The sequence below is a fragment of the Apis mellifera genome, linkage group LG7 (assembly GCF_003254395.2).
Source record: "Apis mellifera strain DH4 linkage group LG7, Amel_HAv3.1, whole genome shotgun sequence".
In the NCBI taxonomy this organism is placed as follows: Eukaryota; Metazoa; Arthropoda; class Insecta; order Hymenoptera; family Apidae; genus Apis; species Apis mellifera.
The window spans coordinates 12,094,609-12,165,580 of NC_037644.1; the positions used below are offsets into that span (position 1 = coordinate 12,094,609).

At 26.6% G+C, this 70,972-nt stretch overlaps 10 protein-coding genes across 23 annotated transcripts in view; 6 read left to right on the forward strand and 4 right to left on the reverse strand.

The window, feature by feature from the left end:
- Positions 1-1,304: 1,304 nt before the first annotated feature.
- LOC414012 (sodium/hydrogen exchanger 8) lies at positions 1,305-4,297 on the forward strand. The gene is made up of 5 exons (XM_006568353.3): positions 1,305-2,592; positions 2,679-2,848; positions 2,932-3,303; positions 3,392-3,723; positions 4,241-4,297. The coding sequence occupies exons 1-5, from the start codon at positions 1,305-1,307 to the stop codon at positions 4,263-4,265; spliced, it is 2,187 nt and encodes a 728-aa protein (XP_006568416.2). The 3' UTR covers positions 4,266-4,297.
- A 2,890-nt stretch (positions 4,298-7,187) lies between these two features.
- LOC724672 (SRSF protein kinase 3) lies at positions 7,188-13,827 on the reverse strand. 2 transcript variants are annotated; one of them, XM_006568352.3, is made up of 6 exons: positions 12,972-13,827; positions 12,425-12,620; positions 12,030-12,345; positions 11,295-11,873; positions 10,930-11,224; positions 7,188-10,844 (listed from the first exon to the last, which is right to left on the reverse strand). In XM_006568352.3, exons 1-6 carry the CDS (start codon positions 13,190-13,192, stop codon positions 10,553-10,555), a joined length of 1,899 nt encoding a protein of 632 aa, XP_006568415.1. In that variant the 5' UTR covers positions 13,193-13,827; the 3' UTR covers positions 7,188-10,552. The 2 variants fall into 2 exon arrangements, with proteins under 2 accessions (XP_006568415.1, XP_006568414.1); XM_006568351.3 differs by having other exon boundaries at positions 12,425-12,638; positions 12,972-13,826.
- A 384-nt stretch (positions 13,828-14,211) lies between these two features.
- Positions 14,212-16,104, forward strand: LOC410162 (ataxin-3). 4 transcript variants are annotated; one of them, XM_623338.6, is made up of 6 exons: positions 14,212-14,373; positions 14,447-14,611; positions 14,779-14,915; positions 15,109-15,263; positions 15,328-15,447; positions 15,559-16,104. In XM_623338.6, the coding sequence occupies exons 1-6, from the start codon at positions 14,350-14,352 to the stop codon at positions 15,978-15,980; spliced, it is 1,023 nt and encodes a 340-aa protein (XP_623341.1). In that variant the 5' UTR covers positions 14,212-14,349; the 3' UTR covers positions 15,981-16,104. The 4 variants fall into 4 exon arrangements, with proteins under 4 accessions (XP_623341.1, XP_006568412.1, XP_026297669.1 ...); XM_006568349.3 differs by having other exon boundaries at positions 14,217-14,373; positions 14,437-14,611; XM_026441884.1 differs by having other exon boundaries at positions 14,217-14,373; positions 14,758-14,915.
- Positions 16,105-16,322: 218 nt separating this feature from the next.
- LOC414014 (cold shock domain-containing protein E1) lies at positions 16,323-22,565 on the forward strand. Its single transcript, XM_016913129.2, has 11 exons — positions 16,323-16,601; positions 17,816-19,117; positions 19,219-19,398; positions 19,515-19,705; positions 19,835-20,045; positions 20,210-20,445; positions 20,520-20,781; positions 20,850-21,086; positions 21,184-21,389; positions 21,461-22,045; positions 22,127-22,565. The coding sequence occupies exons 2-11, from the start codon at positions 18,722-18,724 to the stop codon at positions 22,293-22,295; spliced, it is 2,673 nt and encodes an 890-aa protein (XP_016768618.1). The 5' UTR covers positions 16,323-16,601; positions 17,816-18,721; the 3' UTR covers positions 22,296-22,565.
- Positions 22,566-23,657: 1,092 nt separating this feature from the next.
- On the reverse strand, positions 23,658-26,148 carry LOC100578232 (notch homolog 2 N-terminal-like protein). Its single transcript, XM_003251166.4, has 4 exons — positions 25,828-26,148; positions 24,311-24,454; positions 24,035-24,166; positions 23,658-23,801 (listed from the first exon to the last, which is right to left on the reverse strand). Exons 1-4 carry the CDS (start codon positions 25,871-25,873, stop codon positions 23,737-23,739), a joined length of 387 nt encoding a protein of 128 aa, XP_003251214.1. The 5' UTR covers positions 25,874-26,148; the 3' UTR covers positions 23,658-23,736.
- Positions 26,149-26,700: 552 nt separating this feature from the next.
- LOC413345 (suppressor APC domain-containing protein 2) lies at positions 26,701-29,465 on the reverse strand. 5 transcript variants are annotated; one of them, XM_006568348.3, is made up of 6 exons: positions 29,136-29,465; positions 28,213-28,931; positions 27,846-27,992; positions 27,510-27,722; positions 27,299-27,438; positions 26,701-27,222 (listed from the first exon to the last, which is right to left on the reverse strand). In XM_006568348.3, the coding sequence occupies exons 2-6, from the start codon at positions 28,825-28,827 to the stop codon at positions 27,216-27,218; spliced, it is 1,122 nt and encodes a 373-aa protein (XP_006568411.1). In that variant the 5' UTR covers positions 28,828-28,931; positions 29,136-29,465; the 3' UTR covers positions 26,701-27,215. The 5 variants fall into 5 exon arrangements, with proteins under 5 accessions (XP_006568411.1, XP_006568409.1, XP_006568410.1 ...); XM_006568346.2 differs by lacking the exon at positions 29,136-29,465 and having other exon boundaries at positions 27,849-27,992; positions 28,213-29,129; XM_006568347.2 differs by lacking the exon at positions 29,136-29,465 and having other exon boundaries at positions 27,294-27,438; positions 27,849-27,992; positions 28,213-29,129.
- Positions 29,466-30,153: 688 nt separating this feature from the next.
- LOC552617 (cyclin-dependent kinase 14) lies at positions 30,154-37,167 on the forward strand. 4 transcript variants are annotated; one of them, XM_006568342.3, is made up of 7 exons: positions 30,154-30,724; positions 32,799-32,917; positions 33,395-33,523; positions 33,954-34,150; positions 34,260-34,645; positions 34,717-35,261; positions 35,344-37,167. In XM_006568342.3, the coding sequence occupies exons 2-7, from the start codon at positions 32,839-32,841 to the stop codon at positions 35,433-35,435; spliced, it is 1,428 nt and encodes a 475-aa protein (XP_006568405.1). In that variant the 5' UTR covers positions 30,154-30,724; positions 32,799-32,838; the 3' UTR covers positions 35,436-37,167. The 4 variants fall into 4 exon arrangements, with proteins under 4 accessions (XP_006568405.1, XP_624994.4, XP_006568406.1 ...); XM_624991.6 differs by having other exon boundaries at positions 32,828-32,917; XM_006568343.3 differs by lacking the exon at positions 30,154-30,724 and adding an exon at positions 30,994-31,323.
- A 356-nt stretch (positions 37,168-37,523) lies between these two features.
- Positions 37,524-42,673, forward strand: LOC552605 (lisH domain and HEAT repeat-containing protein KIAA1468 homolog). Of its 2 annotated transcripts, XM_006568340.3 has the most exons (16): positions 37,524-37,756; positions 38,004-38,204; positions 38,392-38,550; positions 38,670-39,019; positions 39,102-39,212; positions 39,299-39,543; positions 39,623-39,933; positions 40,017-40,303; positions 40,381-40,708; positions 40,782-40,935; positions 41,004-41,127; positions 41,228-41,498; positions 41,580-41,715; positions 41,850-42,049; positions 42,148-42,409; positions 42,495-42,673. In XM_006568340.3, exons 1-16 carry the CDS (start codon positions 37,705-37,707, stop codon positions 42,640-42,642), a joined length of 3,339 nt encoding a protein of 1,112 aa, XP_006568403.1. In that variant the 5' UTR covers positions 37,524-37,704; the 3' UTR covers positions 42,643-42,673. The 2 variants fall into 2 exon arrangements, with proteins under 2 accessions (XP_006568403.1, XP_016768641.1); XM_016913152.2 differs by lacking the exons at positions 42,148-42,409; positions 42,495-42,673 and having other exon boundaries at positions 41,580-41,728; positions 41,850-41,991.
- A 1,409-nt stretch (positions 42,674-44,082) lies between these two features.
- LOC550970 (lysophosphatidylcholine acyltransferase) overlaps positions 44,083-70,972 on the reverse strand; it is a 27,740-nt gene continuing 850 nt past the window's right edge. Inside the window, exons 2-12 of one of the 2 annotated variants that reach the window (XM_006568334.3) lie at positions 69,284-69,967; positions 56,512-56,657; positions 51,910-52,127; positions 47,172-47,284; positions 46,512-46,666; positions 46,272-46,409; positions 46,013-46,138; positions 45,743-45,890; positions 45,405-45,503; positions 45,189-45,333; positions 44,083-45,083 (exon numbers count right to left, since the gene is read on the reverse strand). In XM_006568334.3, coding sequence (XP_006568397.1) covers positions 44,998-45,083; positions 45,189-45,333; positions 45,405-45,503; positions 45,743-45,890; positions 46,013-46,138; positions 46,272-46,409; positions 46,512-46,666; positions 47,172-47,284; positions 51,910-52,127; positions 56,512-56,657; positions 69,284-69,409 — 1,500 coding nt within the window. In that variant the 5' untranslated portion in view covers positions 69,410-69,967 and the 3' untranslated portion in view covers positions 44,083-44,997. Of the gene's footprint in view, positions 45,084-45,188; positions 45,334-45,404; positions 45,504-45,742; positions 45,891-46,012; positions 46,139-46,271; positions 46,410-46,511; positions 46,667-47,171; positions 47,285-49,102; positions 49,318-51,909; positions 52,128-56,511; positions 56,658-69,283; positions 69,968-70,972 lie in introns of those variants that run through there. The other variant, XM_026441942.1, reaches the window with a different exon arrangement.
- LOC100579008 overlaps positions 69,853-70,972 on the forward strand; it is a 2,956-nt gene continuing 1,836 nt past the window's right edge. The window contains exon 1 of the mRNA XM_026441944.1: positions 69,853-69,932. The gene's annotated coding sequence lies outside the window, so the exon portion shown is untranslated. The remainder of the gene's footprint in view (positions 69,933-70,972) is intronic.

Here is a 70,972-nt window from a genome sequence, read left to right on the forward strand (position 1 = left end):
CAAAAGTTGTATTAGAAGAATATAATTTGATAAAAAATACATTGTTTTTTCAAAATTCAGAAACAAAAATTTTTATCCAATTTTGATTTTATATTAGATTTATTTAGGAGTAGCTATTTTAGCTAATAAAATTGCAGAATACAAAATATATTTTACTTATTGTATGGACAATTTATCTCGTTTATTTTTGATAATATTAAAAAATATTAAAAAATATTTTATTATTTTTCATTATTTTCATCATTTTATTTAATTCTATAATTATAAATAAACATATAAAAAATATATATTTATGATATAAAAATAAGATAGATTAGATTAAGATATATAATCAATATATTAGACAAAAAAGATAATAAAATCAAATATCGAAACTTAAAACATAAATTTTGTGAAATTTATAGGTATATATATATATATATATCTATAGATTTATATAAATATAGAAAAAAGAGAAAAAAAAAATAGAACAAGAGAGATTGTAAAAATTGTGCAATCAATGCTAACTGTAAAATACTGTAAATGAAAATATATATATATATGGAATTCTATATATATAATATATATAGAAATATAGACAAAAAAAGAATAAAAGAATAAATAAGAAAAGAATAACAAAAGAGAATAAAAATTAACCGTCAACAACATAAGTACTTTAAATAACAAATTTTATCGAATACCAAGATAGAATAAGAATTAAGCGCCATCTCTTAAGTTTCTTTAGAAAAATACTAATCATCTTTTTTTCTAACTCAACTATTTGTTCTTCTATATGTAAGTTTCATTTCATTTGTGGTACTTTAGAGATGATGCTAATTTCTGATCTTTTTTATTATATTTTCTAATTTTTTATTATTTACTCTTTCCTTGTCTTGTTTTGTAAAATTTACGCGCTTAATATTGACTCAACAATATAAAATAAATTGTAAAATACACATTTTTAAACATTTATAATTTTGATTTGCTACAATTAATTTTATTCATTCATTTATTTCATTAAATATTATCAAATGATATAAATAAAATAAATAATTTCAAAACAAAGTTAAGTTTCTTATTACATTATTTTATTAAATTATTTTTAACACTTCTTTTATGTTTCTCTAATAGTTTTCCTTAATTTACTTTTTAAATATGATTTTTAAAGCTTAAATATGATTTTTTTTTTATTAAAATAATTATGAAAAATATTATTATATTCAACATATGATGTAAGCACATACCGAGATATCGAATTGATTGTCATTGTAATGTTTTATATAATCAGTGGAATGTATATTTAAGTAAAAGAAAATAATTTAAATATGAATTTTTATTCGATTAAAAATAAATTCTTATGTAAAAATTATATAATTTATATTACATTTTTCATATTGAGTATGTGGATTATAAAATCATGTGCACAAGAAAATTCTAACCTTAAAAATGAAAATGTCACATTAGATGATAAAAATATCGTATTAAAAGATTCTATGCCAACGAATTTGAGTACCGATATATTAATAGGACATATATTAAATAATTTTAATAACAATAATTTAAAATTACATATTACTACTCCAAATATAATAAATATATCTCAAAATGTATTTACAACTACGGTCCGATCAGATCATGATTTTAATAATCAAACAACAGAAAAGATTAATATATTGCCTACGAATATTACTAATAATAAAAATGGAAGTAATATATTAGATTTCACAATTCCATCACAAAGTTCAGATATTAATAACACAACTAATACAAGTACAACAACAGTTGTACCAGCAGAACCAGTATTACCTGATAAGGGATCTGCAGAAGAAGAACATAATAGTTCTATGTCCATATTTTTTGTCCTTTGTGTTTTAGCTTTAGGCATTTTACTTATACATCTTATGTTACAAACAAATTTTCAATATCTACCAGAGTCTGTAGTAATTGTTTTCTTAGGAGGAGCTATTGGTATGATTATAAATCTTATGTCAAATCAAAATATAGCTAATTGGAGAAAAGAAGAAGCCTTTTCTCCTACTGCATTTTTCCTTGTACTTCTTCCACCTATTATATTTGAATCAGGATATAATTTGCACAAAGGAAATTTTTTTCAAAATATTGGTAGTATTTTGGTTTTTGCTATATTTGGTACAGCAATATCTGCATTTGTTATTGGAGCTGGAATTTATTTGTTGGGATTAGCTCAGGTAGCATATAAACTTAGTTTTGTTGAAAGTTTTGCATTTGGATCATTAATATCAGCAGTAGATCCAGTTGCTACTGTAGCTATATTTCATGCCTTAGAAGTAGATCCAGTATTAAATATGTTAGTTTTTGGTGAATCCATTTTAAATGATGCTATTTCTATTGTATTAACTACATCTGTATTGGAATCCAATAATGCAACAACTACCAGTGAGGCTATTATACTTGGCTTAAACAGATTTTGTCTTATGTTTTTTGCCTCTGCTGGTATTGGAGTTGTTTTTGCTCTTATAAGTGCATTACTACTTAAACATGTGGATCTCAGAAAAAATCCTTCCCTTGAGTTTGGACTTATGTTAGTATTTACTTATGCTCCTTATGTTCTGGCAGAAGGCATACAATTATCTGGTATGAATATAAATTTTCAAATTCAATATATTTTAATATAATAAAATAAGTATATAATTTAATGTTTAAATATAAAATTATTTCAGGTATTATGGCAATTTTATTTAATGGAATTGTAATGTCACATTATACACATTTCAATTTATCAACTGTTACTCAAATTACAATGCAACAAACTATGAGAACTTTAGCATTTATTGCTGAAACTTGTGTATTTGCTTATCTAGGATTAGCTTTATTTAGTTTTAGACACAGGGTAAAATAATATAAAACTTTTAATTTCTATAATATATTTTTATAATACAATAAATTTTACAAATATTTAATTATTAATTATAGGTTGAACCAGCATTAATTATATGGTCTATAATTCTATGTTTAATTGGTAGAGCTGCAAACATTTTTCCTTTAGCCTTTCTTGTAAATCGTTTTCGGGAACATCAGATTACTAGAAAAATGATGTTCATAATGTGGTTTAGTGGATTACGTGGTGCTATTTCTTATGCTTTATCATTACACTTGGATTTTAGTGATGAAACACGACATGTGATTATAACTACTACATTAATTATTGTATTATTTACAACATTAATATTTGGTGGTTCCACTATGCCATTATTAAAATTTTTAAGAGCAGAAAAAAAGCAAAAGAACAATAGTAGAAGAAAAAGGAAAGATAAAGAAGTTTCATTAAGTAAAACTAGAGAATGGGTATATCTCATATATATATAAATACATATGAGAAAATATTTATCTAAAATTATATATATATATATATATATATATTTTCCTTTTTTAGGGACAAACAATAGACTCTGAACATTTATCAGAACTAACAGAAGAAGAGATTGAAGTATCTTTTCTTCAATCTCGAATTCGTGGTTTTGCAAGATGGGATTTAAAATTTTTTATTCCATTTTTCACAAGAAGATTTACTCAACAAGAATTAAAAGATTGTAAATCTCAAATGACAGATTTAACAAATCAATGGTATCAAGCTATTCGAATTAGTCCAATGGAATCTGATGATGAAGTAACAAGTGCATCAACAGCACAATTAAACATAAATTTATCAGTAGAAAATCAAAATCAAATACATGGAAAACAAAGTAAAAGACGTCCAAGTCACGGGTCTATATTAAGTATATAATTTATTTTGTGTGATGCTAAATGTGCTATTATTGCTCTGCTTATATTATAAATATATAAACTTTTATTGATAATAACATCTACTATAATTTAACAAAAATATTTTCTGTGATTATAGTTTTTATTTTTATTTGTATAATATTTCTAATGTATATTTTTAAATATGAATTATAATCCATCTTACTGATTCATATTGAAATGAAATATTAATCTTTATGACAATAATATTATTTTTATATTATTATATTAATTATTATTAATAATTAGTATCATTTCAAAAGAAAATTATTAGTAAAAATATTATTATTTATTAACAGTAAACAGTTTACAATTGTTATATTAATATAATATATTAATATAATAACAAAAATTTAGTAAAGAAGATCGTATAGCATTTAAACATTTGCTTTGCTATATCAAAGCTTATTGTTGGTGAGGGGTTGTATTTAATATAAGATTTAGATTTTTAAGCATTAATGAATTTAAAATTAATTTACAGAGAGGACGAAGATTGGTCTGATTAATTTTCAAATAAATTTAATATCAATTTTGTGTCATTAATGAATTATATAATAATAAATTTATTATTATTTGATATGAATATTTGATTTTTTGAGTGAAAATATTATTATATACCAAAAATATATTTTATTTATCAATTTGTAAAAAAATATTGTAAAAATTTATATTATTAGTATTAAATTTGTACATATCACGTATATACATAAAATTCCATTTTTTTAATTTTATTAATCTACAATTGATCTACAATCACTTTTAAAAATATTATCAATTATATTTTTAAAATTAAAATTACTATTTAGTTTTACATATAATGAATAAGAATAATTATTTTTTTATTTACATTAATTCAATTAGAAATTGAATACTATAATTAAATAATATAATGTGAAGAAATACATGATTAAAAAATTATTAGTATTTAAATCACTGCACAAAAAAAAATTATGTATGTCTTAAAATAATTATATTGCATATCGTATAAAATAAAGATTTATATAAATTACGAAATTTAACAAAAATATTTATTAGAAAATATAAATTTAAAATAAAATTAAATATGGATCATATGGATTATTGAAAGAATCTATAAATCTAAATTATTTAATCTAAAAAATAAATAAAACAGAAATAAGTGATAAATTTTTTTAAACTAATTAATTTTGTTATGAATCATTTATAATATCTTTTTATTTACATATATATATATATATATACAGAATGGAAATGGAAATTTTACAAGCAATTTTTTCCAAAATCATTGAAATTTATATGAAATATAAATTTATATAAAATATCTCAAGTGATATAAATTTCTTTATGTATATACTTTTATGGAAAGTATTTTTCACTGTAATTCTAATTTTGTAAAATAAAAAAAGATAAAATAAATGTTATTAGATTCAATATAGATATCATACAAAAAAAAAATCAATACCATTTCATTTAAAAAAAATGAAGATAAAATTTTTTTAATTTTTAATATTATGAAATTTATTTTAATAATATTTTATAATTCAAAATATTAGTCTAATTTACAACTAATCTGATTTACATATAAAAATTTCAAATCAATCAAAATTCAAATCAAATAATTTTGATAAAAACAATTGTAATGTTTTATTTGTCCTAGTCTGTATTATATTATAATAGGATATTTATATATTCTTTTTTTAAAAATTAAAATTTATAATAATCAAATATAAAATAACATAAAAATTTAATTTAAACTTATTAATTTTTATGCATTTATTGACTAATTATTCATAAATATTCTATATATTATTAAAGTATTATGTATAAAATAATTAAATACTTTGTATGTTTATGTACAAATAATGTTTAAAATATTTTATTTTAATTTGCATGATATAAAAGATGTATTTTTAAATGAATATATTTTTATTACAATATTAGTTTTCTAAAAAAAAAAAAAATAAATAAATAAAAAGAAAAATTTTAATTTTTCATATAATAAAAATTTATTTAAAATACTTTATTTTGAATATTTCTTTTATATCACGCCAATTTAAATCATAATATATGAATGTATTGTATTTTTTTGTAATATTTTTATTTATCTAATAAACTCAAATATTGTAATTTATAATTTTAATAATTAAAATTTTATATAAAATTAAATTATATATGAATATAAACATATATTTATACAATAAAACATTAAAAAAAAATAAATCTTTTTTTTTATTGATTTCAAAGACTATGGAGCTAAAAAAAATAATACAATTAATTTTATTTTAATGTGTATTTATTTTTAATATCATATACCGATTTCAGGGTACACGGGTTTGTTATCTTATTTTTCTGCGGCAGGGCACATAACGGAGGCAGCGTCTAAACATCAAATCCGTTTATTTGTTTGACTCGATATCTCTACTTTATTATGTCTACGTTTTTATGCCTCATCTGATCATTGATTGACTGGAGCATGAGGCATTTATTTTTAGAAATGATTTGCTACAATTTTTTAACATCCTCATCATAATTGATCTTTCATGGTATTTCCTTGAGTGCAATAATATGGATATAGATAAATGTATATAAAAAAAAGTAGTTTTGATTTTATGATATATTTTTTTTTTTTTGTATTAATGCAAAAACACAGCGAATATAGGAAATACCGTTGTATGATCATTGTATGAAATTTAAATTCAATGTAAAATATTTTAAATATGATTTAAGTTTATAAGATGAACAAAACTTCTATTTTTTACAAAAAGCACGCTTTTGTTTTTTATTTAATTTACTTTTTTTTATAAATTATTTCTATTTTTTATGATAATTTAAATTCTATTTAAATTATCTATTTTAATCAATCATTAATATAAGAATAGATATTGTTATCTTTTTCATTAATAATGAAGTATTGTCTAAAAGCATGGTGGAGCATATTTGCCTCCTTTTTTTTTTTTTGCTAATGCTCCAGTCAGTTTAATTATACATATTCTCTGTTCAAATATTATTCACGCATTAGATTATTATCCAATAAAATTCTAAAAAGAATCTTCACATATCATGAGCTTCTATATTTTTACCAATAGTTATATCCTTATTAATGCTCAGTACAGTACATTTGTGTATGTACAACATCGAGCAATCGACTAAGCATGCAGAGTTAAATAATTCTACAACGCTACGACCAATATGACTATATATCGATCCATAAAACAATATCTCGATTCTATTCATTTATTACAGGAAATATTCCAAGGGATTATAATTTGACTAAGTTGTCGTATATAATCCATTAGATCTCTCTCTTAGATTCTCAAGCACTTTACTATACTTATCGCAATTTTTTTAATGTAGACGCTTCAGTCTAAAAATGTGTAAAATTCCCAATTACATTTCAATATTTACAATACGTGTTAGACACGTCACAATTTACATGATATAACTTGGTGTTCATTTGAAATCTTTTTTTTTTATTTTATTTTATCAAACCTCAAATTTTTCCATTCCTAATCGACATCTCTATTTGTCGATCCATACTTTTGAACATTATAATATTACAAAAAATCACATATTATATTTTTCGTTTATGCATTTTCTTGGTGTTGATATTGTTCATTCTTCCTTGGCGCATTAAATATTTTTATATTGTAGAATATAATTTCATTTCTTTTTTTACATTTGAAAAATTTTATTCGAATTATAGTAAATTAATATTAAGATTTTTTGAAAATTCCAGTTCAGATAAATTTTAATAATAAAATGAGATTTTCTATCGACTTTTGTTCACTCCATTTAATTGTTGCATGAAAATTTCAATCACTTATATAATTAAATCTATCAAATGAAATATAAATCTCTGTAAAAATTTCATTTGGGTCCCTGTATAAACAAGCTTCTTTGGCTTTGTTTAACTCTTCATTGATTTTTCTTCTTCTGTACTTAAAATGATTGTTCTATAATATTGAAAAAGAATATGCGCAACGAGCTTTCATGTTTTAATATATGTATGAATACATTATTTGCACAAACTTTGGAAAGCGGAGATGTATATATATATATGGAGGAAAAGGAAAGAAAAGGAAAGAAAAGGAAAGAAGGGAAGTTCTCGTATATCATTCATCGTACATTAAGCTATACACATTTTTTTAATGTTGATGTTTGTTAATTTCATCCTAACTAGCGCCAAAGCAGCGAATCACACCTACGTAAATTGTCATTCCATTTATTCTATGTATATATATAAATTTATATATATATATAAATTTTTCGGTATGTATATTTGTAATGTGCGGCTATAGGGTGAAATCGCATGTTTTTGAAATCTAAATTTTTATCAAAAAAAAAAAAAAGATCATTTATTTGTCATACGATTGCTGCATGATTTAAATTATCATTCATTTTTAAAAATGTTCTTCATTTGTTAATATTATCATATTTTATATTTCCTTCCTAAAGCGAAAATTATCATTAATGATACATAAACACATGATGATCGAATTATCGAACACCAATCATCAATTATAAAAATAATCAAGCGAAAATTCGAGATATATTTCGGAAAAAACATTTATTTTGCTAATTCCTTGTATCCTTTTTGCATTTTTTCCGGATTTCACTGGCCACGTTCCGTAACACAATATGAATGTATATTTAATTATGACAACTTCGGTTATGTACTGTACAAATTCAATAGGATTGCCATCATCAGTCCCAAGATTATAATTATGGTGGGATCACATGATTACATGAGGATAGTTATGTATCTATGATAATTTTAAATAAAAGTTTTGAATTTCATCGATCAGATAGAAGAAGCATTCTTATTAAGAAATGCACAGAAAATAAAAAATAAAATCAAACAAATCAAATCTTATCATGATCCTAATTATCAACTATCTCTTTTAAATATTGTAAAAGTCAATATTAACAATTCAGTATTTTTTTCTTTATCGTAGTACGTATAAATTTTAATTTTTATTAAATATGGAAATGAATTATAAATGTATTAAAATGACTAAAGTAGTCTCTTTGTAAGACTCATTGATTTACAAACTCTTAACGAAAATAAACATAACTAATTTTAAATGACCTACTTTAAGTAACTATTTTCCTCTTTTACCCAGAATAAACATATTCTCATTTAATGTAACACAATTAATAATAAAAGTTTTTTTTATATGCATTTCCATCAGTTTCGTTCAAAATATTTTTCAATCGATATTATTTTTGATAAAATGATATTAAATTGGCAGATACAGCGAAACTGAACATTTGTTTGGAAGCATAAATAGAATTCAACGATACAAAATATATTTGTAATGTTGAATAGTCAGTAATCGTACTGTTTCGCTTTTTTCGTTATAAAATAGAAGACAATTTATCGGCAGAGAGCTTAATAATCAGTCAATAGCTCGAAGTAAAGAAGGTCGCGCAGAACTTAACACCGTATTTCTTTTATCATGATTATTTTATGAAATATTTCCGAATTGTCAGTCATAATGCAGAAACTACTCTCTTTTTCATAATTGTACAATATATATATGATATATGCTTCTAGCGATATAAAGAAATATGTAATAAATTAAATGAAAGAAAACATATACCACAATTATTGAATGTCTCAGTTATTGTTCGAAATCCGACAGTGTATATGATTTTACCAAAATTCCATGACTTATTCTTTTTTATATTATTTTTGTATTACTCATATATTATATATATGATTATTATGAGTTTATTACAAATTTAAATTCTAGAATTTCTTCATTGTAATTGAATAAAGTATGCACTGTCTTATTCCGAATCATGCCAATTGTTTACCAAGAATCTGGCGACCAACTCTTAATTATACTAATATTATATTTATGTATTTCTGCATTCATTGAATTTGTACAAAGATTCAGTTGCTTAAACACACGTTCCGGCGTATGTGTTATGAGTATTATTTAATCAAGACAATAATAGTAATGATTATTAAACTTTCTTGAACACTAATTAAGCACAAGAAGAAATCACAGAGAAAAAAATCTGCTATCAATAAATTTCGAATAATCAATTTAATGCAAAAAAATATTTTAATGAAAATTTTAATATTCATTATAGCATAACAATGGGCCTGCCCTTTCCTAAAGTACATTATGAGTAGGTCCCATGACTCTTGGGATATTTGATAAATTAAATGACAAATAATATAAAGGATAATATAACGATGACCATGTAAAATAATAAAGTACTACGAAATTTTAATTTAAGATAGCATCACTAAATGAAAAACATGTTTTAACAAATTTATAAATACACAAGTAGGCAGCCATCGTCGAGAGTGTTACAATTAGAAGTATATTCAACTACTGCAAATATTGGAATTTGGTGGAATGTAGCAAGTTCTTTCTTTTCCAATTGTTTTGGTATTAGATAACTCCTATTTACTGTATAAAATTAATCACAATAATAGACGTAAATGATAATCATAAAATTATTAACAGATAAAAAAGATAAAAAACAATTCTAAATTATAATTTATAAGATACATTTTTAATAATTTTTCATCCTATAATATTAAATATTATAATATATTATAATATTATTATAAAATAATATTATACATATATATAATATTTTATATTGAATAATTTTTACTGTGCGTTTTTAGTGATAATACATTCATTACGCAAAAATAAAACAATATATATAAGATGAAAGAACTTGGCCATTGCTGATCATTATCTCTTGTTACACTCTCGACTTATAATTACGTCAGGATGGTAGAAATATAGAGTTGAAGAATTTAAAGATAAAACGATAAAAAACATGATCACTTTTTAATTTGCAGCCATGGATGCTTCAGGCACTCTGCTGCTGTAGCTCGCGTACTCGGGTCAAACTCGAGCATCGGAGTTAGGAACTCTTCAAACTCGCGCGCTTCTCTTGGTGACCAGTTATATTTTTCTATAAGCACCTCGTACAGTCCCCAAGGTTTTAATCCAGTAATTCGTTTCAATTCACCTTTCTTGTTGAAATACATTTTTGAGTTTTTGCCAGAAAGAGCAATGTGTCTTGGTATTTCTCCAAGCAATTCAATAATGTGTGCTAAATGATCTTCATCTCTACAATAAAAAACAAAATATATTTTACATTATATTATAAATGTGAACAAATTCTTTTGAATGATTATAAAAAATGGTACTTTACCTGCAATAATAATTACCACTATGTGGCTCAAAAAGATAATCACCAGTTGCTAATTCAAATGCCATGCAGGCAGTGGACCATATATCTGCAGATGTATCATATCCAGATCCTAATAACACTTCTAATGATCTATATTGACGAGTTTGAATATCATCTGTAAATTTTTTATGGACCCAACATGCATTACCAAGATCTGCTATTTTCACTTCAACATCACATTCTACTAGGGCAGGATCTAAAGGAGCTATACATGCTCTTTTTAATTGTTTACTTTCAGGTGGATGTAAATTGCGACCTATAGAAAAAAATAAATATGAAATTAATATAATTATTTATATATACAAAAATTACTTTCTAAAGATTACCTTCACTACATTCATCTGTATCTTCATGATCAGGTGAATGTATTACTTCACCACAATTCTTTTCTACATCGCATGAATTTGCATTTTCCATCTTTTCTGATTGTTGAGGTATTTGATTTTCTATTTTTTCTTCAACCGTTAAACTATCTACACCATTTATATGCAATGAAGGTGCAGATGGTTCTGAAATATCAGGTGAACCTTTACTTTCAGTATTATCATCTATACTTTCTGTGTTTATATCTTGATCTGGACTATTTGTTTCTAATTCTCCATTTGCTCTTGTGCTATTTGCAAGTTTATCTTGCTCTTCAAGTTCTTCTATTTGTTCCATTTGTTTTTTTAGTAATTCATTTTGACGTTTTGCTTTCTTCTTAAGTTTTTTTTTCTTATTTTTTGACATTTTAGAATTAGGAGTGGGTTCTTGGAATTCCTTTGGTGCAGTTGAAATCAAAGATACTGGCAATTTCATTCCAAGTGAATGTAATTCTGTTGCTTCACAAGCTAATTTTCTTATATAAGCTTCATCAACACAAACAAGAACATTTTCAGGTTTAATATCTGTATGAATAATTTTACCTACAAAGAAAAACACAAAAATATTTTGTTAATAATTAATTTTTGTGATAATAATATTAAATGTTTCAAATTCATGTAAAATTAAAACTTATTAACCCAAATTAATATTGTAATAGAATAATATTAATCGAATGTTTTTCAGTATAAAAATCTTACATTTATTATGTAAATAATCAAGACCTTCAAGAACCTGTCTAATGATACGTTTAACATTATTTCTTGGAATTCCTCTATAGTTAGATTTGATGATCAATTTAAGAAGATTATGTCCAAGAACTTCAAATACCATACAAACATGCAAACCATTAATGCCACTAATCTTGAAGTCATTGAGTAACTGGACGGTTTTATTACGTTTAGGATCACTAGGATCTGTATCACGTACATCTTTTAATAATTTAATTTCATCCAATGCAGTTTCAGTAAAATGAGATGCAGATTTGACCACTTTAAGTGCTACAAATCGTTTATCCTACAGAACATATTTTAAAACATAATATTTATAAATTTACTTTAAAAAATACATATTTTCTTCTTAATCAAATATATACCTGTAAATCCCAACAAAGCCAGACTGTTGAAAAATGACCCCAACCAAGCTTACGAGTTACATGATAGCGATTTAAGAATAAATCTCCTATTTTAACAGGATGATATCCTCCTTTGCAATAATCACTGCTATCTTCTTGTTCTTCATCTTCACTACTGTATACTTCATCACCATCTTCCATTGTTTCATTACTTGAGCTATGACATGGTTCCAATCTGTAAGTTTTAGTTAGGAAAAGGTAGGGAGCAAACACGAATTAGAAAATAAAAGACTATAAACTGTTTTCAAAAATTTTCATGGGATTAACAAAAACAATTTATTGTTTCATTAATCATTCAATAAAATACATTTTTAAAAAATATAGATATTATTTTTTACTGAAATATTCCATAACAAAATTGATCATTTTGCAATATAAAAGAAACTCGATGAGAAATTCAATATGAATACATATTACATCAAAAAAATTTATATAATTCGTAAACAAAAAATTGTCAACGAGAAGAATATCAATATAATAAAATAAAATGACAATGATATTTGAATACCTGTTTCCATTATCACTGGAATATGGTCTTTGTGCAGAAGCATCCTGATAGAAACTCGATCCTTGTCCTTGTTGAGTAGTCGATGCCTTTGAACATTGAGCTCCTGATGTTTCTGATTCATCTTGAATATTTGCTTTTCCTTTTCGTTTGCTTGGCTTGTGCCTTTTTTTTTTGGCCTGAATCGCTAGGACCCGCCTGTTCACGTCTGTCTTTGCACTCATACCGTTCCGTGCGCCTCGATTCGTCGGGCCGCTTTCCTCTTTCTTCACACTTCCCACACTTCCGTTTTCACTTCCTTTTGTAATTTTTTCCTATATGTTTTAATGGAGGCACTTACACCCGTTACCGTCTCCCCGGGTTTACGAACGATATAATATAGTTTATTATCGTTTCATTTCTGCGCTATGCCGCGCACTTCGCTCGGCGGTTGTTTGAGTATGGCCGCCCCCGCCGTCACCGTGTCCTCGTCTCTCGTTTCGAGTAAAGCAGGTGTCGTTCTACAGGTCGTCAATATTGTATTTATCAATGCACTTCCACTTTCTACTCAAATTGCCTGTTATATCGGCAATACACTTGCACTAAAATTTTTCTTCTCTGATCTAGTCGCGACCTCCTACTTCTGCCTTCGTTAATAATTAGTACTCAATAGTTCCTTTTCAATGCCGTGGTAGCAGACGAAGCTAAAATTCGCTAAATCTTTAAATAATTATTTTATAGTTTTAGATGCTTTTGATAAAATTTTCTTCTTAAAGTTTCTATGTTCTTTAATGAAATTCATAGAATATTTTATACTTAGCTAAAGTTTCTTATGAAAGAACATCAAATACATTTTAATAATCAATTGCAGCACAACCAATCGGAAAAGTGTATGTTATCTAATTAATTATATAATGTAACAAATACAAATAATGTAAAAAAATAATTTATTAGAAATATTATCTATATTATCTATACTTAAATTAATTGTTTAATGTTTATTTAAAAATGACTTTATCAATATTTTTAATTTATTCATTATAATCAACTATTTTTTTATATTTTATATAAAAAATTATTGTTTTATAAAAAAATATTATTTCTATATATAAAAGAAAATAAATAACTTTTAATAACCATGAACAATAAAATTTAAACAAGAAATATTTCGTAATAATCTTATGATAACTAAGCAATTTGTTAGAAGATGGCAATACTATATACATGACTCATTATATCTAAAAGTTTCATCAACTATATATGACATATTTTTGGTTATAACCAAAAAATATTTTTGTGGGTGACGTTTGATGTTAGAATCTTTTTAGATTATTCAACGCATGATTTGATTGTTACTTGATATTTATATGTTTTACATATTATATTAAAAAATATTAATAAAATGGATACGATATTTCATGAAAAGGTAAATAATAATATGCGTGAGTATTTAATGATTTTTTAAATATAAATTATTTCAATGGAAAAGTTTGTTACAGCAAGAAGGATTTTTATGCGCACAACATTGTTTAAATGCACTTTTACAAGGTCCGTATTATAATGCTGTAGATCTTGCTAGTTTAGGTCATCAAATGGATGAAGAAGAAAGGATAAGAATGGCAGAATCTGGTGTTGACAGTGAAGATTATAAACTTTTTCTAGAGGTGAATCTGTGCATTGTAACTATTTTTATATCATTTATAATGTATTGCAGAATATAAAAATAAGATTTTAAATATTTTATTATATACATTCATTTATTTTATTTGAAATATTAATTATTGTACTAATATCGTTATATGTGGTAAAGGGCATTAATTATTTTGCTTAGCAACCATCAGGAAACATGGATGACAGTGGCTACTTCTCAGTTCAAGTAATTAGTAGTGCATTAAAAGTTTGGGGATTAGAGTTAATTCCATATAATAGTACAGAATCTGCAGCTATAATGGCACAGAATGACCCTTTGTATGTTATTCAATTTTTTTTATTTAAACAATTTTTATTTGATTTTGAAATATTCATAAAATATATTTATTTTGCATTAATATTAAATAATAAAATTGAAAAATGAATATTATTTAATAAAATTATATTGTGTATAAATCATCATATTAAAATATGATTATATTTCATAATATAAGATAATAATAATTTTTAGACAGATGAAAGCATATATTTGTAATTATAAAGGTCATTGGTTTACTATAAGAAAGATTGGAAAGCAATGGTTTAATTTAAATTCAGTATTAAGTGGACCAGAACTTATATCGGATACTTATCTTTCTATGTATTTAGCTCAGTTATTACAAGAAGGTAATATCTTAATGAAATATAATAAAAAATAAAATTATAGATATAACATTATATATTTTTATAGGTTATTCTATTTTTATTGTTATTGGTGCACTTCCACAATGTCCTGCAGATGATATTCTTATGAAAAATCCAATAGAACCTATGTCAAAAGGACAAACATCATTAAAAACAAAAACAAAAGGTTATTATCTCAATATTAAATAAAACTTTAAATATAATGTTTTTTTCTCTTCATTGAAGATTTTATTGTAATCATATATTTTTTTTTAACAAAATAAGTTTGATTTTACAGGTATAAGTAATAATATAATATCAAATACATTTACCAGAGCATTATCTAATAAAGAAAAAATATCAACAAGTAAACTACAAGAGAAAATAATTCCCATAAAAATTGAAAAAAATGATGAAGAAGATGATGAAAATGCAGAATTACAAAGGGCACTTCAATTAAGTTTTGAAGAGAATAAAAGAAATGATGTAGATAAATATCTTAAATTAAGTTTAGATTTTCATGATTACAATAAAAAAACATGTGGGACTGATGATGTAGATGAGGATGATGATTTAAGAAGAGCTCTTCAATTAAGTTTAGAATGTGCTACGGCTCCATCAACACCAGAATCTGAAGACTTACATTGGCATCAATTAAATCACTTTGGTACATATTCAAGGACGTCAAATGGAGAAACTTCACAAAAATTGAATATTTAATAATATGTGCAAAAATATTTTTAATATTATTATTAAAATAAATTTTATTTGTAAATTATAAATAATTAGTTACTTTGTGTGTAGTATGAATAAGTATTTCAAAAATAAATGTATAAATAAAAGATCTGTACATGTTATAAATTTTAAAGTGCATTATTAGTTTATTTTATCAATCTTAAAACTTATTATTAAAAGACTATTTATATTTATATCTTAATTAAATATTAAAAATTTTGTTTTTTGATATTTTTGATACTTTTAGCAAAATATTAAAATTGACAGTTTTTTGAACGCACTTTAATATCATTGGTTTAAATTTTTCCGGAACATTACTCAAAAACGTTATGTTAAGAACACACTTTTATTTTTATGTGTATTCTATTTCTATAATCAAATAAATATTTACTCTTTGTCAAATTTATTAACTTTTAAATATAAATTTATGATTTTTTACATTTATAATAGGACATGCAAATAATTGTTTTTGCGGCAATATTACCAGATGGCTATGAACCCAAATTTTTAACTGTAGTCACTCTGTAGTTGCTCCTGTTTTGTATGTGAATACTGAATGTTGACATTCAACATGGCGGCATGTCGTCAGTGCTGTGCTGTGTCGTGGTGAGTTTTATAAATCTTTTTAAAGCTATTCGATTACGAGCTTTACAATGAAACATTCATAATGATTACAATTATTTCTTTCTTGACAGTTATATTCATATTTTATAAGTATAGAAAATTTCAGTAAATCTTTATGATATGTAAAGAAACGAGTGACCTCATAAAAAATTAGAATCTCGTAACTGGCGAGCATGTACAATATTTCGGATTTTTGTTTGATTATATCTTGTAAAAGTTATCATTATTTTAAATTCAAAATTACTTTTATGATGTTTCGTTAAGCAAAATATATGTTTATTTACTTTTAGAGAAATTTATAATACTTATATTGTTAGATATATTTCAAACATTTTCATGTAGGTATCCAATTATTACATTCCATTTACAGCAAAATTCGAAAATAATGATTTAAACAACAAATTGATGATAAAAATGTTTTTACTATTTGTATAATATTAATAAGTGAAACTTTGAATATAAATAAAATTTCAAGAAATAAATAAAAAACATTGAAAGAACTGTACCAGTTGGAGCATAAAAAGTCAATGTCAAACTAGTCAATTATTGTCAATATTTTATTTATCTTATGTATAACCATAAATAGGATACAATAAATATATTATAGATTTCTATATATAATTGTATATTATTATAATGTGAAAAGAAAAATATATAATAACCTATATATACAAGAGATACTTTTTTCATCTCTGTTAAAAACTTATTTTTTTAGTTTATTCAAAATAGAATTTTTAGTTTCAATACATCCATAATAATATCTATAATATAATAGAATTATATTAATAAAAGTTTATCAAAATTAGTAAATTAGTATGATAAAATATTTTTTTTCAATATAAAATAAATCATAACTAAAATTTATAAATTTTGATATGGGTGTGTATAAGAATATAAAATGCATAATATCTTATTTAAAATATATAAACTTTGATTTACATTTAAATTTTAACATTTTAATATTTACATTTAAATAATATTATTTATTTTTTTATTTTATTAAAATATTTTATTTAAATATAATCATATAATTAATTATTATTATTATAGATACATCTTAAATAATAAAAAATAAAATATATGTCATTATTATTAAAATCTTTTTTTATAGTAAAGCTCATAATCTTATTAAAATATATTATTATTTCTTTAATATTTAATTATATATTAATATGATAAAATATTTTTTATTTCAGCTTGTGTAATTGTTAGTTTAGGACACTTTTGAAACCAAGGCTCACTGTAAATTCCATAATTAAATGCTGAAGAAAGAAACGCTAACATAGAAATATTGGAACAACACAATCACACTCAGCACGCATTGAAGACATCTGAGGATTTCAAGTCAACATTTATCTTTTAAATCTCCTATGTTTTTTGATTTACTCCTTTTATAAAGGATGACTGCTGTTTAAAAGGAACACAGTTATTCTAGTGTACGCTATATTGAGTAAATATCAAACAGTTGTTATAACACGTGCATACGTATGTGGAAAGTATCAATGGTCTATGATGTGCTAAGAATTTTGTACTTGTATTAATTCATAAATCAACATTAACTATATTGTTCATTTGTATATTGTGTACACAAGCTTTGTGAGAAAGAGTTAGGTGAGCTATAAAGTGACCGTGATTGTGATTGCGGCTGAGATTGTGCTGCTCTTGACTAATAAAACATTTGTATTTGTATTTGAAGAGTGCCAATTTTGCACAGAGTTGCCTGGGTACTCTTTTATAAATAATTTATGACAAACGTCAAAATATTTTCAAATCCTTCCTTCCACTTCTTGGTCACAAAAAAGTCTGCATTTCTGCAGCATTTTTAAGAGCCTCTCTTCCTCTGTATTAAGTTCTTGTAACATTATAATAGTGAACGAAGATATAAGGTACCAAGAACCATTCTGTGATATCTATGTTAACACTTAAATAATTGAAAAGACTAAAAATTTCTAAATATAAGTATATATATATATATATATATAAATATATATATATTGTGGTGAAACAGAAGTGAACATAAAAAAGAAATTAAGTAATTATTTCAAGAAAAGAGGAAAACTTATACGTAAAGATTACATTTAAAATTGTGCAAATTTGAGACAATGTCCAACAATCCTCAGTGGAAAACGTTCCAGCCGCCAATCATGAACTCTGACCCTGCAATACTTGATTACAAGTCTATGACTATACCAAGTCCTAAAGTTATAACAGGATCACATCAACCAACAACTAATATCTACAGAAATGGTACCAATTATAGTGGAGATCATTATATGATGGATTCACCTCCTGGAAATGGAAAAAACACAATACAATATGCTGGTTATCCCAACACTAAGATGTCACGTAATGAAGTTACCAGATTTCCTTTTGGAACATTTACAGGAATGGAAGGAAGCACTGGTTATACAGAAGAACCAACAACAAATAACTCCACTTATCAGGATCAATCTGAAAACCAAGGAACTCGAGAAACTGGAATAATTGAAAAATTATTGGTGAGAATTTTATTTTATTTTTAATATTCATTTTATTATGTATAAAATTGTATAAAATTTTGTATAAAAAATTTATGTATAAAATTTTTATTTTTTTCTAGCATTCATATGGATTTATACAATGCTGTGAAAGACAAGCAAGATTGTTCTTTCATTTTAGCCAATTTAGTGGTAATATAGAACATTTAAAAATTGGAGATCCTGTTGAATTTGAAATGACTTATGATCGTCGGACAGGCAAACCTATTGCTAGTACTGTTAGTAAGATTGCTCCAGAGGTGGTTAGTATATCATTAATATATTTATATAAAATGCCAAAATAATCTAAAGTTATATAACCAAAATATTCAAAATATAGTAAATATAATACTAAAATATATAAAATTTTATAATATAGGTGCTAAGTGAAGAAAGAGTTACTGGAAATGTAACAACAGAATTGCATACAAGTGGTGATACACAAGGTCGTATTAGTTATGAAAATCGTGGAGAATGTTTTTTTCTGCCATATACAAAAGATGATGTTGAAGGAAATGTTACTTTGCGTGCTGGTGATAAAGTGTCATTTCAAATTGCTACTAATCAACGGTAAATAATTCATTAAATAATTTATTTAAATATTATATTATTTATTTAAAATATTATTACAATATATATATTGTATATATATAATATCACATGAGGTAAAATTATTATAATATTACATTTTAATTACAGTGGAAATTTAGGTGCATGTCATGTAAGATTGGAAAATCCAGTACATCCAGTTCGCTATCGTGGAGTTGTATGCTCAATGAAAGAAAATTTCGGCTTCATTGAACGTGCTGATGTAGTTAAAGAGATTTTCTTTCACTTTAGCGAAGCTAAGTCTATGAAAGAAGAACTTAGACTGGGAGATGATGTTGAATTTATAATACAAACTCGAAATGTAAATATTTTTTTGTTTATTATATATATGAACAATTGCTAAACAATAATATTCTTTACATAAATTTAATTATTAATATAAATAATATATTTATAAATAATATATAAATAATATATTAATTAATTACAAATATTTATTAATATAATTATTATTAATATTTTAAGGGAAAAGAAGTAGCTTGTAATATTACTAAGCTACCACCTGGGTCAATAGTCTTTGAAGAAGTTAGTAATAAAATAGTAACAGGACAAGTATTGAAACCTCTGGAAAGAGGTACTGCAGCTCGTCATCAAAATGATCCTTTACCTGGAAGAATTCGGTACAGAGATACGGAACATTCTTCAGATACAGTTGAAATTCCTTTTGGTGACAAGGATCAAAAAGGAGATTTTACTCTTAGGTTTTACACTTATAAATTATTTTTATTTATTTTTATTTTTCATTTATTTAATTATGACTTAATATGATTTTTAGACATGGAGATTGGGTCAAATTTCGTATTGCTACAGATACTAGAGATCAACTCAAAAGAGCTACTGAAATATTATTATTACCTGAATCTTTTAATGTATCCGGTGAGAAACGAGAACAAGGCATTATAGCTGCACTAAAAGATGGATTTGGTTTTATTCGTTGTGTAGATCGAGATACACGACTTTTCTTTCATTTTAATGAAGTTTTGGATGTTGATAGAGAAATTAGTGTAGGGGATGAAGTTGAATTCACAGTAATTCAAGTAAGAACAATGAATCTAGAATTTATTTTATTTTTTTTTAATATATTTTAATTAAATTTTTATATTAGGATCCTTCTTCCTCATTTTCAAACAATCGACAAAGTGCAATTAGATTAAAGCACTTACCGGCTGGTACAGTTCAATTTGAAACAATTATCGAAAAAGATTTATTGGGTACTATAATTCAGGGTATAAATGGCGTTGTGCCTGGTCTAATTGGATACACAAAAGAAAATCAACAAAAAAGTGTAATTTTCTTTAGTAAAGATTGTGATCCTAAGAATATCCCAAGACTTGGTGATAAGGTACATTAATATATATATATATATGTATATATATATATACATATGTGCATTATTATGATTTTATTAATACATTTTTTTAAAAGTATTGGTATTTTAGGTTCAATTTAGTATCTGTCAAGTAAAACGGAATAAAGAACTTGTTGCTGTCGACATATCTCTAATGAATTCTTCCGGTGAAAAAACTCAAAATGGCAACAAAAAACTAAATGGACAAGTTTGTCAAGGTTTTATTGCTGCACTTAAAGATGGATTTGGTTTTATTGAAACTGTAAATCATGATAAAGAAATATTTTTTCACTTCAGGTGAGTAACTTAAATATGTTTGAGAATATTATATTTTGTATATCTTTTATAATAATATTTGTATTTTTTAGCAATTTTGAAGGGGATGTTAATGCTTTAGAAGTAGGAGCTGATATTGAATGTACGATCAGTTCTGGAAATGGTAGAGGTAATGGTGGTTGTGTAGCTGCGGATTACGTTAAATTGGTACCTCGTGGAAGCATTCCTAGGCCAACACCAGTTAGTGAAGTGCTTGATGGAACAGTTATTAGACCTTTACGAAGTGCAAATCCTGACCAGGCAGAGTATGCTGGCTTAATAAAAATAAATGCTACTAATGAAGATGAAGATACTCCGGAATATGAATTCAGAATTATGGGACTTGTCAATAAACGTGAGCTGTTACAAGCTGGTGATCCTGTACAATTACAGGTGGATTCAGCAGGTCATGCTTGTAATATCGTAGCAGTTAGAAAAAAAAGAAGAGCAACAGTTGATGCAGTAAAAGGCCCTTTTGGTTTTCTTGCATATGAAGTTGATGAGGGTAAGAAATTATTTTTCCACATGAGTGAAGTTCGAGATCATGCAATACTTCAACCAGGAGATCAGGTTGAATTCGTTTTAATTACGAATCAGCGTACTGGTAAATCATCTGCATGCAATGTAACACGATTAAGGTGAATTTTCTATAATATTATATTTATATGTTTTGTTATACTATTAATATCATTAATTTTCATATTTTTTTTATTGTATAGTGATGCCGTTCAACAACGACCCGAACGTTTAATCAGTCGATTGCGCACTACTTCTTTGGAAGATACAGGTCCTAAATTAACTATAGTTAGGCAACCAAGAGGGCCAGATGGCACACGTGGATTTAGTCAAGAAAGATCACAGCATACTCCTGGTGCTATCCAAGAGTAATGTTGTATTGAAAGGATTATTGCTTATCCAAATTGTAATCTACATTACTTGTTTTTAGTCCATACACTTCGGTACCGAGATTATTATTATTATAAGCATCGTAAACATTTGCCAAATTGAGACTAATGTGACAACAATAATAACATTGATAATCGATTGGATCATGATCTTGTTGAGAAAAAAAATATAAACTAAAAAAACAACGAGTCATTTTATCATCTTATAAAATATGAAGATAATCAGGAAGGCAGTTTGTCTGAACTACTTCAATTTCTTTAAAAAATTTACTGTTTTTTTTTTTTTTTTTTTTTTTTTTTTTTTTTTTTTTTTTTTGAACATGTAATAGATTTTTATATAATTATAAACAATGATTATGAAATATTATTAGAACTAATTATTACACATTTTCTTTCCAATATAAATTGTAAAAATATTTCATCATTCAAATAATTTAACATTGAACTGTTTGACAATCTGCCTGTTTGTAATGTTCAAAGATAATGTCCCGTCTATCTTTATAAAAATATACGTACATGTTGATAAAATCTTTATTTATATTATTTTATTTAGAATATTTGTTTTACCCGCAACATATATCGCAATCAGTTAAAATAATGTATAATAGTAAAAAAATCAGTGTCATATGCACTACAGTATATATAACATTGATTGGCCATATAATCAAAAAAGAAGAAAACTGCATTCATATTATTTACTGAAATTTATGAATTTTATAGTCCAAGAAGCAGACATGTGTTCTACTATATAAATTATTGTAACATGTTACTCTGTTGAAAAAATGTCTATGAATTTGTAAAAAGTTACAACTGGCCAATTGTTTGTCCTAGATAATATATAACATATAAATATATATACATGTCGTTAAGTTCCTGATGCAGTCTCGTGTTAAAATATAAAATCAAATTAGTATTATGGATTCAGTCGATATATACAAGAGAATTATAAGAAGTACTTATGTGAAAAGTAAAAAAAAATTGCATTTTATAAGTTTTGCCATCAAAAACAACAAGCGAGGTACACGTGGCATTATAGAAAATAGATGAAAGAAGTAAAGTAATGATGTGCATTAATGCAAGCACGATACAAACTAAATGTTTGTTCGAAAATTTGTGGATCCAACACATCATGTGCATACATATTGTAAAATTATTAATGAATAAACAGTGAAAATATCAAAGATATTTCTTTTCTATGAATCTCAGAGATTTTAAAAACATAAAAAATTGAAATTTTTATAGATTATAATTTTATTTAAGAATTATTATTTATATTTTTTTAATTTTTAATAACACAAGAAAAATTATATATACAATATATTTATTATGTATGTACAAAGATGTGTAAATTTTTGCAAAATATGTTTATTTTTTGTACTTAACATGCTAAATGTATTTAATAGATTAAAAAAAGACAAGTTGAATTAGATCACAACACATTCATAAGGAAAGAGTCCTCGGAAACGTTGATTATTTGGACCTGGACAAGCTGCAAAATATATAATTTTATTTAAAAGATATTTCAATATTTTTTATTTATTATACTTATTTTGTCATGATATATTTTATTATAATAATATATCTTTAAATAATTAAAAATTCGTATGTTTAAATAATTAAAAGTTGAGTAAAATGTTTTCATTTCAAATTACCAATTTAATGAAATATAAACGAATGCAAAATTTATAATTTAATTTTTTAATGATAAAAATTACTACTAACGTTTATCACAGTGTGATCCATAATAACCAGTTCCTTCACAGCGACATTTAAATCCAGGTTCTGATGATATTTGTAAGCATGATCCTCCATTTAAACAAGGTTTTGTTCGATAACATATATCGCTACGCTTACCTAAAAAAAAAAAATATTTGAATTTTTTAATATTGAATTTTCAAATCAATATTGAATATTTTTAGTTTTTTAAATATTTATGAAAAAATATCTATGAATAATAATATTTAATATTATAATTGAAATTAACAGGTAAGTTGTTACCTCTTAATGCTTCTTTACAATCTTCGTTACTATTATATCTGTATTCAGAAGAACAACCATAACCGCATCTGCATTGTGCATTATAGATACGACATCCATATTGCATTTGATCCAAATCACAAGCATTAGTTTTTGATAGTATGTCTATTATTATAATTAAGATAAAATATTTTAATGATATAATTCATAATAGTTAAATTTTAATTATGTATTTTTAATTCATATATTAATATATCATCTAATTTATCAATTAAAGTGATTAATTTTTTAATCACTTATTTTTATTTTTTTATTAAAAAATATTATCTAACAGAATACTTTTATATTTAATTTTACTTCTAGATAAATTTTATTTAGAATTTTATCATAAGATTAAATGATAATATTGTAATAGAATACTCTTCTATCAATAGATGATAAATGAAATTTCGTGAAATCATTATATATATATATATATATAATAATAATAATACATAACAAAATTCAATATAATAAATTTAAAATTAAGAATTTAGAAATGAAAAAAAATGTATTTATTGAAATTAAATAATAAAATTAATATTTAAATACAATTCTGTATTTTATCTACAATATTTTTTTCATAAACATTGTCTATTTACAGTGAATGTATCTGCAGTTTATTTACCCTGAAAAGATAATATAATGAAAGAGAATACTGGAGGTAATTATTTTTACTATTGAATGTTCATTTTCTATTCGACTGAATTAATAAATATTTAACAAGATAAAATATGTATTTGTCCAAATTAATTAATTTTGGAATATGCAAATTATTATTTTTATAGTTTTTTAAATGAATTATCATTTGAAAAGAATTTTTTTTATTTTATTTATATTATAAAATATTATTTATATTATATTATATTATAAAAAAAATTTTAAATAAAAAAAAATTATTAATTATAAATTTTATAAAGTACAATAAGTAAGAGGAAATGTAGAATCATCAAAAGTATATTTCATTATCGTGATACATTATCTGTTTACTCGGTGAATGAACCGAGATGTTTCCTTTAACGGAACAGTTGCATTTATTTTATTAAGCGAATTACTATCATTTAACTTAATGTCTTTTAAAAAAAATACAAGAAATAGAACACTGTGTAAAAATAACTTTTCCACAATCTTGAAATAAAATTTTTAACATTTAGAAATGTTAAAATCTTTTAATATATTTTTTATTATTATATTATATGTAATATATGTTATTTTATATAATATTATGTGTTTCTTAATTATTTTATATAATTAAAAAAAGATATAAAAAAATTTTTTATTGTAATATAGTAATTAAATTTGAAGATAAATAAACTTATAAAAAGATCGAAAAATCAATATTTATGTAATGTAATTCTTATAATATATGATCAATCTAATCTAAGTTATAAAGAAGTAATAAATGTTTATAATTTAATATTTATAATTAAATATAATATTTTTTTACATATTTTTGTAAATTATCTTATATTATATTGAGGAACGCAATATATTCATACCTATAATAAATAGCAGAATTATTGGTATTGTCAATCTTGATAGCATGATCAGCTTAAAGCTTACAAAAATCCGGGGGAGAATATACCGATAATAATCCAAATAATTGTAGATTTCTAAAGACAGAAATTGTCGATCAACTCCTATGAATAAACTATTGCTTGAATTCTGGGGTTAAAGATCGTTTGTTAAAAGGGGGGTTCTTTACACATTCACTATCACGAGGATAAAATTCGTGCTCTAATGCAGCTTCTTCTATCAGCTAGCAACTAAACTCGCTGAACGCGTCAACCGAACTGATTAGCCAACTCCAGACAGCTAGAGACTTTTTAACTGTTGCTTTGCGATTATTAACTAAATACAGGCTAATGCGTTTAACTAGTATAATTCTTAGACATCATTGAACTAAGAAAATGGGGTGTAAAATTAATAACTTTATATTGATGTATTTTTAACAATTTATATAGATTTGTAATTTCATTCATTTTGTTAATATCAATTATTTTTATTGATAATTTTTATCTCGTTTTGAATTTTTTTAATTTTATATTGTAATTACTTTATTATTAATGTATCATATATATTTATGTATATATTATTTTAAATAAAAAATAATAAATTGTTATATACCAGATTATGAAATTATATTGTTTAGATTAGATATATTATATATATCTTTTTTGTTAATATTTTTCCAAATAGATGATTAACAGAAAATTAAATATTTAATTAATTATTAGTTTATAATTTCTATAATTAATTTAAGTTTCTTTTTTCATTGTTTTTTTTATCAAAACTATATATATATATATATATTTCTGTAACAATACTAAGATAAGTATTAATTTTTTTAATTTAGGATATAAATAATAATGTTGGATAGTTAAGGAAATATATTATCACATTTACAATTCGATAACATTTGACACGAATATGCTATAATTCCGGAAGTAGATGTAGTTTACACCGCGAAACGCGCATAATTTATTTGTACAATATTCTTATAGAAACATTTATTTACAAGATAAGAATATTCAGTTTTAAAAATATAAATATAAATTTGTTTCATTTTATGTAGATAAACATAGATTACAGTAATTAAAATCAAGTATTAAAATCAAGAATTTAGATTAAGACGATTAATTAGAATAATAATTTATTATAAAAAAACATGATCTCTTGATTCTTGGACGGATTATAAACATTTTGAAACTTCATTTACAATGTATAACTAAGTACATTTGAGTTTTAATATGGAGAATATTTCACAGATACTTTACATATATGTAAGTTTCAATATGATTTCATTAATATATGTATATTTGATAAGTTGCATATAATTCATTATATTATCAAATAAAAAATTATATTATCAAATCTTCTCGATTATTTATATTCTAAAAAAAAAATTTATGTAAAATATCATTTTATATTAATGTAAAAATATTAAAATAATAATTATTAGTACCTTACATGAATGTTTGATCATGTTGTTCATGAATCATTGCTCTTCTAGACTGAACCATATTAGTTTGTCTATTATACAATTCTCGTACCAAGTTGTCTTTTTCTTGTTCAAGTATTGTTATCCGTTGATTTTTTTTAGTGACTTCCTATTTTTATAAATAAAAAAATTATATAATTACATGAATTACAATTACATATGTTTATTTATTTAATTTACCTCTGTTAATCTATGATTTTGTTGTTTTAATCTAGATAATATATCTTGTTGAAGTTGACTTGATGTAGGAGTACTAAGAAAAGCAAGATTCATGTGAAGAGGAAGTCCACCACGTTCCCAACTACTTATTAATGCAGCTAAATGTCTATTAACTTCTAATACTCGAGCACGTTGTAATTCCAAACGTTCTTGTTGTGCTTCTGTCCATTGTTCCTAAATAAATAAATAAATAAATATATATATATATACGCACGCACACGCATGCACACACACATGTATATATATTAACATAAAATATTTTAAATAATTTTACAAAGTTAAAAAGAAATTTAATACCACATGAGATCCCATTCGCCCAAGATGTTTGATTTTTTCTTGAGTAGAAGAAATTTGTTTCAAATACCATTCTCTAGCTTTATCAACTGCAGCTAGTCCTTGAAGTAATACATCTTTTTCTTGTTCAATCTGTTTCATTCTTTTCATCTAAAAAAAAAAATTATCAAATAGCTATTATTATAAAAAATTAAGATACAGGCTTCCCAACTATGTATTCTATTAAAATGTAATATAAGTATTATGTTTTAAATAAAATATTTAGTATAAATTATGTCTTTATCTACATGTTAATAATCACTAAATTTCATGCATACCCAAAACCAATCACCAATCGTTAGTTGGGAATCCTAGAGAAGAATTTCTTTACCATATTGTAATCAATACCATTCTGCAACGTGTGACGTCTAGGTTCTCTGCGTCTATTTAATGATTTTTTAGGCTGTAAAATAACTTGATTATTTTGCAAATCAACAGCTTTACCATCTCCTAATACTCTAGTTGGTCTTAATAATGTTCTAGTATCAGATCTATAATTCGTTGGTAATTGTCTTTTTTCTATAGTTTTCTCATCATTCATTAATAAACTCATTTGCCAATTTTGTAATACAGTTCGAATTTCAGATTTATCAAAATTTCTATCTGAATTAATAGTTCTGGTTTCTAATGCAATACCCATTCTTGGAGGTTTTGGAGGTCCATATGTCTTATTTAATTTTAATTCAGGTGCAGTTCTATTATCCATTAATTCTATTTGTGTATTTGTATCTTTTCGACTTGCTAATAATTGAGGCATGCTTAAGGTACGTTGTTGAGATATAACATTATTCGGTCTAATAGTTGCTGTATTTGAAGATGTCCATGTTGTTTTATTTTGATTATCAGGTATTAATATTGGAGCAGAAGGTGGTCTATTTGGTTGACCATCATGTTTCTTAGAATCAGTCTCAGTTTGAATTTGTAATAAACATATCTTAAGTCCCATACAAAACCTTTCAAAAGATAATAATCCATTAGATGGAGTAACTTTCTTAAGACTATCTAAAACTCCTTTTGGAAGACCTTGTGTTCCATCATCTTGCCATCTGCCTTCAATATCAGAAAATTTGACAAAACCAGTATTTTGATCATCCATTATATCAAAAAGTGTACGCATAGCAGTCACAAAATGTTTTGGTAATCCATCCGCACCCGAAGTTTGTATTTGCGCCATATTCATATATAAATGTATTTAAAATATAATTATATTAAGAAAACATGTATTCATTTAAATATTTCAAAATTGAACATTACCTTTCTGGTAATGGAAGATATATCATTGTTTCTCTTAAAAAATGTTTCTTTGATTAATCATTTCTTTAATTAAATATTATTTCAGTTAAGTAAATATTCATCTGACAGATATTTTTTTCTTTATTCGTCATGTATAATGTTAAAACATATTGCCAAATTATTAGCAGAATTATTCGCATCAAATATAAATAAATTTAATATTTTCTGAATACATTTTTCTTTTATTTTATTAATAAAATTTTTGTTAACCTCTTTAAAACTTATACATTAAATATGAATGTAATACAAGAAACAGGTGTGTCGAAATACAAATCAATCTATAGTCCGCCCAAAGAAACAAGTCACCAAGTAAACAAATAAAATCACATAAAAACTTTTTTAAAAATTACTATTGGTTAATTATTATTTGATTGATATAAGATCATATATTCATATGTTATATAGATTTTTTAAATTTAGATTTTTATTTTTATTTTTTAAATGCATCTTGACATAGAAATCTTATATAGAAATAAATAAAAAATATTTTTAAAATAATTTGTATAATAATTCAATGTTCATTTTAAATAATATAAATTAATTATTATTTTATGATAAAAAATGTGAATTTACACATTGATTTATATTTAAATAAAATCGTTTAATATAATTAATTATTGATCAAATTTAAAACATTTCAATTTAATAATATTTATGAAATCAAAACATTATATTTGAATATTTATTTGATAATAACAAATTTAAATTTAAATCCGGATTAATTGCATTAAATAACTATTTTAAATTAAAATTTTTCATTTTAAAATCAAATTTTGCGCTTTAATTATAAAAAAATATTATATCTTTCTAATTAAAGCATATTCACAATTACATTTAATATAAAGGCATATTCACAATCCATTCAAAAAATCGCAAATATAAAACAGTGAAGTGTATCTTTAATATTATAATAATAAAGTTTAGATGGCAGTAAATGAGCATATATGAAAATAGTATTAAATTTCCATACTAGTAGTAAACTATATACACTTAGACTAATGTAGATCAGCCAGTTTCAGACTTTTGTCTGTGGCGCGAGACAGTAAGGCTATGGGAACGGAGAACTTCGTGGGAGAAGTTTGTTCTCGCGGATGAATTGTTCGAGATAGTGGTGGCGTGCGCGAGCACCCGCCATATATCCAGGAAGTCACGACAAAGTCCCCGGTTGTAAAAAATACTTACGATCTTGCATAGAAGTTTGCAAAGCTTTAGCAAGGTTTAACCGGGGAAATATCGGTGGGGTTTATCACAGTTAAAGCGCACGACGTGAGATCTTAAATAGTGAACAGAGAATTGGTAATGTGTTTTTCATGGCGATCAGTTCATTAAGGAAATATACGCTATCACCAATGTACGAAATACGGGAAAGGTGAAGGAAGTACTCGCCAGACCTGACCTACGCAAGAGAAATACCACGAAACGTAGCTTTTTATATATACACACACACACAGTGCGTCACCGCCCATATGTGATGTGTTTCGTGCGTTCGAACGAATGAGTAATCATGTACTGTCAAGACAAGAGCTCGACCACCTCCAAGAGCAAAGAGGGTAAGTTGATGTCTGCAAGATTTAACTATCACACAAATAATTCTTTCATTCTCCTCCTTTTTCATTTTTCTGAAACATTAGATTGTATCCTCAATGCTTACGTACTGCTTTCCATTTTTATCTTCATTCGGATTTTTATCTTTCTATTTTGCACATGTGGATTCGATTAAGTAGATTGGATAGTGTCAAAAGTTTCTCGATTGTGGGGGTGGATTGTTAGTCTGATGGAGAGAGATGAAATGACAGGCCAAGAGAGTGCGGTAAAGAGGGAGACTAGGAGAGTGTCGTTTACAAACCAAAGGGGTGGGGGACGAACAGTATGTATTTCGAAGAGAGAAACGGATCATGTACATTCTTGGCAAATCTTTTTATCGAACTTCAGACGCGTAGACAAGTTTATCAGATGTGAGATTGCATCAAAGTTGTGCATCATCACTTTTAGTGCCGCGAATATTGCAGTGCCTTTTGTTGCCGCGAAAACGTCATTCGTAAACTACGACAGATGCGTGAATGGAGAAAAGTACTTTTGTGTACGGGGAAGCATGCGGAATATCATGAAACGAAATGTGGAGTCAATAGCCATTCTGGAAATTATGAACGTAATTTATTGTTATTTTATATATATAAAAATTAGATTTTTTTTTATTTAGTTCATTGACCTTTAATAATAACACATGTATTATGTATTTATGCATATGTATGTATATATGTATATATATATATATATATATATATACATATATATATATACATACATCATACATATATACATTATATATTATATTCATTATACATTAAACATAACCATATATATATATATATATATACAGGGTGATTCTTTCTTAGTGACCTTAAAGCTAATGTTATTGTCTAAACTACATGATGATATATTTGTGTTTATATATTTATATATCATTAATAAGATTTTATTTTTAATTCTGGAATTTTTAGGTTTATTTTATCATATATATGCATATCCCATATCAGTTTTTTATGTTACGGTAGAAGAGAATTATTGATAAATGATACAAACATGAGGATATTGCAGCAGTATTTTTAAGTCATATTGCTTTAAGTTCTTCAGAACCAACTTGTATGTATGTGTTTATCAAATTTTTAATTATTCTTTATTTCTTAATTGTTAATAATTAAATCATGATATTAAGATATTCATTTTTTAGCTATAATATATAATATATAATATATAAGTCATAAATTTAAAAAAAACTCAAATATATTCAAAAAACTATATAATCAATTTCAAATATTTATATTATCTTTTTATATTATTTTTTTTTTAATTGTTTGTTATTATTGTAACATCATATCTTATTAATAATTTTTATATTATTTTTAAATTTCTATAAATAGAATTAAGATCTGTTAACTTTAATAAAATAAAGATTTGTTTTATTTTCTAAATATCAAGTATATTTTTTTTTTAATTTTTATCTCTTTGTATATCAAGTGCATTATATATTTTTCTTATATATTTAAATTTTCTATTTATAAATTTTTACTTTTAGTAAATTAATTATATATAAATTTTTTTTAATAGAATAACTTTGTCATATAATGAACAACTGCTACCATTATCTTTTCTAATTGAGCATACATACTTATATGGTACATAAATTAAGAAAGAATGTCATTTGCATTTGTACAAGCAATTATAAACTCTTCTGCTCTATTATTTCATTGTTTAAACGAACATACTATTATATGGTATAATCTTCACTTTATTCAACAGAGGAAAAAAAATATCATTATCTATATAAGCAAAATAAACTTTTAAATTCTTTTTTTCAAAAAAAAATGACTATTGATAATATTGTTATAATTATATATATATGTTGTATTTTATCCAAGACAAATATATATTGTATTTTATCCAAGATAAACTTATATATTCCATGCTACCATTAATCATAAGATTGAGGAACACTGGCATTGCATATTGCATGATGTCATCACACATGTAATAGTCCATAATGTTTGAATTATTCTCAGTTTCTTGGTCATATATTACAGTACGCCGATGTCTGAATTTATATATCTTTGTTTTGATTTACAGTTGCTAAAGATTGCGATTATTATGCACAGGGTCTGTGACAATGCGGGAGAAGAAAGGAGGTGCTCTTAGCAGAGTACAAAAGCTGAAAAAAAGGCTTAGCCACAGCTTTGGAAGACTTTGTAAGTACATTTAAAAAAAATATATAAAAAACATTTAATTAATATTTAATTAACATTTAATTTATATTTTTTGAAGTGATTTTTATAACAAAATGATAAAAATAATTTAATATAATGTATATAATTATATAATATAATAACAATGATAATAATTTAATATTTTTTATCTAGTATATTTAATAGTATATTTTTTATTATATAAAATAAAATTTATATTTTATCAAAGAATTGATATTTTTTTTATAAATTTTTAATAAAATAAAATTTTACAAATTTAATTTTATTATTATTGGTTTAATTATTATTTTATATTGTGAAATTTTTTATACTTCTATTATGCTATATGATATTATATTAATTAAATAATATATTTTAATGTATATTTATAATTATATTGACTTACTACAATAAAATGATTAATATATGGTTTTAAAATTATTATATCTAATATTAATTTATTAATATTATTTATTTTAGCAATATCAAAAGAAGAGGCTGATGATGCTGCAAACAGAGGTCAACTGCCATATAATGGTTATTCCGAGGAGTTCCTAGACCGTTTAGAACCAAACGGCAATATACCTGCAGATAAAGATCGTCGTTACGGTAAGTGTAAAATTCATTTATGCTATAAGAATAATCACGTTATAATCATATAATATAATCATTAACAATATAAATTGTAACTCTATTTATCAAACTGAGTAAGTTTTATTATTATCAGTACTTATTAAGATAAATAGTATTTTTTTAAAGATATAATATATGACATGAATAACTGCTATATTTATATATTTATATTGATGTTTGATATCTATTTATGCGTAAACATTTATTACTAATTACTAATTAATAGCAATCAGTAGCAGTTAATATGATTAAACTGATTCAATATAATTATATCTATTCGATAATTTATATTATATAAATTAAAATTTTTTATGCATTAATAAAATATTGAGGGATTATGATTCTACGTGGATTCCTATTGCTGTTATTTTAAAGAAAGTTTTAAGGACGAAATTGGATGTCATAGAATGGACAGGTGTGGGCGACCATGAGAGAGTGCATCGGCAGCTTTCCGTTTCTAGTGATTCCAAGCTTCTTGATGAGGATATACGAGAAGAAGCGAGAGTAATCTTACGACCTCGACGTCCACCGCGACCTAAATCAGAGGTCTTCCTTGGGCCAGATCCACCTCCTAGAAGAACCAAGAGATTTTCAGCATTTGGGGTAATGTTAAGTTCATATCTTCTATGTTTATTTTTTAATATTTTAGTATTAAACAGTATCTGTATATATATATCTGTATATTTACATATATATATATATATATTTATAGGGAGATTCCCCTTTTGGTAAATCTGAAGCTTATATAAAATTGGAACAATTAGGAGAAGGATCATATGCCACAGTGTTCAAAGGCTATAGTCATCTTACAAATCAAATGGTGGCACTTAAAGAAATTAGACTACAAGAGGAAGAAGGTGCTCCATTTACTGCCATTCGTGAGGCAAGCCTTCTTAAAGAATTGAAGCATAGCAATATCGTTACTTTACACGATATAATTCATACGCGTGAGACTCTTACTTTCGTTTTTGAATATGTTCATACTGATCTATCACAATATATGGAAAGGTATGGGAGCGGTAATGGTGGTTTAGATCCACGAAATGTTAAACTATTTTTATTTCAATTATTAAGAGGATTGGCATACTGTCACCGCAGGTAAAAGCATTTATATATATTAAAATTTTAAAATTTAATATTGATAATTAATTTATTGTATCTTAATTTAGGAGAGTATTACATAGAGATGTAAAACCACAAAATTTGTTAATCAGTGAAATAGGCGAACTTAAATTAGCAGATTTTGGTTTAGCAAGAGCTAAATCTGTACCTTCACATACATATTCACATGAAGTTGTGACATTATGGTACAGGCCACCTGATGTTCTTTTGGGTTCCACAGAGTATTCTACTTCACTTGATATGTGGGGAGTAGGTTGCATATTTATGGAGATGTTGACTGGTGAACCAACATTCCCAGGTGTACGTTGTACGTACGACCAACTTGATAAAATATTCAAAGTATTGGGCACTCCTACTGAAGAAACTTGGCCTGGTGTTACACATCTACCAGGATATAAACCTCATAGACTGGGATTCTATCCTCCACGAAAATTGGGTCTTTCGTTTCCTAGACTTTATGATATTGCTGAAGGTGATAGTATGGCATCATCACTTTTACAATTAAATCCTGACCAACGGATAGGAGCTGAAGAAGCATTAAGGCATCCTTATTTTGCCTCTCTTCCTAGAAAACTATACGAATTGCCTGATGGTAAGTTAATAATATATGATTATTAAAAAAAATATATTTCAATGGAATTATTTGTCATTGATTAATTTTTATTTCTTTACAGAAGTATCGATATTTAGTGTTGAAGGTTGTCATTTATATACAAATTCGAGGCACGGGTGTGCAGATTCGCGTCACACAACTCTTAAGACTTGAAGTTAAAATATAAAGAAAAAAGTAAATAATAAGTAATTCCCAAATTCACATGTTCAGTGAAACGTTCATTCTCATACAGATTAAATTTACATTGGCATTATTGCCTTAACTCACATATACATTATTTCCACGCGCGTCAATCGCTCTTTCTCAGGGCTGCTCTATAAATTCCATTCATTCTTCACAATACATACATATACAAACACAAATACAAGCATATACATAATTGCGATATTTTTGGTTTTCTTTTTTTTTTTTTTTTTTTCCAAAACTAGTATATACATATATCGAATGAATTAACGAAGATAAATTATTAACTGGCAAAGAAAATACGAAAGTAAGCTATCTGTGGCTAAATGAAGTAAAACAATTTTGAGATTCGCACGCTCGATTTAGAAAGCAAAAGCACGCACGACCCATCCTCGCACTTCGTCCAAATATTAGATTTAGATTGATACCAATCAAAAAAGAATATTACACCGCCTTGTGGTTCTCGATCCCAGTCTGAATGAAGTCTGGAAATGGCGGTTGCTGTTTAGAAAAGATATAATAAAATAATTATAACTTAGAAAAATTCTGGAAGACCTGTAATACTTCATATAAATTTTATGCTGTTTTTGACTTTATTGTTGGTTACTGAGACAATTGAATATATTGGTATGTAACAAAAAAATGATTGTTCGAATTAAATCTAGTTGTTAATTATATGACGTGATGATAGGAATAAATAATAGAATTCTAAGAGAAAAAAATACCAATACGAATCAAATGTCGTAGCTACCAACATTATAAAATATGGAAAGACTAACGAAAAAAAGTTATCGTTGATAATACCAACGATAGTGATCTAGTTGTAAGAATTAATATTAGCATGCTAGTGTCGATCGAAGTTCATTATCGACATTTACAAAGTAGTATCTATCAATGATAGTAAATCAAGAATGAAGTAATAATTATAGACGTAATCAAATCCAATTTGTTCAATCGCTCATACATTAAATAACTAATGGTGCTTGAACGAATTGTAGGAATAAAATGTTATTAAATTGGTATTAGTTATTTAGAATGAATCGTTCGGCCAATATCGTTTTTAAGTGGTTTTTAAAGATCATATATCTCTAAACGAACCAACTTTAATAACGTTGCAATAGTAATATAGGGTAATGTAAAATGGTGTTACAGTCCTTCCAAGTTTTCTCTAAGCTACGATGATTATTACGGTAAAATATTAATCCTTTAGTATTTACATTTATACCAATTTTTCAGCACACTTATAAAAATATCAACGAGGCGAAAAAAAAATTTTAAAAATATTTCGAAAAAATTTGGGATGTTATTATTATTATTACTTATTAAAGATTATTATTTGAAGAAAGACGCGCAGAAGGTAGATTGTATATAGAACACCAGGTTCGTATTATTGATGACGCTGAGATAGCTGAGCTGAGACTAATAAATGTGACTTTGTAATAAATTAAAGCGTAGTTCGGTACACTTGAGACCTACCTGTTCTTCGTTAGGTTTTCCATATGCAACAAATTACAGGAACATTTATATTGTTAAATATAATATAATGCAAAGCCTTATATCTGTAATACTTGTTCTGCTTAAGTATTGATTTTATACACATTTATTTCTTTATAATTATATTTTATTTGTAATTTTTCTAAGAAATCATTGAGATATTCGCTTCAAACTTGTATTAAGAAAGATAAAGAACTATGTTTTTGAAGTACACGTGTATGTTGAAAAATTTATACCTTATATATTATTCAGTGCAGTTTAGATTTGGAATCTTTATGAATTATTAAAATTTTTTTTTTAAATATTGTTTTAAATTTTATAATAATATGATATATATATTACAAATCTTTTATAAAAAGCTGAATTTAATTTTATATATTATAATTAATTATGTTATTTAGATATTTAAATAATTATTTAAATGAATTTAATATAACATTAATTATAAATTGATTTTAGTTTTATTTACAAACAACAATATATATTATTACAATAAATTTTAAAAAATTAATGTATTCATAATTATCATTTTAAAGATATTAGTTTGACATAGATTGACATAGAGGTTAACATGGCTTTGTTGTCATTATAAGGAAGTGTTATGTTTCATAAAGTCAAGTGATTTCTATTAATATACTTAATTAAATTAATAAAAGCATGGCACGTCCTTGAATGGATTATTATTTTATTCATCAAGCTAAATGAACATATCATTTTCATTAAACGATCATACAAAGTGAAAGCTATGGCTGGTGTTATACAAGAGGTTAGAGATCCTCTGTCCACGGACAGTAAAGGTAATAAATAATTTTTATTAATTGATTTTATTTAAAAAAGATTATATCCTTTTCATTTTTTTAAATAATATTTATTTATTATATAAAATTAAAAATTAAAATAGTATTTTTAACGAATATAAATTATGTCACTGATACACACAAGATATATATACACGTCATCGGTAGTTAGAACAAAGAAATTCTTGCATATTAATTTTTATTTTTATTATAAAAATATCGTAATATTAAATGTTTACTATTTCAGGATCTACAAATATTAAAACAACGATATCTTATGAGGAAATTGCTATTAAGCTTTTAAACGAAAAGCTTTTATTAACGGCTTTAGAATTACATGCAGAGTTATGTGAAGCTGGAAAAGAATTACCTATTTTAAGAGAATTTTTTTCAAATCCAAATCATTTTGAAAATCAAAATATTAAGCCAGAACCATATACCACTATGCGTATGTAAAATGATTTGGGAATTATTTATGTTATACAAATTTATTAACAATAAAAATTAATAAAAAAATAACAAGAAATTTAATGCAAGAACAAATTTTTATTGCTGTATTTATATTGTAATAATTATTTATTCTCTATAAAAAAAAATTGCAAAAGTAATATAATATTAGAATTTTATGTTATTAGCTAGATCTTCTAGTCAGGCTACTTTGGATTCGCTTGATATGACAAGATATTCAGAAGATGGTGCAGGTATTGATGAAAGAGTAGCAATTTTAGAATTTGAACTAAGAAAGGCTAGAGAAAATATTTCAGCTCTCCGTGCAAATCTTACAGTAGTAACAGGTTTTTTTCACACATATTTGATATTGATATATATAATTAATTATTTGAGCTTGATAATTATAATTACAAATTAATATTATAATTATAAATTCAAACTAATATTTATTTAAACATTTTAGAATCGGAAGGGACTATAACTGATAAATTCTCTGATAAGTATTTATCTAATGAAACCCCCATAAAACCTCATGAACAAAGAGCTATAAATTTTCTTGTTAACGAATATTTGTTAGCAAGCTCTTACAAATTAACATCAATTACGTTTAGTGATGAAAATGAAAATCAAGATTTTGAAGATTGGCAAGATGTAGGATTAAATATTCCAAAACCAGCAGAATTATTACAAATTTATAGAGAATATATGAAAGCAAATGGATATGATAAATCATCTTCTATAAGTGTTGGTGTGCAAACTGATTTCTGTGAAAAATTAAAAGCAGAAACAGAGAAAGATGAATTTAAAGAAATGGTTTGTGAAAATTATATTTATAATAAATTTTATATTTTATTAAATTAGATTTTGAAATTTATTGAAATAACATTATTAATAGGTGAAAAAAGTAGAGGAACTTAAACAACAGACTGCATTATTAGAACAAGAAAGATTGGATTTACAAGAATTTATTGTCACTAGTGAAAATTTATCTCAAAATCCAATTAAAGTATAAATTTTAATATATGTATAAAAGTTGTTTCCTTCAAAAAAATTATTTTCTTCATTTTTTAATCTACATATTTTTTTATATAGCAAGGTAGTAGCGGAACAATACAAACAATAAATTCAAATTCTACTACTCCAGATAAATTTGAACTTCTTGAAACACCAGTTCGTGATACATCGACAGTAACTCAAGAAGTCGAAGAAGATGATAGCGTTTCTGTTGTTGTCAGTCTTGGCGAAACTGATCCCGGAGATAAAGAATGGACTAGAATACAATTACCTAGAGTGGATGTTACCGAAGGATCATCTATTCTTCCTAATCCGCCATCTAGGTATTACTTTTTAGTAATATATTTTAATAATACATCACTTTTATATGTATATTTTTTATAAAAAAATAAATGTTTTTAGACATTTACCATTAAAATTCAAAATGGAAGTAATAGCACATTGTTTAATAAATGTTTCAAGTTCTGCAATTTCTACTGCAGAAGAAGTTTTCAAAAATGGTATAACACGTGATACTCTTATTCAAATTTTAACACAAACATTACCTCGGATTGTACCTAATATTATTTTAAATAAGCGCGAAGAAGTGATACCATTAATATTAAGCACAATTCGACTTCATAATGATTCTACAGAAAGAGAAAAATTATTACAATTGTTATTTAATTTAAAAAAAAGACCACAAGAAGATGAAAGACAATTGATTTTAGCTGGTTGGTACAAAATATAATTATATATTATAAATAAATATATAATTTTAATTAATTTTAATATTTTTTATTCATTTTAATATTAGGTTTCATTGCTATGGCAAAACTTGAAGATGAACCAATGGAAGGTGAAGAAATTTTGACTATTTGTTGGGAACAAAGTCAACATAAATATCCTGAAAAAAGATTATTAGCTATTGAGTGTTGTTCCGTATTAGCTCCATATATGTCAGTTTGCATAAGAAATTCTTTAATGCTTTCTATGCTTCAACAAATGTTACTTGAAGATAAAGATCCTACAGTTAGGGCTAGTGTGGTGAGAAGTCTTGCATTATTGATAGCTTTAATGGATGATCCTGATAAATATTTTCAGGTATTATTTAATATTTAATAAATTTAATATTTAAGAAACTAATTTAAATATATTATGTTGTTAATATTTATTTTCAGTGTGAAGAATTAGCATTAACAGCACTTCATGATATATCATCTATTGTTGTTGAAGTTGCATCTTCTTTACTTTTACCAATTTTAGCTCAATGGGCGCTTTCCCTCAAAAGATTACAGACACATCTATTGCCACGTATCATATCTAAAGTAAAAAGTCATTTAAAATCTTCATATTTTCAACATTCACCTAATAAAGATCATGTAGATGAAGAAAGAATAGTATCATCAATTGGAGTATTACAGTATTTACTTCCACATATGATTATCTGTATAGCAGATACTGATTCAGTTAGAACTTATGTTGAACATGGAATATCATCTGATTTACGTGAGTATATCATAAATTTATATATAAATTTTTAAATAATTGTAATATTTAAAATTTTTTATATTTTATGTAGCTGATGTGTTTATAAATTTGTGTCATTCCAATATCGTTAATCCAAAAGTATTTTACGATGGTGATGTGGATATAGGAAATCTTCTAAATGCGTTTTTTGCAAATACATGGGAAAATGATTCATGGCCAGAATTAGATTGGTTTACAAATAAATTGTACTTTGTTTTTTTTTTTTTTAAATTTTCAATTAATAGTATCATATATTTATGATTAACACTTTCAGAGTATTGGATATTTTGGAAATGATAAAATCTGTCGAAATTAATCAAGAGACAATTTTAAATGCTCTTCTAACATATATTCATTCTTTATGTTTGGGTTTTGGGCGATATATTACACAAACACGGGTAAATTAATATTTAATATTTTGATTTTGAATATTTCATAATTTTGATCAAATGTAAATATCATATAAAAATAATTAAAATAGAATTTCATATTTTTTAGATTCAACCAATAATTGCATCTGAAGTAACTGAACTTGAACAACAATTAACGACTTTATCAACTGATAAAAAGAATATGAATTTGACATTAATTCCAACATATTTAATTATATTATCCACTTTAAATGGTATAGATGTTTCTAAATCTTTAAAACAGTTCCTTGTTGCTTTATCTATGAGTGGCACCAATATTACTAGTTTACAGATCGCAATTATTATGTTATGCGCTCAAGAAAATATGCAAGAACATATTCTTAGTGGTTTATGGGATGGTTAGTTTTATAAATAATTAAAATAGAATTTTTTTTATTAGAAATTTAGTAATCAATTATATTTTCCTTTATTTTTTATAGGGGTAGTACATCAAAGACCTATTGTAAGATGCACAACTGCAACATTATTTGGTTGTATAATAGCTCATATTTCCGATCAGTTAGCAAGTACTAAGGTAGTTCCTGCAATTGTAACACTCGTTAGTGATCCTGATATGTAAGATATCTTTGTAAATATTTTGTTCACTTCAAATTATTAATATTATTTATATTTATAAAGTTAATTCAATTATTCATTTTGAAAAAATATGAATAATTAATATAATTAAAATAGTATTTATTCACTTTTAGAACTGTTCGATCTGCTGCAATTCCTTCTCTTGGTCGTTTAATAACGGAATGTAAAGTTAGAGAGATCCGTGATAAAGCACGTTTAACTTTAGAAACTATTGCTAAAGAACCTCATGGCATTCCGCCAACCTTAGCACTCCCTTTGGTCTCAACATTAGCATTTATTGCTCCTAATTGTCCTCAAAATTATATAGAAGATGGTAAATTTTTATTAGAAATTTTATATTTTCAATGTATTTATTATATATATTTTCAAAATTATGATATGTAAAACACTAAAGTTTTTAATTTTTTATAGTTATAGCAACGCAATTAATGGGCATAACTTCATCAGCATTACAGCAAAATCGTAAAATTGATCTCATTAGTTCATTAATTGAAGCATATTCTGTCTTGGTTTATTGTCCATTGAGTAATCAATGTGTTTCTAGCGTATTATTGCCCGGATTAAAGTATCTTGAACAATTGGTTAATCAATATTTACCTCAACAAAAAGAAACAGTTAGATCATTATTACGAGAAACAGAATCACGACAGGATCTTTCAAAACCAATGGAAAGGTGAATATTTAAATGCGTTTTGAACTTATATGTTGATGATTTTGAAAATAAATTTATTGCGAGTTACTTATTTTTATTTTCTTAGATCTTTATCAATGAGTTCTGGCCTTTCTTTATCAATGGCTTCGGTAAACGTAGGACAAGGTGTAGAAGATATGAGACAGAGAGTGAGCAAAATATTTCAACAAAAAACTAGTTCGCCAAGTATGTCTAGTATTTTTCGAAAGAAATAAAATTTTTTTGTTATTCATGTTTAATCATAAATATTATATTTCATTTTTTTTTAAATTTTACATTTTTTTTTTGTTTTCAAAGTTTATTTATAATATTTATGTTGTATTTAATATATATTATACAATTAAAAGTACAAGTGATGCACAAAATTTATACTAATCAGAATATAATATTATTATAAGTATTATTCGTTATAGTCAGGATATAAATTTGATAAATATTATTGAATATTGTTATAATGATGTGCCTTTTCAGATGTAATTTTAAATCATGTGAATTACAAAATTTATTCTTTTGAAAATTAAAATTTAACAGAACAGAAATTAATAGAATATTGATTTTGATTTTTAATTGCAGAATTAAGCATGATATTAAATACTTAAATAGTTACAATACTTTATATAATTATTTCTTTTTATGATTTATTATTTATTATTTATATTTTAAGTAATTATAATATATTTATTAAAATGAATCTCATATATTTTTATTAATGTAAATAATTTGTGTATTAATGTAATTAACTCTTACTAAAAAAAAAAAAAAAAATTAAATATATCCTGCCATAATACTATTTCGAATTTAAAAGTATAGTTTTAAAAATATTTACTATATTTTAAATTATAGGAATGTAGTTATATATAATATATTCACATTCAAGAAATAGGTTGTGATTGTTAAACATTAAATGTTAGAAATTTAATAAAGATGATTTCATTTTGTATTGCTATTTGATATTAAAAAGTAAAGCAGTTTTTATTTTTGTTATGTCTAAAGATTTTGTGTGATATCATAAATCTATAAATACAATTAATGTATATTTGTACTTATATTGGTCATTATGAATATGAATATTATTATTTTCTTTGCTATAAAAAAAAAAGAAATAATCAAATTTATTTAAAATAAATTATATTTTGTAAGAATATTTTATTGTATTTAAACACACAGCGCGCGCGCGCGCGCGTACACACACACACACACACACATAATTACATTTCCCATATATACATATATGTTAAAACAATACATGTATATAATCAATGCACACACGCACGTACGCGCGCGCGCGCGCGCGCGCACACACACACACACACACACATATACATACATACACGTGCGTGTATATGTGTGTGTACAATAATTGATAATTTTTTTTGTATTTCATAACTAATATATTATTATTATTTTACATACATATGTACATATATATATATATATATATATATATATATATATATATATATATATATACACACACATATACATATCTATTTATGTTTATTAAATATTATTTCATGTATTATCGTGCAAAGAATAAATTTTATAGCATATTTATTCTAAATGCATTGTTCTAAACATATTTAGTTTTCTTAGACATATTCGACATATCAGAAATTTTGGATACGTTTCTATAATTCGATATAATTACTCATCAATTATTAACCATACACTTTATTACAATACAACGCATGGAACATTCAATAGCCTTCAAATTAATTAATCAGTACCCTGAACAATCTAGATAATTTTAAAACTAATTTTATTTTGCATGGACAATTTGTAATTTTTAATACGAGGAGGGAATCTGCATATGCTTACGTCTAAGAAACCTTCGATATAATACTATTTACATGACTTTAAATTTTAACGTGATAACTTTGAAAGGGAGGAAATTTTTGCAATAAACTCTATGCGAATAACGATAAGTGTATATCTGTGAATGAAAATACATAGTACTTTTTTTTTTATTATGCCTTGTTATTCGAACGAAACAACATCACGACTACTATATGCGTATGAACTACATAATAAATAAAATAAAAAAGATCATAAAAAATATTTTATTTTTTTCGCATTTCTGTAATTATAATCGTATATTTTCATTATGAAAAAAACAATATGATATAAAAATTTTTATTTTTATAAATAAAATTATAGTAAATAAGAAATTATTAGAATACAAGTTAAATAATAAATATATATCATTCTTCTTTCTTTTTTATTTTATTTTTTATTTTGGATTTTTGCACTCCTTTTAAAAATTGACTTTATTCGTACGAAAAACTTTTCTATTTATATGTTTGCTCAGTACGATTCTAATAATCTCTATAGATATTTCTCGTTCCATATATGATTTTCTTAGTTTTCACGAAGACAACATTTCTTGCTTCGTCAACGATAATATAATACTAAACAATGAATGGCTATTTAGTCGTTGAGAAGATAGTAATATCAGCAAGAATGGAACAAATTTACACAGGACTAGCACATATCTGATTAAGAAGCGGTCTGCCACAAACACGATGCGTCCTGTATCTTCGATGAACATGGAACGAGTTGATGAAATACTCTCAAATATTTTTTTTCCTCGTTTCAGGATTTCCAGCGAATATATGAGAATATTCTGTTCTTGCTGCTAGTGCGGCTAAAACGAATTCTATCCGAACATGATTAAAAATTGGAAAAAAGAAAAAAAAAATTGTTATTACAAAGTTACATTTTTTTTTCTTTTTATTAATAGCTTAATTTAAACGAAACTTACCAAAATTCACTGTCGTATCGGCAAAATCAATTTTTGCATTCTGAAAAATTTTATCAGATTCTTCCAGTGGCACATTTAGCGAGAGTTTTAAAGCTTTTCTTAATTCCATTTTATTAATACACGATAATGATTTTGTGCCACATACCTGTTCGTCATGACGTCGTATATAATATGTGTATAAAAGATAAATTTATGAAATTTTCTTTTCATACTTACTTCAAACGCTGTTTCAACTTTGTCTAGCTCCGAATTTGCGTTTGTCGTGGCTAGTACCGTGAATAAATATTCTTCCAAATCTATTTTACCATTTCCTTGCTGCAATAATCATTGTATCAATAAACTAATTTTTCGCGTGTAATATATATGCATTATTTATATCCACGCGCAGAAATGTTAACCGATTACTATTACATAATAAACTTATACTATTTTAATATTATCTTTGATATTAGAATCTGAGAGAAAATGAAAATAATAAAAGATACTAGATATTTGACAAAACAAGTATACGATGATATAAATATTGTAATGAATAAAAAATAAATGATACAGACTCTATCATGTATTCGAAACAGTTGTTGAGTAGCAGATTCTTTTGCATCTATTCTAAGAATTTGCGCAAATTCATGTAAATTAACTTCTTCGCTAAATCTTTCCGTTTTCTTTTGAACTAATTCTTCTTCCATTTTTGTCGATACCAAACTGTAAGAATAAAAATTTCACATTAATAATAATCACATAATATATATATATATATATATATATATATATATATATATATATTATTTTTCTACAAATAATTTTATTAAGTTTCAATAACATACCCAAGTTTGTTACGAAGTTTATGAGCTTCGACTATGGTAGATGCCCGTGGTATATGTAGTTGATGAGCTTTGCTAATAATTCGACAATCGTCATACGTATAGTCTGATACAGGAATTTGTAATGCTCTAAAAAAAATAAATGAAATTTTATTTTTATTATTTAACAATACAATTAATACTCAAATATAAAGATTTTTATTTATTTCATTATTTATTTTCCAAAATTCAAAATCTATCTCTCTACTTTGATAATACTCACTCAGCCATAAGACGTCGTACGTTATTTGCATAAAGTTTAGGATCTGTTTTCTCGGCTTCGCTTGGTTTGTAAACGGGGAGGAACTCTATCTCACAACTGCTATTCAATTGTGTCAACGTAAGCCACAATAATTTTAATCTGAAAATATAATTTTTATAATTTTTGATATTTCGATGAATGATTTTCTTTCTTTTTTTTTTTTTTTTTTAATTAAAACAAAAAAGGTCATGAAATATTTACGCTCCAGGACCTTCCCAGGTCCACGTTACAGTGTCTAATTTATTAGGATATCTGATACAAACAGGCTGAACAGGAACACCGGGATAAAATGCTCCCGATTTGAAAGTAATAAGACACGATCGATTTGTACAAGTACCTTCGGGAAAAATCATCACCTGCAAATAAAGATATTTTTTAAAAAAATGTTTTTAATTAAAAAGAAAAATATCGAGAATAATTTCAACTACTTCAAATATAAATAAATTTATTATTTATAAAAATTTTAATTCTTTGTTACAAATAAGCTAGTTAAGTTGCAATTAATTAATTATTAATTAAATATTTATATGTATATATATTTTTTATTTTGTAAAGATATTTTAAGTGCAACTTATATAATTACATATAAATATAAATAACTATTTTAAAAATTGATAAAAATCGAAGATTAATATTAATATTAAAAATATACTACATACACACATAAGTTAAAATATAATTTTTTTTTTTAAATATATAAATTTAATTAGATCCACAGATTAATGAGATTTAGTAGAAAATTATTTTTTAATTTTCTTTTCTATTTTTAAACTTATTTATCTGTCTGGTTTAATTAAATAAAATAAAAAAAATTTTATCTATCTTGATTTTTACAAAAAATGTTTTCTTTGTTAATGATACCTGTGGCCAATCCTCTTTCGAAGTAGCCCTTTCGATAATTTCCTTAATCGTATTTTGTCGTGAATTCGGATCTTCTCTCCAAACATAGACTGGTTGCGTATAGTTGATAAGTTCTGTGAGCGTGGCATAGAAAAATATATGTATACATACATACATACGATATACGTACATACATACATACATACGTATATATATATATATATACATATATACATAGATACATACATATATATATATATATAAAACAAACGGAAAAATAAAAAACATGCAATAAATTAATTTTCAACGTCACTCATATGTCAATTATAGTCAATTGTAGTTCGTATTAAATTTACTTAAATACAAAAAGTGAATGTTAAATTTTTCTCTATTATTTAATTTTACCTTCCTCAAAGTTTCTGAACATATTTTTCAAAACTATTATTTTAAATATGTTTTAAAATTTATTCCATATGTATCGTGGTGAATGGGAGAATCTTGGAAAAAAGTTTGTTTATTGACAATATTGATATTTTTTTAAATGGAAATTCCTTTTAATTGCAAATATATTATATTAAATTATATTAATGTAAAAACAAACATTGTTAAAAATTATATTAATCTTAAAAGATGTTGTGCTTAAAAAAAAAATTCCAATCGAAATTTTTGGATATTTATTTTATTAAATCATTATATTATTGTGTTTCTTAATATTACGATAAATATCATAGTAAAAAATTACGTATCAAAATTCTTGGGCATCCTTTTTGTTAAAAGAATTCATAATTCTGTTTCGTTCATATAATTTCCTTCTTAAGATCAAATAGAGATTTCTGTGAATGTGAATCGTGTTATTCCATGAAATAATTACGAAAATATTATATATAAATAACAAGAAATGTGATCAACAAGTTTATTTAAGTAACGAAATCTATTGTGTTTCAAAATATAAAAATCAAGAATCATTTGTATGGATAAATTTATATTGATTCTATTCTCCGTTAAATTTATCAATGAAATTTATTTCTAAAAATAATCTAATAATAATTTCTAAAAGAAAAACAAATTACAATTTAGAAAATTGCGAAACATAATTAATTTTGAATATTATTCATCACGAGAAATAAAATACTTGATCGATATTAATTGATATAGATTCTAAAAAAATCAATACTTTCAATGTCGAAACATAATTCTGTATCTGGTGGAAGGAATATGTATAATCTATATTTTCTTCTTTTTTTAATGAGCTAATTTTACTCGTACACGATGTATATAGAAATGAAATGAATGGAAAAAGAAAATATATATTAGAAAAATAGGGAATCAAAAATTTTGAAAATTGATCATTTCCAAACAAATTCTAATATTTCTAGTATTTAAAAAAAAAAAAAAAAGATTTCTACGTTATTTCTACGATTTGTCTTAATAAAAATAATTTCGTGAATCATGAACGCGTATTCACACATATAAGAGATGGTTACATTTTATGTCTAAATTTAAGAAAGATTCAAATATCTTGTTTTTACATCGCGAAATATATGAATTATACCCAATATTGATACAATATTTCTTCTCGATATTTCAAATTAATTCGCGTTCATTTAACTCAATCGATAAATTAAATTTCTACTACTTACTTTTTCCCAAAAAATAACGATACAATTATACACACACGTATGTAATCATTAATATATGATCTAATTCACGTTCAAAAAAAAAAAAAAAAAATCTTTGAAAACAGTCGCTAAACTGATCTAATCCTTTTTCGAGAAAGTATTCCAATTAAATAATCCCGATCGGAATTACCCTAAACGTTATGATATTAAATAACGTAAGATGAGAAATTGATTAGTTGATTAACTCTACGCAATTTATTGAAGGAAAGGATCCAGCCAGTTTGGTTAATGATCGAAAGCGATTGAAATCGTTTCAATTTAATTGGCACGTACTTCCGATGAAAGGGTTCAATCCTGATTCTCGTCTTACGATGATCGAAGGGAAGCCAGTTATGTAGACAATCCCTCCGTCCATGAAGGTCGAGTGGGGTGCAACCACTAAGATCGGCGCTTCCGCCCTCGTCGCCTGCCTTCCGCGCACAACGATTCTCATTCCTCCTGCTTGGTAAGTGAGCCGACCCATAAAGCACAACCAGGGCACTATTTTGCTGCAGGTTTTAACGTTAATCTCCGATTAACACGATTTCCCCGTTTTCATTCTTTAAATTCATCTCGAGATCCATCGGGATCTCGAGGACGCGATCTTTTTTTTTCTTTTATCTTTCTTTTATCCTCTTTTCCCTTCCAATCTGCCTAATTTATTTCACGATTACTTTCCCCATTTTTCGATTATTATTTATCGACCGGTATTACGTAATAATAAAGGAGTGGATCGTTTCGAGAGATGATCCGTTTCAAGAAAGTTTGAAAAATTTATCTTTGATTATTCCTTAATTAATATCCCTATCCTCGTTCCCTTTTTTCCCCCTCGTTCGTTCAAAAGTAAAAAAAAAAAAAAAATTCGGATCCAATCTCCTTTAGGGCAAAAGGAATTATATCTTTCGATATTTTTGATCCAGATTTTTTTCTTTCTTTCTTTTTCTTTTGTAATTAACACTGCTTGAAATTTTGAACGAGGAGCGAGCCTCGTTTCTTTGATCTTTTCCTCCAATCGACTTTCTAAGAGAACGCGACTCCCTCCCTTTACGGAATCTCGAGCAACATTACCGGACTCGAATTACACAGACGAAAATTCCCATCTCCTCTTTCCCGACAAATTTGCGGAAACTCTTGTGTCAATATTTAAAATTGCCGTGTGCCCGTTTCGTTCGAAACTCTTGGCTGCATACTTCACGTGAAATGAACGATATATATATATACAACTTGGCCGATACTTGCCCAACCAACATCTAATTAACGTCTCGAGTTGATGTCGGTTCGTGTAACAAGGCAATACGTCGATTGAAATAACAAACGATATCGAAACTGTTCCATTCGACTATACCACTTTTGGATATCGACACGAGTATAAAAATGTTCGAAGACATTTGCAAAACGGAGAGGATATATTAATTTCTGCTTCGAACGTCACGTGGAATCGACATATCGTGCCGTATTGGTTTATTTGCGCAACAGTGAAACTTTACTTCGCTCCCGGAGAAGTCACGTGACATTGTAACGAGAAAGTTTACGCAGCCGCGAGGTTCGTTACTCCACGAGCTACTCCCGACCGTTACGCCTCCTGCGTTACACCTCAGACACTTTGCCCAGACTTCGACGAAGTTTTCCTCTTTTTTATTTATTTATTTTTTTCCCTGGTTGGGAAAGGAAGGGAAGGAAAAACCGATAATTCGCGTTGTATTGCGTTCGAGAAGAGAAGCGGGGAGAGAAGAAAGGGGAGGGGAGGAAGAAAGGAAGGATTATTCGGAAAGTAGGAAATAAGGAACGTAGTAAGTGAGGCAGTATCCGTAGTCATGCGTTATAGGTGTTGTAACGATTGTTGTTAACCTTTGAACCTCTTATAGAAAATAACGTGCTCCACGTGTGATTGTCCAGTATTAAACAGTGTCAGTTAGTGATGTAGGTATGCCCATTATTCCAGATATTGTTAGTAACAATACAAAATGTTTCCCCATTCACCACCTATATACATATTTCTGTTAGCCTTTATATATGATTATCTTTCTCTTCCCTGTTTTCACAGGTGTATGTATGTATAACGCATGTTTATATTTCCTGTATTATCTCGAGTCGATTTTTTTTTTCTTTTCTTCGATATTAACTGATGCATGTGCAATATGATAACGATAACGAAAATTATTTTATAAAATCTTGCACGTTGCACGATATTAATGCCATATTATTTTATAATTGTTTCAACGATTAGCATGCGATTTCGTGATTCGTAAATTATAAAATTCAAGATGAAATGACGTTTCGATCGATTGAGAATGCATTTTTTTTTTTTTTTTTTTTTAATATTCTTCTTTTCAACTAATAAAATAAATTCGGAGAAGAATTAATAAACAAGGATTAATAATGCGAGATTCTTACGGATTTACGAGTTCGTAGAACTTTTCTTTAGAAAATAGAAACGATATATCCTTATTCGAGGATTCAATTTCTAGGAATAAAATGGAGAATGAAGATTGTGTATGAATAAAATGAACGTTTGCATTATTATCGTAATGAGATTTTTTTAAAATCGTGTTCCATCGTGTTTCAAGTTTCGCAGAACAATATATCATTTTTTTTCTACTTTTCACAGAAATAATCAATTCTCTTTATTCAATTTCGTTTTTCAACAAATTTTATACTCGTTTTATTCGACTTCGCCGCATCTCATTAATTCTCGAGCAAATGAAAAATTAAAATTATGAAGCAAAAATTCTCACGTTTATCTCATTGTATTTCCACGATATTAAGCGTTCGATATTACGAAAAACAAACGTTTCCTTTCCTCGACACTTTTTTCCAAATAACGACAATTTTACACAAAACAACACTTTCCTTCTTTTCCCTTCTTATTTTCTCCTTATCTTCAAGTAAAATCTTCGAGTAAAAAATAGAGAAGGACGAAATTTCTAAAAAAAAAAAAAGAAAAAAAACCACGCAACGAGGCTATAAATAATTCGATGAATTCGATAGAAACCGGAAACGACGTGACGGAACAACGATTCCCAACGATCGGATCGAGAGAAAGAAAAAGAGAGAGAGAGAGAGAGAGAGAGCATAAATTTGGGAGGAAAAAAAGAACCTACTTCCGAAAAAAGGAATGCGCCCGATTTCCGCTTTGGCGACGATGCTCGGTCCGCCGAGGTAAACAACCGGAAGTGCGTCGAAGAAGCTTGAATGCGGGGCTAGGGCTAACACGGGGGCATCCTTTGATTCTGCTCTACGACCTTTGACCTTCAGGTGATGAAATCCACCGCAGATGAACAATGCTCGCATCATCCAGCAGATCACGATTCGCATGTCTCTGTATTTTCCATTTTTATATATATGTGTGTATATATATATATACATATGTGTGTATATACATATGTATATATATATATACACGCTATATACAGATACATGGTCAAGTATATTTAAATTACATCATTTTATATAGAACGTGCTAAAATCGTTGGCAAGCAAATTTACAACACTCTATACTCGTGCAATATACTATTGCTATTTACAGAGTTATTATACAAATCTGATAGAATCTCGTTTACTTTGCCACTACTTATCATATCGATTATTTTTCATTGATTGGATTGATTTTATAATTTTTAGATCGATGATCGATGAATAATTGGCGAAAAAAAGGATGGTCAAAGAAGATTTAACAATATATTACGAGTATTCTTCTTTTTTTCTTAGTAATCGAGGTTCTATAAATTTGACCGTTTAATCGTTTGGTAAATAATTAAATTAGTTATAACAGTTGTGTAAGTTAAATATTAAAGAAAAAGTTTTTAATGAAAAAATTCTAAAAGGGGAAATATAAAAGATTCTTAAATGATTATTGGATAATTATTGATGTTACGAAACGTGCATAGCCTTCCTTTTTCAAAGGAAAGGGGAACAATTTACAAAGAATAGCAGTGTAGCAAACGATGTATATACATTAAGCATCTCGTGTATTAATTTCTACTAAAAATTAATCTCGATACAATTAAATTAAGAAAAAAGTATCTACAATAATTAAATAATTTCGTTGTATATGTACAAGATATTTATATATACATGACATAAAAGCTATATAATAAATGCATCTTCAAGGTAGAAAAGTAATTTATTCAAGGTTACATCGAATCCAATGTCTATATCCAATGATACTGAATTATTCAAAGTGGACAGCTGTTATATTGTGGAAAAATCGTTTTTATTGATCATTATATGAATAAAAAAAGAGTTACATGTATTCTTCCTAAGATTGTAAGCCGAACTTGAAAATGTTATTTTTTATCAGATAAAAATCATTACTTCAACATTTTGCAATAATACAACTATATGTATAAAAATTAAAAATTGAAAAAAGAATTATATATTCGTTATTCCTTTTTTTTTTTTATTTAAATTAGATACATTTTTCAGTTACATGATTCTTTTTCTAATGTTTTTATCCTTCAATTTTCAAAAAGTCTATTAATTATGATATCAATGTAACAGTAATTATATATTCAATAATAACAAATTTATATTTTAAAGTATTAACAATTTGTTTTGCTGTATATTTTGCCGTACATGAAAATTAAATTGAATCGATACTGCTCTACGTGTCCATGGAACTTTGCATTTCGAGTTAATAATAAATATGGATGTGCAAAAGTAGAATGGTGGCGATAATTATTTTATTGCAAAAAGCGACTATATATATTCCGTGCGCAAACAAACTTCTATGCCGACAACATTTTCTCCTGCGTGTGACGTGTTCTTATGGGGGAGTTTTATTATTCTAAACAATGTCTACGTTTGAAAGTGTTGTGACACATTTTCCGTTTATAGGAATCGAAACAAATACGCCTCCTGAATGTTACTGCAGACGAAAGAAACAAATTTTATTATTATCATTATCATAATATTCCTTATTCATAATTCGAATTATCGAATATATCATTTTCTTTTCCATCGAACCAAATTCCAAGCTTCATTTTCACAATTTCTAATTAAAAAGTAACAGGTAATTACTTTCCTGTTTATTTCTTCATATATATATTCAATTTTTTAAAAATTTCATTCCTATATATATATACAATACAATATTCCATCTTAAAAAAAGAAAATAAAAGAAAAAAACAATAATAATAAAATCGAGAATGATATGATCGAGGAAGGAAGAAAGTATCTAATCGCAATTCAATAATGATATATACATATATATACACACATACACGCATATTATCTGATCGCGAGCAAAAGTTCTCGAGGAATCGCGTTAGAAAATCATTTCCACGTGAAATCGACGCGGCGCGGCGCGGCCTTCTCAGTTGTTGAAAATTACAGAGATTAAATTGTCTCTTCGTTCGAAATGGTCGAATAAGAGGTGTGTGTGCGCGCGCGAAACGCGAAACGCGACACTTGTTGCGATTAAATATCGTGGATCGCGATCGAAATCACGAGGCGCGATAGGAGGCGAAATGATGAGGCGGCCGGGGAATTGTTATTGCGAATTCCATCGATCGGAAGGTTGGGAGCGAGAGAACGGGCTACGAACGAACTACTTATCCAACCCGTACTTTCTCCCGTTACTTATTCTTTTTATCGTTATTCTCGCTCGTTTCTTTCGCCGCGGTCATTCACGCTCACTTCCTCCCCCCTCCTCCACTGCCGGGCCCGGGTCTTCAATCATTTCAAGTGTACGGCCGTGAAATAAAATTCTTCAAGGGATTTCCGCAATTTATCCTAATCATTTTCGTCTCGCCGGCAATCGGATCTTGGCCAGGGCCATTTCTTCGTCCATCTCTCTCTCTCTCTCTCTCTCTTTCTCTCTCTATCTCTATCTCGTACGCTACGTATTGAGCCACGGTATTGCGACGGAGGAGACATTTTAAACATTTGGCCCGATAAAAGGAAGGAAGTAATATATAGAAGAAGAAGAGTATCAAACGAGGTATTTGTAAGAAGTGTTTTATCCGCTTCGTGTTTGGATAAATTTTTACAAGTATTTTATTTCGCTCGAAATGAAAAGGTAGGGAGAAATAATTAAGAGTTAGTTTCCATTTAGTGAGAAGATTCAATTTTGATATAGAGAAGAAATGGAATGATTATATTAGAGAATGGGTGAAGTGAATTTTAAGAGAGGGTTCGAAGAGAAATATATATATATAAAGAAATAATTATATAGAAGTTTGTATATGAAAAAAAGATACGTTTTGTGGAAAGTAAGTTTTAATACGGAGGATACGATATTTGGTTCTCGAGAAAAGAAATAATATATTGGAAGTAATTAGAATAAGAATTTGTACATGAGAAGATTTATTTTGAAAAGTAAATTTTAGAGATAGAGGTATTTGGTTCGAAAGAATATTATATTGGAAATAGTAAGAATTTGTAATAATAAGAAAGTGAAGAAAAGAATGATTGAAGTGTTTGTTAATTTGAAAAAAAGAAAAAAAAAGGAAGAATGATACATTAGAAAAAATTGTAATAAGAATTTTTATTTGGATAAAAAAAAATGCTTTTATAGTATCACATATATTTTACGTTTAAATAATTGTTTTTTTGAAAAAACAGAATAATATAGTTAATGAATTCTTGAAATTTGGTTTAATAAATGTAATTTAGTAAATATAATTTGATCAAGTTCAAACTGCATCGAATTAATATTAATACGTGTTTATAATTAATACATTATTTATATACAAGTTTCTATCAGCTGTTTCCTTTCTAAATTACTAAATTAAATCCTTTCTTACTTTTCCCTACGTTACCAATAACGCGATTCCATCAATCTTTTAACATTATTATTTATAACGTTGATATAAAACGAACAAAAGTTGAGGCAAACAATCGAACATTTCATTATAAACCTTATAAACAAATATGACAAATTTTGCTTGTAAATTTTTGATGATTAAAAAAAAATTTAGAAAAGAAAAAAAATTCATTAGAAAAATATGTTAAATTTCGAGAGAATTCGCATATCGAAATTTTATAAAGCTCAAAGACTTAAAAATATTTTTGAAATCTTAAAAAGAAAAGATTTCAAAGTTAAATAAAAAAAAAAAAATAAAATAAAGTACTGTATTCAATTTTAAAATCATTTTCCTCTTCTAAAGAAAAGAAAAATTTTATCTATTATTCTAGCTATTATTTATATAAAACTAATTAAAGACTGGCCATAAAAGAAAAAGTTTGTGTCACGTGTTGAAAATGAAAATTTTTAAGATATCAGCTATTTCAAGATATCAACCTAATAAAATTTTATCGTTCTGACAAATATATATATATATATATTAAAAACTTATTTTTTTATATCACATCACACGTCAACATTTTAAAACTTTAATTAACAATAGAAAGTTTTTATATTAAGAAAATTCGAAAGTCTACGATATTAATTACGATATTTGCGATTCTTTTTATGTCCAGTCTTCAATCAACAAACGACAAATAAACGAATATCTGTACAACAGCCGTAAAGCCATGCAAAAATTCCAATATTCCATACAACAAACAAAGTCAAAAACTCGTTAGAAATAATAAAGGAGAAACTTTTTAAATTTTAGTTTAAAAGGCATTCCAAGTGAGTGGACAGAAAGAGTGCGGCAGAGGCGATTAAAAAAAAAAAAGAAAAAAGAAAAGAACGCATGGAAACGAGACGAGAAGAAGGTAATAATAATGATGATAATGGCGGTTCGATGCATTCTTACCGTCTCCACCCCGTCAAAGGTGCGCGTCGAAGATCTTCCTCGGACAATCCAAGGAGGCCTAGACAAGCCAAAAGCCAGGCCATGATCACCAGAGCCGTAATTGCAGCTAGTCTGAATGGTAGGAGAGCCACAGTCAGGAATGCCGTCTGAAATACGAAGCATTTCCGCTTCAACAACTGCTATCAATATGTTGCTCCGATATAAAAGAGAAAAGAAGAAAAAGAAGAAGAAGAAGAAGAAGAAGAAGAAGAAGAATTCTTCAACTTTAATTTCTTCTGTCTCTTTTTGAATTTTTAATTATCTTATTATTTGTTATATTCTTTTATATTTATTTCTTTTATATTCTTCTATTTGCATTACACGATTAAAATTATTCGTCGTTTATTCCATTTCGATTACTCTTCTATGGAAACATTTTGGAAAGGAGAGGAGTCGTTAAAGAGAAATTAATTCTAAATTAAATTCTAATGTTCAGCGATGATAAAAATTTCGAAGAAAGAAAAATACTTTCTACTACTCTGAAAGAATCGGAAGAAAAGAAAGAGATTATATTTCCTCCCATAATAAAATAATAATTAAAAAGAAATCGATAATTTATAATCGTCAAGGATGATCGATCGATGACAAGGTTGTTAACAAATCGAAAAGTCAATTTCAGAATGTCAAAGATAATAAATATTTCGAAAGTGGAATTAAATCGTTTGTTAAATCGAATCTCGAAAAAAAAAAAAATATTAGCCTGGATCAAAGAGGGATAAAATAAAGTTCAGGGTTTCTTTGTTCGAGGAGGAAAGATGCATCGCGTCATTTTTTTTTTTTTTTAGTCCCTATTAACGATGACTCGAGTGAGGGGTTCGTATCGCGAAGGTTTTCGCTGATAAGGAACTGTCGAAACCTTGATCAGCACAATCTATATACATGCTTCATCGGCACGACGAGGCACAAATATTCGAGATATATATATATATATATATGCATGGCAGCTTATTTTGTATGGTAATCGATAAACGGCCCACCTTAGAGATGGTTGGAAGGACGATGACCTTCCATGCCGATTGCAAGTTGATTCATATAACGTTGCATTATGTTCGGTACGATTTTATTTATTTGTTTATTCTTCCTCATATAATCGTATCGCGTGTAACAATTTTCAAGTTTTCTCACAGAAAAGAATATTCGAGAGAACTATTCGCGAGAATGTCAATATCAGCTAGCGCGAGAACGGACGACATTCACTTTCTACTTGTAATTGCATCATTGGCGAGTTAAGGTATTGTAAGAATTTTTTTTTTCTTTTTTTTATATTTTGCTTTCTCGAGAATTTAATTCTCGACGGATTTTATATCATTTCAATAATATAATTTGCACGCAAGTTATTTACGGTATTTAGATTTATTATTAATAGTATACTAAATAATAATAATTTGTTAATTTATTATTAAGCTACTTTTATTACAACGTGATACGCGTATAAAATCGTTGGAAACGAAGTAGAAATTTATTAAAGATGTATAGTGAAATTGATAATTGCAGATAATAATCTTATTTTTCAAGTTGCAAGCAATTTATCTTTGCTAAATTAATGCTAGAATTAGATCTGTTTATCTGTCTTTCTCTTCTAATATCCAACTTCCGTTCAAAAATCGTGTCACTCCATTTTAGTAAGTCACTTTAACTCGATACCTCGTACCGAATGGAAAAAAAATATAACGCAATTTAAAATACGCGAATTATTAATTTACGAAATTATCGAAATTCATTCGTAAAAAATTCTTTTTTTTTCTTCCAAAAATAATAATCGTGAAATTAAAGGAGAGAATAATCGGAGAAACGTGGAATAGAGGTCACGTGTTATAATCAATTAATCCCGGAGTTCACCGAGCGAACCTTCGTTTCTCGGTCGGAACAAGGACTACTTTTTTGTTCAGTGGGCCAAGGTTACGGGGCTCGAGAGGAGATTTAGGATGCTGAACGGCACGAACGAACGATCGAGAGAACGAGCGGAAAAAGATGGAGAGGGAGAGGAGAGAGGTAAAAAAAAAAAAAAGAAGAAACGAGTACCGTTCAGACGTTCCGTTAGACTCTATCACCTGTTCACGTCATTTCGTGCCCGCAACCACAGCCGCGCGTACGTGTATTTACATAACGCGTACACACGAAACTTTCAAGATCGAGGTTATGACCGAGTAATCATTTCGACATATATCAGATACCAGATGATTAAATTCCATTTCACGTTCTGTTTCAAAATTTCGAAAAAAAAGAAAATTAATAATGGATTATTTTTTCGAATTGGATTTTTGGAATTTTGAATATATATGTGTGTGTGTGCGTGTATTTTATGCATCGAAAAAGATTGAGAGATTGATTTATGGATCTAGTAATCATTTCGAATATAGACAAGTTTCGAATTTTTGTCGATGAATCAAATTTCGTTTCACGTTTTCTGTTTCGATATATTAGGAAAAGATGATAATTATCTACGGATTATTTATTTTTTTTTTCGAATGTATATTTATGCATTGTATCGAAAAATTGAGGTTATGACCGAGTCATTTCTACATACTTTGAATTCCCGATGACTAAATCCCATTTTCACGTTCTGAAATTAGAAAAAGTTATCTATAAATTATAGTTATTACATAGTTATCTATATAAATTATGTTTTTTTTTCCTTTTTGAAATTTTATTACATATCTGCATTTTGTACGTATCGAGAAATCGATCGAGGTTATAATCGAGTTAAATCATTTCGACGTACTCCGGATTCCTAAATTGACTAAATGATGATGATGATTATTAAATCCCATTTCACATCATTCTGTTTTCGAAATTGCTCGAAAAATGCTCGTCCATGTAGATTATTTTTTTGAAATATCTTTTGGAATTTTTGGGATATTAATAAATGCGATATTTGAACGTATCATAGAGGAGATTTATGTCATTTTTATTATGAATGTATTTATTTTTGAAATTTGACTTTTGTAGAAGGTGGAGGAAGTTTCATTTTTAGTTTCACTTTTCCTTTATGACGTTCTTTATGACGTGGTTCGAATTAAGTGCGAGGTCTAATTGGATGAGTGGTTGTTTAGCGACTAGTGATAGTAAATGCGGCAAACATCTGGTAACTGTTTAACGGGTTAAACAAACTATATTTTTCCTTCAGATTTTTTTTCAACCTAATAATAATATCTTCTATCTCTTGATTAGATCAAACTTTTTCTTTTTATTATTATTATTATTATTTAAGATTTTACGATATTTAATTCGAATCTAAAATAAAATTTGCGTCGACGATAATAAAATGGATGAAAATTTTTCTCTGACAATCCCCCCTCCAGCCTTTCCTTCGTAAATTTCTCAAATACGTTTTCTTGGAATAATTTTTTCAAGCTTTAAAAAATTGCTCCAAGAAAATGTTAATATTTTTAGAAACGACCTTCGCGTATAAAAGGATGTTCCAAGAGCGGAATGAACATTGAATATATATATATATATATATATATATATATATATATATATAAAAAAAGAAAAAAATAAGAAGAGAGAAATATTAAAGATACGAATGAATGTAACTACAAAAGAACTCGACGTTCAATGCATTCGTCTCTTCTTTTAATTTCCAGCCAGCTCTTGAATATCTTCATGCATAATGTATATATCATGTGCGATTTTAAACAATGAGGTTACATCCGAGCAATTCTTAAACCACGTTATCTTTCCTTGCAACTTTGCGCGTTTTTCGTTTTTTCCTTTTTAACTTCTTAAATTTTTTTACGACGCTTTTCATTATTATTCTTAATGAAAAGAAGAAAAAAAATTCGTGTTGGAGAGTCGATTTTCAAAATAACGAATAATATTTATCTTAAATCTTCGAGGACATACAATCGCGTTTAAATCGCGTTTTTAATTAAAAGTAATTTCACGATCGTTCCTCGCCACGTTGCACTTCGCCATTACGCGCGAAAAATTGAAGAAATCCGAAATCAACCCAATTTTCATATTGTTGTGATTTTTCCCCTCGGCTCCTTTGGTTAAGTGGACGATTTTCAATGATAAAAATATCGGCGAAGATCAATTTCACGGGCAAAGATTATTCCGTCCAACTCGAAAATATCTCATTTTTCCTTTTTTTCTTTTTACCCGTTGAGAATCAACTTGCGAAGTAAAAGTCAGTTTTACGAGAGAAAGCAAACAATAAACTTTAATCATTGTATTTAGACAGTGTGCCATTATTAAATCTTCAAGTTTTATTGTTAGAAACTATTTATCTACTTTGTGCTTTATAACGTGTCATTAACTAATTTTTATTAACAAATACTATATGTGTGTATATACATACACATATATATATAGGTGAATTTGTAATCTAATTTCTTCTCTTAAATTTTATTCGTGAAGTGTTTCTTTTTTGATAAACAGTATCTTGAAATAAAATTATCTGATAAAAAAATAAGAAGAAGAAATTGATCTTTATCTTTTCACATCGTCAATCGTCGACGATATAACAAGATACAATATATTTAAACAATCATACTTTCGAAGAAAAATAATAGTTTTCGTCATTTGAGGCGTATAAAAACAAATTGATATTTTTATAATATATATTTCATTATATTTACAAGATGAAGATGAAGATGATGATAATGTGGATAAATACGAACGTTAATTAAACATTTACAATGACTGGTAATGAACGACAATATTTTTTTTTTTACTTTACCGCATACTTTATCTAACACACATATATATTCTCGATGCAACGTCTTTGAAAAGTGATTTGAAGATGATCAGACGTATAATAATTTGAATAAAAAAAAAAAATATTTTGTTTTTTCGTCACAATTAACACCACGACTTTTTTTTTACAAATCGAACGGATATCCATGTTTATCTATCGAGCCGGCCGAGGCGTCCGTTTTAAAGTCGACAATTAGCATTCAAGAGAAACTTGCAACGTGCGTAAGCTTTCGCTCGCCAACTTCCAATGAACTGTTTCAATGTCGTGCGCGGTATCTGTGCGAAATCTACAAGGTCGTTCATTCAGGTATCCTCAATGATATACGTGGTGTCATGCGCTCTCTATCCCGTGTAACGAGTCACGGGTTTAATCTAACAGCATTACGATCATGAATTGACGAACTCGTGCGCCTATTATTTGGGTTGACGGACAGAAACTGTGTCAAGGCTCTTCAGGAGAAGAGAAAGAAAGATACACGTGATACGAAAGCGAGAATTTCGAGATGTGTATATATATATACATATATTGAAGGCAAAAAGACAAAAAGAATATTGCGAGAATTTCTTACGTTGCCGGAAAAGCAAATGTTCTTACGTTGACGGAAATACAAGATTTTTTTTATCCTTGCGATTAATGCTTTTAGTTAGTATCTTTTAATTATTTTTATTAGCAGTCGTTTATCGAAGTTATTGTATATTAGATCATACGTACGTTTAAGTGTTTGCGAATGGATAAAGATTAAACTAAGTTGCAACTAAAAGTTCAATTTTTATGCGATAAAATTTTGTTTTTCCTCATTTCTTTCCTCATTCGAGTTCTTTTAACATGTAATCTCGTTCGCAGAGGATGAAATTCTTAATCGTTTCGCGCGATTAAAAAATATATTATTTACGGATATAATTCAATATCAAGATGAACTTTTTTCATTAATTTTTTTCCAATTCCGTATTTCGACATTTTAAAAGAAATAGAAACTCGGAGAATAATTCTTGGTGTAATTTTTAAATTTTTGAAGAAAAAAGAGAAAGAGGAGGAGAAAAATTTCCAGGATTGTTTCTCCGCCTCTTTTTTCCTTTTCTTTTTCGCTCTTTGTAGAGAATACGTTGGACGGAGTAGGCTCTCTACCTACTTATGACCCACATTTCGTTCAAGCGAAAGACTTGCTCTTCTACCAGTGAAAATTGACGAGAATTGTTTTTCCATCCGTTTCACGTCGCTCATTTACCATCATGTCACCAGAATTGGCGCGTTTTTTCTCTTTTTTCTTTTTTTTTTTTACGCCGAAAGGCAACGTAGCAAACGTAGCAGCCTTCCATATCCTTTTCATATTCGAGAAACGAAAAGAAGAAGAAAAAGAAGAAGAAGAAGAAAAAGAAAAAGTAAACGACGCGAAAGTAAAAGGTGAAAAGCAACAGCAGCTCTTTAGAGAAGTTAACCGATATTTTTATTACTCGTTTCGTATTTGAATTTAATAATTACTTACCACCTGTCTCAACAACGACTTTTAAACTCGGTTAATACTTTTTAACGACTGGACAGAAATTGAGGAAAAGAAAAAAAAAAGGTGATAATCGAGCGAGAAGATTTATTCATCCGTCTCTCTCTCCTTCTCTTCAAGTTCGATTAATTATTCGATTAAAAAATTCACGGGATTAAGGATAATTACGAACGGATATTAAATGGCGTCGATAAATAATCAACGATCCTTGTTTGTTTTATTAAATGTCAATTTTACGCGTTTTCTCTCCTCGATTCAATCGTGGTGATTCACGAAAGTGGTTTCGAGCTTTGTTATTTTTCAATGATTGTGATTTTTTTCAGACGCGATGATACGTTTCTTTTTCTTCTTTTAAAGATGTTGCTTTAAGAGAGATCAATGCTCGAATAATTTCGATGAATTTCTTTGATAAATTTTCTAATCGGATAAAACAAAATTTTAAATTGGAAAATGTTTAGAATTTAGAAGTTGTTTGTTGTACAAAATTCCAGAATTGTGTTTGTATAATGAAATTGTATTAAAAATATTTGCTTTCAGATCGATTTCACTCCTTGGAAGAGATTTCTCGTAAACGAGAAAATTATATTCTATGTACACTTTCGTTAAAATCAGAATGTTCGAGTTAGGTGAATTTATTCGTAAAACAGCGTTCGTAAATTGGAATTTTGTTGAGAGAGGAATGAATAAGTATAATATTTATTTTCAGCGATAATAAAAAAGATATTAACACGAATCTTTTAATTTATCACGCATTCAGATGTAGAAATAATATTTAATTAATTAAAAGCGTAAATTAAATCAGTTAGCCTGTAAATCAAATTATTTTTAAAAGAGTATTGATTTATCATCCGTTTTTTATCGAACGATAAAATTTCATAATTTATCGTAATTCATACATCTCCAATAAAACGGTGTGTTTAATTTTTCATTTGAAAAAAAGGAGTGTAATAAAGGAACGAGTATAAACAGCAGAAGAATATTATATTACGATCCAATATGCCGTCGTCAGAGTTTCTTGCCATAGTTAAAGAGATTTCCTTTCCAACGACGAAACGACGATTAGAGGCTTCAAAATTCAATACCTCGCTTGGATACGTGTTACCCTAGATATTTCCTAGTTATTATAATCTGATTCTATTAACTAAACAATACTCGTTCTCGAAATAAAATTATCAATAATTTTCAATAAAAAAAAAAAAAAGAAAAGAATTGTTATAAATATCCCTGCTTTAACTTTTAGTTAAAAATATTTCGATATCTGTATAAAAAAATATTTATCAATTAAAACTTTAGTTTCTTTTTTTTACTATTTTTATATTTTATAACTTAGAATAATCGCGTAAACGTAAAAATTTCCAGTTCAAACTTTATTGTTATTTTACGTAAGATTTTATATTACAAAGTTTTTTATTACAACGATTCTAACGTTCCAAGTTTTATAATGTCAAAAGTTGTTTGGAAACCTTTAAAGATAACATCGGTTCGTCATAATGTTTAATTACAAGTAAATAGAAAACAAACGCACGTATGGATATCGTGTGGAAAAGCTATTTTAAAGAAATGTCATTTGCAATAATCAAGAATCTTTTATTATTATTTATGGACGAAAGGGGGAGAGAGAGAAAGAGAGAGAGAGAGAGAAAAAAACTCGTATTGCAAAATAGACAATATCGCAATTATTATCTCTTCTTAATGTCGAATTCCTATTACGCAATAATCCGCGCAATAATCGAAATATTGTTTTTTTTTCCTATACAATTGGAATTTTCGATTGTATCGCGGAAGAACGATATTATTATTATTGTAATTTCTTTGGACAATGCATTGCCCAGTGTGAATCGTATCGGCGGATCCGGTATGTCCGGTTCAAATGGAGAAAGTTCGATTTGCGATTGGAATCGCGAACACCAATACCATTTGAAGGAAAATCAAATTGGTGCCAACAACGTGCCCAAGATTTTATATACTTTGTACCGTGTGCTTCCTTCTTTCTCTTCTTTCGCGAAAAAATACATTTCGTTCGAAAAAGGAAAAGCGATAAATGGATTAATTATTAGGACAAATGGAAAGGAAATTGGCAATTAAAAGATTTATCGATCTGGAACTGTATGGAATTGCGAAATTACGTGAAATTGCATACTTTTGTCGAATCGCGAGTGAAGGAAAGAAGGTCGAGTTTATTTAAAAATTAAGTTTTTTCTTTATTTAAAACAGATATATGTATATGTAAAGATTTATATTTAATAGTATAAAGTAACAGATATAATAAAATGTATTATTATACCGTTAACTATATTATAAAACGTTGTGTAAAAATTTATATTGCGATACAGATGTTACATAATAATAATATTACGGAACACGAGCTAAATTGTATCACTGAGATATAAACAAAATAAACACGATATTACGATCTTAGTTATTAGTTAGAAACAAATTTTAATTTTTCCTTTTTTAATCTTGCGGAGAATCTAACTTTTCGAGTGTGTAATAATTTAGAGAATATGGAGTAAAATTGTTTTTTTTTTCCTTTTGATAATGTAACGTGTTATTCACCGTGATCCGTTATATCTACCGTGTTATTACATTATGTATAAGACAAACGATCCTTTCATTAGAAATCTAGGATGAAATTTCTTGCAAAGTAACAAGGCGATAGAGATAGCGATGATGGATACATCATGTAAGATCGAAAAAAAAAATTAATACTGTTAAAATATTTATCTAAATTACGTACTTTTCAAAAGTGTTATTTCGAACAACTGTCAGCATGATGTATACGAGAGAGAATAGTAAGTAATTTACAAATCTTTCTTTCAGTAATAATTTCATTTCGAGAAAATCGTTTATTATATATACGAAAACTTAATAACGTAATTTATCGTAAAGTATTATAAATTTGTGGAAAAAGTGTAGGTATTAGCGTGGTATTAAAGAGGAAGAAAAAAAAAAATTATAAATTACGAAAAGTAATGGAAATTGGTGAAAGAATATGACACAGTATCGAGCGATACAAATTGATTAATTTGCCGATCGATTTGTGCCATCTCTGCGTATAAGTTAAAACAGGGTTTTAAGGACAGTAATACTGGATTGATATTTCGTCATGTGACACAAATTGTCTATTTATACAAACGTCGTTACTTTTAATTAATCCTATTTACACTCGAATAGAAATTATAGAAATCATATATCATCGATTTGAATGTTGAAATTATTTTGTATCGCGACAAAATTGTTGATAATCGATCGAATGAAAGAATAATCTAATCGATGTAAATGGGATCGATGAAACATTTCGATCGTATTAACTTACATTTACATTTAAAATGCAATTGTGTTTTACGCAATTCTCTATTTTATTTTTACGTGTGAAACTGTATTATGCAAATTTATTCATTTTCTCAGGATGATATTCTATTTATCGTAAAAATTATTATTGTATTTTTTTTTTCTTTTTTTCTTTTTCTCTCGAAGTTTAAAAAAAAATCGATTATCTTATAGTTTATTTTTTTTCTGTAACGTATCTTCTTGTATCATATTTGAATTGTTTTCACAATTAATTATTTATTTGCATTTTCCTTTAACTCATTCGCGACATATCTTTTTGGCTAAAGGGAATTTTAGGCAAGTTTTTCTTCTCGATGTAAACACCATTTCGTTTTGATATAACCTCCACATTGTTCGTTCTTGGAGAATTGCGCCTTTGTGCTTTAAACGTGACTTATATTTTAGGAGACGACGTTAATGATCCTTTTACTTTTGTATGCACAGACTCACAGAATTTTTCCATTTAAAATATTTAATTTTTCCTTTAATTATCAGAATTATCCTTATTCGCTCAGATTTCAAATTCATCATTTATTTTTTTCATTCATCGCAGTTTTCAATACAAATTATTTGTATATGAAAAAAAGTGTTCACATGCAATAATGCGATTTTTTTTTTAATTCAATTATTTAAATGTTTATGTTTTTTGATTTATAAACTACTTTTGTTATTGAAATTTGCGATAAACGATGCAGTAATTTTTAATGAATTTGTTCTGATATAGAAGAACATACTTAAGATACATCACACTTACTTAAAGTATCCCCATAAAAATACTCAAAAATGTAAAATTACTGGAAACAAATTCCTTCGTTTTATTATTATTCGAATAATAAATATTTATTTAAAAAAAGAAACAGTGACAATTTGTTTAAATTATAATTATCTTCGATAAATATTTATTGGAAACAACTCGAACAACGCTCAACTCTTTTATAAATACCCAACAAAACCATCTCTGTTAATTAGAAGTGAAACAAGATTTAAGAGACAAACTGTTAAACAAATTCAATCTTCCCATTCTAATCCTTTCTCCTATCGAGTTATTTTCACCGTATAAAAAAATGGACCAACTTTTTAAAAAATTCAATCAACACTCCGTTTCTTTTTCCTTTCCATTTGTTCAGAGAGATAAGAAAGGAGAAGAGAGAGAGAGAGAGAGAAATAAAAAAAAAGATCTAACTTCGCCCGTTGTAGTTTTGAAACGCGCATGGATGTTGAAAAAGCGTATAATCACGCTTGTGTGAGAGTCTGAAACTGAAACAGAGTCGGGGAAAAAAGAGGACGGCGATCTTTTAACTTGTTTCATCTCTGACGATCGCGTGATATTACGTGTGATCGACTGTACAGAAGCGGTGATGCGCGCGATCAAATGCAGCAAGCCTCGCTTTCCGAGGCTCTTTTATTAAAAAAAAAAAAAAAAAAAAAAAAAGAATACATCTCGTGACGCGTTCAAGTTATGCGCCCGCACGAACGACGAGGAGGATAATGCACGTGCGTGCCAATTAGAGCGCATAGACTGGACGAATTTTTACGACTTCTCGTTGTTAGACACGATAAAAATTTCAGATGGAAAGTTTGAATCGTCCTTTTTTCAATTTTTCAATGATATGAAAATATTGATAATAACCGAGTTTTTAAATATTTTTATCGATGAAACGAAAAACATTTTTGATATCGAAAATAAAACATTAATTATCCATAATGATTCGGATTGAATTATTCTTTCGATATTTTTAAATTACACAGATCGATCTAGAATGATTGCATCATATTTTGTTTTATTTCGTTTGATTCGTTTCGTTTATACAACTTGAAGATACTTATTGTGTTATTTATTTATATTTATTTTTCTATACAATTTCTATATAGTTTATACAATTTATATAGTTAATTAATAATTATATCAATAACGATATAGATTATATTTTATGAAAATAAAATTATCGACAAGATTACAGACAAGATTTAGTAATGATTTTTCGTCACCAGACATCGATAAAAATATTTTAATGTCAGCATCGAATGTATATCGATTAATCGTGCAAACTATCGATCGTGTCACCTGCCAAACGATATTGATGAAATCACCTTGATTAATCATTAAGGAACCATGCGATAAATCGTGCAATGCATCCACATGATACAATATAAATATTTTTCTCCGGTGTTTTATTACGTGTTTGGTATCGATTTTTGTAACAGTAACAATTTCTCACAATAAGTTTAATCTAGTTTTGTTTTACCGGACTTATTTGTAGTGGGAGAAATTCAATAGCTTGTAAGCTAGTTTAGGTGAAACGTGGTACGTTCTAGATTGAAAAATTCTATTGCATCTGTGTGCGAAGCTGTGTCACTTGAAATGACAGGAACACCCCCCAAAATATCGATAATTCGATAATGTCAAGGTGCCAAAACTCTTTACACATACAGGTGGAAAACATTTTTAAACAATTTTCAACGAGTATTTTCTATTATAAAGAAAAAAAGTTCACGAATTTAATTTTTTATACCTATTTCAATTTTTCGAACGTAATCATCTGTATTTCGTAAGATAGAAAATCAATAAAAATTAATATTTCATTTTTTTTCTTGAATCGATTAAAAAAATTGAATTTAATCTAGCTAATATTTAAATAAAACAAATTTATGGAATTTAAACGAATGAAAATTTTTCATCGAAGGTTTAAAAAGATATATTAACAACGCATAAATTATACAAATTCATCGAACATTTCATATTTACAATATCTCATTATCTTATTTAAATGCGAAAATAGAAAACGAATGCCGCGATGCGTTCCATATGAAAGCAGACGATTCAATCGTCGAATTCCGCTCCGAGTCGGAAAACCGATCTTTACATTACAGCGATTCGAATTTTACGTAACTATTCGCATTGCAATATTTCAAAAATAAAAAATGCATTGGATCGAACACGATCGTTGATCACGCAGTAATTAAAGTAAATTTTACCACACCGGGAAAAATCTATTCTATTTTTACGAATTGTATTTGTACATTCAAGTTCGTTTTTTTAAAGACTGGCGTATGGCATGATGTAGTGGCCGAAAAGCGAAATAGCCGTTGTTGCAACGGTTATAAATTCCCCGCCCCGCCCCTCGATAATTCTCAAAACATTCGAGTGAACATCGATCCCGAAGGATATTTCCGCGTGCAGGAAGATTCGCAGAACTACTGACCTTGAGCTTGTCGTAGGTTGTGTCGAGCTCGAGACGATGCACGAAGGGGTTCAGGATGTCGGCACTGAGGGACGCAGCATCAACGTCCTCGTGTTTGCTTCGCATTTTTCCATTGGCCTCATCCATGTTTTTTCCGAGTAATCACGAACAGAGAAAAAGGTAAAAGAGACAGAGAGGGTTGGGGAAATGTATATATATATGTGGAAAGAGAGTGAGACAATAGACACGGCTCGACGTGTCACACACTGCTAACCACGAAACGTCGATACGTATCGGCAGGTGCGAGACGTTCTATACGATGTGCTTTACTTTTTTTTGGCACTGTTTATATTAACGTTTAAATCGTAACAGATGTAACAGGGTAAAAAAAAAACGATGAAGAAAAAAAAGGGAATTCTTGTTCAACCGCGGCGAGACATGTTCGCACGCGAAAGGGTTGTCGGTCGACAATCTACTGTGCTCGCTGTCGGCTCGACAGAACGAACCGGCCAAATACTCTCCGACCATTACCGAGCCCCACCGAACGCGCAAGGGATACTGTCGGATGCGTGCGCATCGTGCCGCTTAGTCGAAAGTTCGTTCGGGTATCTCCGTCAGTCTCCCCTGTGAAAGCGGAATGGCACGAGAAAACCAAGCCAGGACCGTCTACGTCAGTACCAAAACCCTTTCACTTTATTTAAGTTTCTAAAAATTGATAAAATTTTATTAAAGTAACGTTAAAAAATAAGTTAATAAAATCCTTATTTATTATTATTTTTTGTCTCAATTTAGATTAAAAAATAGAAATTAGAAATATAACAAGATATTTTATATAATTTTGAATTTTATTTAAAACAGGAATGTTGATATTTTATATCCATTATTGTAATATTGCAACATCTTATTGAATCTGATATTTGTTATTGGCATTATAATTACTGTCATTTTATTAAAATATTTGAAAATCAATTTTTTTCTTTCAAACCGTTCAATATATGAGTCATGCCGCATAAAGAAAAATCGTTGAATCATGTGTTTTAAAATTTCGTAAAATGTTAAAGTATGTTTTATTTGAATATAAAGATAATTTCTTAAAATATTTTATATATGTAATGTATTTTGAAACTTTTGAAATTAAGATTTAAAATTAAATTAAGACTAGGATCAATTACGAATTAATTTAAATAAGTTTCGATATTCATTTTCGAGACATTGTGCAAAGTATTGAAAGTAATCCAATGACTTTTATAATGATTTGAATAATTAGAAAACTTAAAATTTAATTATTTTATATAACTCGTACATAATATTTTAGTTTTTATTTTATATTTAATATTAAAAAAAAACTAAAATAATAATAATATTTCTATTAAAATAATTATTCGATAAAAGAAGCAATTTTGTAAATTTTGTAACAGTTAATTTTTAAAATTACTTAATTGTTTATGTTTTTATCATTTTCAAACTTAAAATTATTAAAAATTAAAAAGTTTTTAAGGAACAATTTTTATATTTTGACTTGTATTTTTTTAAGATATTCTTTTCAAGACATAATAATTTTAAAGATTAATTTTTAAAAAATAGAAAAGTTATATTTCTGTAATCAAAGAAATTTTCTAGATTGAGATAAACAATAAATTGACCATATTGTTTATGCAATACTTATAAATTAAAATTAATTAAAAAGAAATTATAATTAAATTATTTTTT

Coding starts and splice junctions, on each gene's coding strand:
- LOC414012 (XM_006568353.3), top strand. CDS start 1,305: ATGAATTTTTATTCGATTAAAAATAAATTCTTATGTAAAAATTATATA. Junction 2,849..2,931: donor TATTTAGTTTTAGACACAGG/GTAAAATAATAT, acceptor TATTAATTATAG/GTTGAACCAGCATTAATTAT. Junction 3,304..3,391: donor TAAGTAAAACTAGAGAATGG/GTATATCTCATA, acceptor TTCCTTTTTTAG/GGACAAACAATAGACTCTGA.
- LOC724672 (XM_006568351.3), bottom strand. CDS start 13,192: ATGAGTGCAAAGACAGACGTGAACAGGCGGGTCCTAGCGATTCAGGCC. Junction 11,874..12,029: donor TGATTATTTACATAATAAAT/GTAAGATTTTTA, acceptor TTTTCTTTGTAG/GTAAAATTATTCATACAGAT. Junction 10,845..10,929: donor AGTGGTAATTATTATTGCAG/GTAAAGTACCAT, acceptor TTTTTATTGTAG/AGATGAAGATCATTTAGCAC.
- LOC410162 (XM_623338.6), top strand. CDS start 14,350: ATGGATACGATATTTCATGAAAAG. Junction 14,374..14,446: donor ATACGATATTTCATGAAAAG/GTAAATAATAAT, acceptor AGTTTGTTACAG/CAAGAAGGATTTTTATGCGC. Junction 14,612..14,778: donor ATTATAAACTTTTTCTAGAG/GTGAATCTGTGC, acceptor TATTTTGCTTAG/CAACCATCAGGAAACATGGA.
- LOC414014 (XM_016913129.2), top strand. CDS start 18,722: ATGTCCAACAATCCTCAGTGGAAAACGTTCCAGCCGCCAATCATGAAC. Junction 20,046..20,209: donor TTATAATACAAACTCGAAAT/GTAAATATTTTT, acceptor TAATATTTTAAG/GGAAAAGAAGTAGCTTGTAA. Junction 20,782..20,849: donor TTGAATTCACAGTAATTCAA/GTAAGAACAATG, acceptor TTTTTATATTAG/GATCCTTCTTCCTCATTTTC.
- LOC100578232 (XM_003251166.4), bottom strand. CDS start 25,873: ATGCTATCAAGATTGACAATACCAATAATTCTGCTATTTATTATAG. Junction 24,455..25,827: donor AATTCTGCTATTTATTATAG/GTATGAATATAT, acceptor TTATAATAATAG/ACATACTATCAAAAACTAAT. Junction 24,167..24,310: donor TTGTAAAGAAGCATTAAGAG/GTAACAACTTAC, acceptor TTTTTTTTTTAG/GTAAGCGTAGCGATATATGT.
- LOC413345 (XM_006568344.2), bottom strand. CDS start 29,061: ATGAATATGGCGCAAATACAAACTTCGGGTGCGGATGGATTACCAAAA. Junction 27,993..28,212: donor ATGGTATTGATTACAATATG/GTAAAGAAATTC, acceptor TTTTTTTTTTAG/ATGAAAAGAATGAAACAGAT. Junction 27,723..27,845: donor GGCGAATGGGATCTCATGTG/GTATTAAATTTC, acceptor TTATTTATTTAG/GAACAATGGACAGAAGCACA.
- LOC552617 (XM_006568341.3), top strand. CDS start 31,227: ATGCGTGAATGGAGAAAAGTACTTTTGTGTACGGGGAAGCATGCGGAA. Junction 32,918..33,394: donor CCACAGCTTTGGAAGACTTT/GTAAGTACATTT, acceptor TATTTATTTTAG/CAATATCAAAAGAAGAGGCT. Junction 35,262..35,343: donor ACTATACGAATTGCCTGATG/GTAAGTTAATAA, acceptor ATTTCTTTACAG/AAGTATCGATATTTAGTGTT.
- LOC552605 (XM_006568340.3), top strand. CDS start 37,705: ATGGCTGGTGTTATACAAGAGGTTAGAGATCCTCTGTCCACGGACAGT. Junction 39,934..40,016: donor AAGACAATTGATTTTAGCTG/GTTGGTACAAAA, acceptor TTTTAATATTAG/GTTTCATTGCTATGGCAAAA. Junction 41,716..41,849: donor CTCGTTAGTGATCCTGATAT/GTAAGATATCTT, acceptor ATTCACTTTTAG/AACTGTTCGATCTGCTGCAA.